This window comes from Nuphar pumila, chromosome 12 (genome assembly GCF_984573655.1).
Source record: "Nuphar pumila chromosome 12, dmNupPumi1.hap1.1, whole genome shotgun sequence".
Taxonomy (NCBI): Eukaryota; Viridiplantae; Streptophyta; class Magnoliopsida; order Nymphaeales; family Nymphaeaceae; genus Nuphar; species Nuphar pumila.
Genome location: NC_143260.1, coordinates 74,056,635 through 74,128,723, shown reverse-complemented (window position 1 = coordinate 74,128,723; position 72,089 = coordinate 74,056,635).

Genomic DNA, 72,089 nt, shown 5'->3' with positions numbered 1-72,089 from the left:
GTGGGACCCACTCGGAGTTCATACCAATTTGCAAAATTTTCTTTTTAAAATTCTTATTTATTTATTTATTTTTTTTTAGTGGGCCCACACACATGTGGCACCCTATTTGAAAATAAAAGATTTTACAAAACAAAATAAAGCTTTATTTTCAAAAGGATTTTAAAAGTGGATTGAAGTGGCATTTCCATAAAAGCCTCTCATTTATTTCCTTTTTATTTATTTATTTATTTTTTTTTGTTTTAATAAAAATTTTTTTAGAAAGTGGCAGCCTTAATGGCACAGCCGAATTTCCCTAAGGTAAAAAATTTTATTTTTACCTAAAACTTAGGGAAATAAAACCAAAATTTGAAAAAAATAAAAAGATGCGCCCTTTTGAAAACGGTAGCATTGAAGTCCAATTTGAAAAAAAATTCAAAAAATTGATAACGGACCCTCATGAATGAGGAGAGGGCTGCATTTTTTTTTTTTAGGGGCTGAAAGTTTTAAAGAGTAGCCATTAGCCGATGGAAGAGGGGGGGAAGCCTGGCCGATTAATGGTTTTTTTCTGTTTTGCAGGTGGGAATTCTCAGCGTGGAGCCACTTTCACCTCCAATAGCAGCTGAAGATCACCTTCTTCAGTCCAGCTACCACCCATTTGCCTTCAATCCATCAGCAGCAAAAAAAAAAAAATCCTGCTGCCCCCTTTTGCCTTCAGCTCAATAGCAGGAGGTCCAGCCAAGGTGTGGACCTCTGCTTCAGCCACCGCATAGCCCACGGTTGCTGCCCCTTTCCTTCAACCCACCAGCAAGCAAGAGACCCAGCCGGCGATTCCTGCATCCAGCGTGAACTCCATCAGTTGCTTTCCACTTTCATTCAGCCACAGCCCTAAGGTTGCTGCCCCTTTTGCCTTCAGCCCAGCCATCAGAAAACTCCAACCAGCAACAGGCTGCCGTCCCCTTCCATTCAGCCCATCCGCAGGAGAGCCCAGCCTACAGCACCATCCATCCCTTTGCCTTCAGCCAACCAGCAGGCTGGCCGTTTCATCCTTTTTCAATCCAGCTGCAGGAAATCCAGCGTATTCCCCTTTCATTCAGCCCCAGCAACGAAGGAGTTTCCACCTCTCACAGTTGCTGCCCATCCTCCACTTTGCCTTCAGCCCAGCCGCACCTCCACTTGCAGCAGGAAGCCCATTTGCAGTCCACAAGCAGCAGGAATATCATCATTTGATTGATGAAACTTTGCTTAGCTAGAGGGTAAAATTCTGGTTTTATGAAGTTATAGCTGGAACTTCATCATTTGATTTATGAAATGTTGCTTAGCTTGAGGGTAAATTTCTGTTTTTATGAAGTTATGGCTGGAACTTCATCATTTGATTTAGGAGCTTGATGTTCAAAATTTCTGTTTTTATGAAGTTATGGCTGGAACTTCATCATTTTGATTCATGAGATTGATGATAAATTTCTGTTTTATGAAGTTATGCTGAAACTTCATCATTTGATTTATGAAATTTTGTTGAGCTTGATGTTCAAATTCTTGTTTTATGAAGTTATGGCTGGAACTTCATCACTTGATGTTACAATTTCTGTTTTATGAAGCTATGGGCTGGAACATTATCATTTGATTTATGAGCTTCATGTTCAAAATTCTGTTTTATGAAGTTAGGGCTGAAACTTCATCATTTGATTTATGAAATTTTGTTGAGCTTGATGATAAAATTCTATTTTATGAAGTTAGGGCTGAAACTTCATCATTTGATTTATGAAATTTTGTTGAGCTTGATGATAAAATTCTGTTTTATGAAGTTATGGCTGGAACTTCATCATTTGATGCTATAATTTCTGTTTTATGAAGATGGGCTGGAACATCATCATTTGATTTATGAGCTTGATATGCAAATTCTTGTTTTTATGAAGTTATGGCTGGAACTTCATCACTTGATGTTACAATTTCTGTTGTATGAAGCTATGGGCTTGAACATCATTTGATTTATGAGCTTCATGTTCAAAAATTCTGTTTTATGAAGTTAGGGCTGAAACTTCATCATTTGATTTATGAAATTTTGTTGAGCTTGATAGTAAAATTCTCGTTTTATGAAGTTATGGCTGGAACTTCATCACTTGATGTTACAATTTCTGTTGTATGAAGCTATGGGCTGGAACATCATCATTTGATTTATGAGCTTGATGTTCAAATTTCTGTTTTATGAAGATATGTTGGAACTTCATCATTTGATTTATGAGCTTGATATGCAAATTCCTGTTTTTATGAAGTTATGTTGGAACACCATCATTCGATGTATGAGATTTTGTCTAGCTTGCTGTCAAAATCCCTGTTTTATGAAGCTATGGCTGGAACATCACCCTTGGTCTTATGAGATTTTGCTTAGCTTAATGCTAAATTCTTGTTTGCTATATTGTTATAGTATCATCCCATTTGCAGCACCAATTATACATATTGTTTCATTATTTTCCACGACATTTTCACCTTTTCACCAAGCTTTTCATATCCTCTTCATGATATTCTTGAAAACAGCTCATTGCTTCCACAACCCATTTCCTGCACATTCATTTTCTGCTGCAAGTGTGCAGTCTTGATATTTGGCCATATTCATGAACGGATATCTCTATATCCAATCGTGATCTCCCAACCAACTTTTGCACGCTTCTTTATTGATATATAGAGAAGCTCTATACCCATTTTTGTTGAAATATATCTTATAATTTAGGAAATACGGCTATGTAAAGTTACCTACAGAAACTGTGTATATCTATATTTTCTGATTTTACCCATTTTGTAGAATTTCCATTAGTGCATAGATTTTCTCATTTTATTTCTATATATATATGTATATCTAGGTATATCTACCTATATGTATAGGTATATATGTATATATATATGTATATATATATATACATAGATATATACTTATATATATATATATATATATATATATATATATATATATATATATATATATATATATATATATCCCTCCATGTGTCCTTATTTTCATATATGAGCATTCATGTATATATTTTCTCATATAGTTATACCTCCATCGTTACATGACATTTAGCACCTATTCTAGCATTTTGATATATATATATGTCTCTTCGTTGTATATATTATCTATATATGTCCATTTCCTTGTTTATTTTGTACTAACTCTTAGTTTGCAGGAAAATCTAGAAGATGCAGATTCCTTGGATCCATTTCAATTTTCTTTTACTTTATGTTATGCAATGTAACAATCCAATGTAAACCTTGGAATAAGATTTACTTTTACTGCTTAGATTAGGTCGCATCTCATATAGTTTGATTTCAGTAATATCCTGATTCTATGATGCATAAATCTCAAATTTTCAAAATTCACCGTGGATGAACACGAATGGCACGTGCACTAACTCTTAGAGAGTTGATGAACTCGGTGGAGTCCATATTTACGGCCCTAGTCGGAATATAGACAACCCAGATCCATCATCTTTCTACCAGTCACATTGAGCCTACACTCTTAGGCTATCTTGAAAATGCACCTCATATTTCCAATGTTTTCAAAATATTGTGAATTAACTCAAATAAGTTCTGAACATATTCATGGCCACAGTCAGAATATGTGAAGGATTTACTTTGGCTTAATCCACATTTTTCCAACAAAATTTTCAGAAAGTTTTTCAAAGTGCATTCATTCATTCAAATCATTTGCACCATCTGTTTTCTCATGATTTTCTCAAAAGATTTTCACTTCATGGAGTCGATTTTCTCAAGAAACTATGATGATATTCGGAGTTGGATTTCCCAAATCAAATGTTTTCCTGTGATTTTCCTTAAAAAGTTATTTCCTTAAGATTTTTTTCAAAAGGAATTTCTCATTTTCTCAAGAATCCAAGTTGATTTTCAGATATTTCAAAAAAACCAGATTCTCAGGATTTCAATTTCCTATGTTTTGAATTTCCTTCTCCAAAGAACTTTCCCATAAGTTTTCTATCATTTTCCTAAGAAAAGTCTCAAAGTCCGAGTTTTCCCAACAAGTGCTTTCCTTCTCAAATGTTCATCTTTTCTCAAGAATTCCTTCCATTTTCCCGAAATTATCATTTCTTCGTAGTTTTCCAAGTCTTTACAATTTTCTCAAACTTTTCCTGAGATTCTCATTTCTTCATGGTTTTCTAAGTTTTCCTAAGCTTTCTCAAGATTTTCTTGAGATTCTCATTTCTGCCTGATTTTCCAAATCTTTATAAAATTTCTCGAGATTTTTAAACCTTCTTCGTCTGAGTTTTCCTGAGAGATTGATTTCCATCTTTTTCCTGAGAAATACTTTTCAACTTCAAATATTTTCTAAGCGTACATCATATTTTCCAATTTACATTTTCCAAAATTCTCATAGCACATGCCTGAATTCTCTGTGCATTTAGGATAGAACACGATTTCGGTAATTTCATTAAGTCAAGCACAATTTTGGTCCTTGGTTCGATTACCCCTATTAAAGGAGGCAGGAACGGTCGAACCTCGTACCGACAGGTCGAGCCCCATCCCATGGATTTTCCCGCAATTTTCAAAACAGAGGCGAGTATTTCAAAACAATTTCCAAAATCCGGTCAAGTTTGAAGCGCGAAAGCATTTCCCTCTCTCTTCCGCAAGGAAGGAAAGACGGGGAAAAATTTTGCGACGATAACAGGTTTGGCGACCGTGATGGGACCTGTCCTTGTTTGATCCGAATTATGCTTGACTTAATTCAATTACTGAAATTATCTTCACAAAATGTCAGCTTTTACTTTCAATATCATGTGAGCTAAGGAGCCTAGATTCTGACATAGCTGACATTTACTGCATATGGCTTAGGCATGGTTTGGTAGGACTATATTGAGGAGATATTTTCATGCTCACATAGACTTAGGTCTAAATACAACTCTCCTCAATTTAGGATCTGAATGCAAACAATGTATGCTTCTTCAAAGATTTTCAAAAGTCTATCTCTCTAGGATTTAGAGCCATCTATTTCTTGCATGTGATCATTTTTAAAAATCTCCATTACCTATCATTACCCGGTCTTCACGTTGCTGGGCTCTCTTCCAGAACCCTAGTTCGGGACAGAGCCTCACAACTGGGCCAACTATTTGGGTTAACACCCCCCTACCACGTACCGCGGGCCACACTCCGAAGTATATCGGTAGGCGCTCAAGGATGTTGGAAAACCTTACCTTAGAACCGGAGTTGAAATTCTATGCCCTGTACCTCGGATTTCGATTCGGGTATATCGGCATAACTGGATTGGACAAAGATGATCTGAACCTAGAGTTAGGATTAGGGTCCTACAACTGTTTTCAAAATGATGCATCTAGAGTCAGCCTTTTAGGGAGTGCTGAATGTGCATGAATGTTTGTGCAGGATGTGATTGTTCGTATGTTACCTCTATTTTCTTACATTTTTCCAAAAATATTTTTCAAATTTCCATATTTCTCACCTTTTCCTTTATTTTCTCAAACCCTGGATGATTTTCCCAAATATCCAATTTCTTTCAAAACTCCAGGTGATTTTTCCATTCTCCCATTCTACTGGATCTCGAATTTCCAGCTGCATTTTCATCCTACCTGCAATTTTTCAAAATCATATGTTTTCTCTCATTGGATTTTCAATTCTTTTGCCTATTTGCAAAATTCTTCATCTTATTTTCCCCGTGCATACCTTGATTATTGCCTTCTCCTTATTCTAAATCCGTTTGCAGATTGTTTTTCCAAGAGATATCTCTTTCCTTCAAAAATGGTATTTTTCTCGTGGTTGACGACCTCGCCTAGGTAACAAGGCACATTTTCTGTTGTTATTTCTCTTACAAAGAATGACAACACAATTGTCGTGATTTCAGCGGCAACTCCATCCCCAGTAATGGGATATTCTTCCAATTGCCTACCACATCATCAATAATCATTTTTTCCCAATCCAAAATTTCTTCAGAGTCTAATCAAGACTTCATCCTGCAGAGAGCATCCACAACATTCAATGGTTCAAACAAGGTCAGGAAAAAGAACCACATCACCACAGTACTTCTCAGCCTCAGAAGAAGAGATGGGCTCCCCGCGATCCGAGAAGAGTCAAGAACAACAGCAAGGGGAGGATGGCATAGACCCACAGATGTATGCCATGTTCCAGAAAATGATGACCAAAATGATGAGTGAACAGGCTGGGACCAGTGTAGAGAAGAACCCATTCAGAGAGAAGTTCCATGGGCACAAGGATAAGAAGAACTCCAAGAAGCAAATTCAGCTAGAGGAAATTTTAGATGAATCAGAATCAGAGGCAGACACCGATGAAGAATATGAGGTGCCTCCGACATTTCAGAAACGGGGCCAAGAACAAAGGAAGAGTCGCAAATCAAAAGATCAAGTTGCAGAAGAGCTCTTGCAGACACAGTTCAAAGAAATGGCCAAAGTTGTTAAAGACCTGCAAGCTCGCGACAAGGGCAAGAAAGTCTTCACTAGCGAGGATTTTTATGATGGCTTAAAAGGAGACGAAGATCTGGAAAATCTGCCTCGTAAATTCATCAAGTTCGATGGTTCTGGCGACCCGAAAGCCCATCTCGCCATGTTCTTCGCCGAATGCTCCAAATTCAAGAGAGACAATAGGGCCCTATTTCTCTGTTTTCCTCGTAGCTTAGAAGGTACTGCTGCCAAGTGGTACTCCGAGCATATCAATCCAATCGAGCTGCGAGAATTCGATAAGGTGGTCAATCTATTCATTGAGCGATTTTTGTTCAATACTGAAGCGCTCCCAATATTGAGTCATCTCTGCAATCTAAGGCAGAATGAAAATGAAAATGCAAGGGACTTCATTCGCAGATGGAGAGAGACCTGCAACAAAATGAGGGATCCTATATCATAAAGGCATGCTTTATCCTTAATCCTCAACAATTTTTCGCAACCTCTGAGAGGATTAATCTCTACCTCACCCTCCAAGTCTTTCGTTGAACCCATTGAACGAGCTGAATGGCTCGAAATGGGAGTAGAGAATGGAGTCTATGAAGGCCTTACCATTGCAAGAAACAGTCAAGATGCCAAAAAGAAGGCTCACTTCACTTTTGCGGCCAAATCTTTCAATAATAGCAAAGGCAACAAGAATGATCATGGCAACAGTTTGGAGAGAATCAAAAGGCAAAAAGGGAAGGACATCAACAGTGATAAACCTCTCCAATCCAACCCTCAGCATCAAAAGAAAGATCAGGAAAAATCAAAGCGCAAGGACTGGAGAACTGATCGAGAATTCACCCCTCTGGATCAGACACTCGAGAGTATACTCGAGTATATGCTTGAGAAAGACCTTGTTTGGTTGCCTAAAGCTAGTGATCCTCCAGCAATTATGGGCAGATTCAAAGAACAGTTTTGCAAGTTTCATCGAGTAGTAGGACATGATAGAGAAAACTGCTTTGTCCTTAAGAACATTGTTCAAGACTGCATTGACAAGAAGCTCCTCGTTGAAGATGGAAAAGAGGACTAGTCATCCTGACTAAGCTATTTCCACAATCATTCCAGAAGATGACAATGCCAACAATTTCCCATTTTTTACCTTGCTTTTTCAAAAAGAATAATGTAATCCCATTCTCCTTCCTTGATTTTAAAGCATCAATAAAGTCATCGAATTTTTCAATAGCTTGGCGCCATCTTATTTGCTTCATCCTCCTTTTCAAAATGTCTCTCTTGTGAGGAATGATCTTGAGGACGTATATTAGTCAAGAAGCTTGTCAATTATCCTCTTTTTTTTTATTCAAAATTTTCCTCCCCAGTCACATTGGGGCATTTTTTTGAAAATTTATCTTTACCTCAAAACATCCTGTATGCAGGCAGGATAAACCAATCTCTCATTTTGCATATATATGCACTCATTTGCATTAATTCTGCATTCATTTGCATCAATTTGCATTTAATCATATTCATTTGCATTAAATTTACATCAACATTTCCCTTCAGGTTAAGGGATAAACCTGAATCATTTTCCATAATTCTTCAATTTCGACCTCCGGGTCATCCAATTTCCAATTTTCAAATTACCAAAATTCTCAATTTCGACTGCCAGGTCATCCAATTTCCATCCCCATTCAGGATAAGGGGATAATCCTGAAACCGTTCATAGAAGCAATCCAACTCTCTATATTGGTCCTCGTTCTTCATCGAACTGATAGTGTTCCAAGCGAACTGATAGTCGTTCTTAATCGAACTGATATTGTTCCCAGTGAACTGATAGTCGTTCTTCATCGAACTGATAGTGTTCCAAGCGAACTGATAGTCGTTCTTAATCGAACTGATATTGTTCCCAGTGAACTGATAGTCGTTCTTCATCGAACTGATAGTGTTCCCAAGTGAACTGATAGTCGTTCTTCATCGAACTGATAGTGTTCCCAGTGAACTGATAGTCGTTCTTCATCGAACTGATAGTGTTCCAAGTGAACTGATAGTCGTTCTTCATTGAACTGATAGTGTTCCAAGTGAACTGATAGTCGTTCTTCATCGAACTGATAGTGTTCCAAGTGAATTGATAGTCGTTCTTCATCGAACTGATAGTGTTCCAAGCGAACTGATAGTCGTTCTTCATTGAACTGATAGTGTTTCAAGCAAACTGATAGTCGTTCTTCATTGAACTGATAGTGTTCCAAGCGAACTGATAGTCGTTCTTCATTGAACTGATAGTGTTCTGAGTGAACTGATAGTCGTTCTTCATCGAACTGATAGTGTTCCAAGCGAACTGATAGTCGTTCTTCATCGAACTGATAGTGTTCCAAGCGAACTGATAGTCGTTCTTCATTGAACTGATAGTGTTCCAAGTGAACTGATAGTCGTTCTTCATTGAACTGATAGTGTTCCAAATAAACCGATGGTCGTTCTTCATTGAAATGATATTATTCCCAGTGATGGTTGTTCTTAATTGAACTGATATAGTTCCCAACGAACCGATGGTCGTTCTTAATTGAACTGATATTGTTCCCAGTGAACTGATAGTCACCTCCTTTGGGGAAAGGAGAGGGTAATTTTTGTCACGGATGCATTAAACCGGACTTCAAATGCTCTTTTTCACCTAGGATTTCAAGAAAACTTTGTCAATTTGTCAATCAAATTATTTGTTGATTTCAGAACTTTATTGCACAAATTTTTACCTCAGTTTATCTTCAGTATCACTTCCAAAAGGGTGAAGCTTTTGTGAAGAAGGATTCAAAATCCAAATTCTTTCTATTGGCCAACCAAAAGGATGAAGGATAAATCCTCGATATGGCTAGAAAAGAAGATTCAATGTTTTTGCAAAGCCATAGAGGATTGATATTGATCGCAGTCAATGGCACATTTTTATAGACCATTCTTGTGAAAATGAGGCAGTGGAAATATCCTGAGCGCTAGAAAAAGAGAGAATTCATCCAAGCCCTGTATCCTCAAAATCACCTAAGCTGCAATTAAATATCCGCAAAAGGGATCTCTCACTTGTCGTCAAGATGAAGGCGAATTAAGCGAGTAGACCCCCGAAGCCAAAGAAGATTTGAAACATCTCCAAGATGACAGAGTTTGCGACGGATTCTTCCAGGGAAAGTCCAAAGCACTATCGAGATGAAGGCAGATGCGATGAACCTCCTGACAATCCCTAAAAGATATTTAATTTCAGCTATCATCCAAAGATCTCTAAACCCAAGAGCCAATATCGTCAAAAAAAAAAAAGGATCGAAACATCTCCAAGTTGAAGGAGCTTGTGACGTACCCTCCCAAAAGAGAGCAAGAGAGAAAAAAAAGAAAGAGAGAAAAAGTCAGAACATCTCCAAAATGAAGGAGAATGTAGCAAAAACCCAAGAGAGCCAAAAGAGTGTAGAAAGACTATCATGAGAGAAGCTCCCAGGATATCAAACTGCCAAAATTTGCCAAGAATTTCTTTAAATTTGTGAAATTCTATTATCAATATCCTTTCATAGATTGCTTTCATGATATCAAATTCTCTTTCCTGTTCATATCAAGGAAATTGATAACTTCTTTGAAGAAGGTCAATTGCAAGCAATTTAGATTCCAAATCTTGATTCTATGAAGTCAATCCTGTTTGGAGGTAATACTTTAGGTAGAAAAGAAGGAATATTTTCACAATCATTTTCAATTACTTTGAATCAGCAAAATTTTTAACATTTTGACAATATTTTCTAGCTATCCTAACGTTAAGTGAGAGATTGATGTCCATATTGATGTATCTTGACCCCTTTGAGAGATTTTCCTTTATCACCTTTCACGTTGTTGAAAGATTAACCTTATCTCCGAAAGGATAGCCTTTGTCATCTTTCGCGTTGTCGAAAGAATCGCCTTGTTCCTTTGGATTACCTTTTGTCATCTTTCGCATTGTTGAAAGAATTGCCTTGTTCCGTTGGATTGCCTTTTGTCATCTTTCGCGGTGTCGAAAGAATCACCTTGTTCCTTTGGATCGCCTTATTATCTTTCGCGTTGTCGAAAGACTCGCCTTTTTCCTTCGGATTACCCTTTGTTATCTTTCGCGTTGTCAAAAGAATCGCCTTACTCCTTTGGATTGCCATATCCATCTTTCACATTGTCGAAAGAGTCGTCTTACTCCTTACCTTATTCATATTTCACAATGATGAAAAATTCATCGGATCGTCTTGATCGTTTTCCAAAATTGCCTCTTACAATTCTATTTCCATCACTTCGTTCATCTTCAAGAAAAGTTGTCTTATTCACCTTCCAATATTCTATTTTCCACCCGATCAGGATAAGGGCACAAACCTGAACCTCATTCAAAGAGGTATTCCATTTTCCACCCGATCAGGATAAGGGTATAAACCTGAGCCTCATTCAAAGAGGTATTCCATTTTCCACCCGATCAGGTTAAGGGTACAAACCTGAGTCTCATTTCGATGAGATATTCCATTCCCCAATCAGGTCAAGGGTTAAAACCTGAGCTTCGTTTCATACGAGGTATTTCTGTCCCATCCAGGTCAAGGGCATAAACCTGAATTTCACTCTCACAGAGTGAGTCTTTACTCTTCATTTATCCATTTCATATCTACCATCTTCCTCAGGCTAATTTCTTCATACCCAGTCAGATCCTTCTAACTGGGGCATTTTTAGATAGCCCAAATTTGGTGTGTTTTCTTTGCCACTAAGCTCAGCCATAAGCCGGCTTAGTAGCAAAGAGGGGCATCTATAAACACCCCAAATTTTCACTCACCTCCCTGACGTTGCCCTCAATCGGCACATTTCAGTTCTCCGGAAGCAATGAAGGGAAAAATGGTCATTTTCTGAGATTAAACCTAGCAGAAAGTCCAAAATTTCATTCTTGAGCCTCAAAATTTCCATATTTAGGTTCAGAGACATCTTCAAATTGCAAAATTTCAAAATCATCTTTCTGGACAAAAAGTTAGAATTTCCAAGTTCAAGCTCAGAGTGACATTTCATAGAACATGTTTGTGCATAGCATTGCATCATTTCACTGCATAGCATGTCAGTTTGAGATCCAGAACTCCTGATTTTCCAAATTGTCAATCCAGATTTTATTTTTAAACTTTTCAAAATTGATTTTTAAAACCCTGGGATTTTAAAATTGCCAATCTTTCCCATTTTACCCCCAGGACTTTGAATTACAAAAAATTTCTGCAAGAAAACAATCTGGATATTTGGATATTGATTTTAAAGATTTTATCTCAAAACTTTTTGCAAAAGATTTTAAATCTCCTTACAAAAATTTTATATTTACTTTATCCATATTTTGCTCTGAAAAACCAATTTTTCCAAATTCTTGAAAACAAATAATGTTTTATTTCGTATCTTCAAATAAATGGAGCGGGACCCACCTTTGAACTAGCACCATACTCAGATTCCTAGGTAAGTATCTTATTCTCAACTGGGACCCACTCGGAGGTCATACCAATTTGCCAATTTTTTTTTTTAAAATTCTTATTTATTTATTTTTTTTTTAGTGGGCCCACACACATGTGGCACCCTATTTGAAAATAAAAGATTTTACAAAACAAAATAAAGTTTTATTTTCAAAAGGATTTTAAAAGTGGATTGAAGTGGCATTTCCATAAAAGCCTCTCATTTATTTCCTTTTTATTTTTTTATTATTTTATTTTGTTTTAATAAAAAAAATTTTAGAAAGAGGCAGCCTTAATGGCACAGCCGAATTTCCCTAAGGTAAAAAATTTTATTTTTACCTAAAACTTAGGGAAATAAAACCAAAATTTGAAAAAAATCAAAAGATGCGCCCTTTTGAAAACGGTAGCATTGAAGTCCAATTTGAAAAAAAATTCAAAAAATTGATAACGGACCCTCATGAATGAGGAGAGGGCTGCGTTTTTTTTTTAGGGGCTGAAAGTTTTAAAGAGTAGCCATTAGCCGATGGAAGAGGGGGGGAAGCCTGGCCGATTAATGGTTTTTTTCTGTTTTGCAGGTGGGAATTCTCAGCGTGGAGCCACTTTCACCTCCAATAGCAGCTGAAGATCACCTTCTTCAGTCCAGCTACCTCCCATTTGCCTTCAATCTATCAGCAGCAAAAAAAAAAAATTCCTGCTGCCCCCTTTTGCCATAATGATGTTAATGTTATGGTAAGAACGGGTTCATCAAAATGAAATGGAATATTTTGGAGGAATGAATTCGATTGGAAAAAATAAATTTTCTATCATTATCCGGTGAGTTGCTTTTATTTTCTAAATACGAACGTGGGAATAATTGAAATAGCGTTGAAATAGCGGATCCAAAGGTTAAAGGTAATTAATTACAATAGCAGGAGGTCCAGCCAAGGTGTGGACCTCTGCTTCAGCCACCGCCCAGCCCACGGTTGCTGCCCCTTTCCTACAACCCACCAGCAAGCAAGAGACCCAGCCGGCGATTCCTGCATCCAGCGTGAAATCCATCAGTTGCTTTCCACTTTCATTCAGCCACAGCCCAAAGGTTGCTGCCCCTTTTGCCTTCAGCCCAGCCATCAGAAAACTCCAACCAGCAACAAGCTGCTGTCCCCTTCCATTCAGCCCATTCGCACGAGAGCCCAGCCTACAGCACCGTCCATCCCTTTGCCTTCAGCCAACCAGCAGGCTGGCCGTTTCATCCTTTTTCAATCCAGCTGCAGGAAATCCAGCGTATTCCCCTTTCATTCAGCCCCAACAACGAAGGAGTTTCCACCTCTCACAGCTGCTGCCCATCCTCCACTTTGCCTTCAGCCCAGCCGCACCTCCACTTGCAGCAGGAAGCCCATTTGCAGTCCACAAGCGGCAGGAATATCATCATTTGATTGATGAAACTTTGCTTAGCTTGAGGGTAAAATTCTGGTTTTATGAAGTTATAGCTGGAACTTCATCATTTGATTTATGAAATGTTGCTTAGCTTGAGGGTAAATTTCTGTTTTTATGAAGTTATGGCTGGAACTTCATCATTTGATTTAGGAGCTTGATGTTCAAAATTTCTGTTTTTATGAAGTTATGGCTGGAACTTCATCATTTTGATTCATGAGATTGATGATAAATTTCTGTTTTATGAAGTTATGCTGAAACTTCATCATTTGATTTATGAAATTTTGTTGAGCATGATGTTCAAATTCTGGTTTTATGAAGTTATGGCTGGAACTTCATCACTTGATGTTACAATTTCTGTTTTATGAAGCTATGGGCTGGAACATTATCATTTGATTTATGAGCTTCATGTTCAAAAATTTTGTTTTATGAAGTTAGGGTTGAAACTTCATCATTTGATTTATGAAATTTTGTTGAGCTTGATGGTAAAATTCTCGTTTTATGAAGTTATGGCTGGAACTTCATCATTTGATTTATGAAATTTTGTTGAGCTTGATGATAAAATTCTGTTTTATGAAGTTATGGCTGGAACTTCATCATTTGATGCTATAATTTCTGTTTTATGAAGATGGGCTGGAACATCATCATTTGATTTATGAGCTTGATATGCAAATTCTTGTTTTTATGAAGTTATGGCTGGAACTTCATCACTTGATGTTACAATTTCTGTTGTATGAAGCTATGGGCTGGAACATCATTTGATTTATGAGCTTCATGTTCAAAAATTCTGTTTTATGAAGTTAGGGCTGAAACTTCATCATTTGATTTATGAAATTTTGTTGAGCTTGATGGTAAAATTCTTGTTTTATGAAGTTATGGCTGGAACTTCATCACTTGATGTTACAATTTCTGTTGTATGAAGCTATGGGCTGGAACATCATCATTTGATTTATGAGCTTGATGTTCAAATTTCTGTTTTATGAAGATATGTTGGAACTTCATCATTTGATTTATGAGCTTGATATGCAAATTCCTATTTTTATGAAGTTATGTTGGAACACCATCATTCGATTTATGAGATTTTGTCTAGCTTGCTGTTAAAATCCCTGTTTTATGAAGCTATGGCTGGAACATCACCCTTGGTCTTATGAGATTTTGCTTAGCTTAATGCTAAATTCTTGTTTGCTATATTGTTATAGTATCATCCCATTTGCAGCACCAATTATACATATTGTTTTATCATTTTCCACGACATTTTCACATTTTCACCAAGCTTTTCATATCCTCTTCATGATATTCTTGAAAACAGCTCATTGCTTCCACAACCCATTTCCTGCACATTCATTTTCTGCTGCAAGTGTGCAGTCTTGATATTTGGCCATATTCATGAACGGATATCTCTATATCCAATCGTGATCTCCCAACCAACTTTTGCACGCTTCTTTATTGATATATAGAGAAGCTCTATACCCATTTTTGTTGAAATATATCTTATAATTTAGGAAATACGGCTTTATAAAGTTACCTACAGAAACTGTGTATATCCATATTTTCTGATTTTACCCATTTTGTAGAATTTCCATTAGTGCATATATTTTCTCATTTTATTTCTATATATATATATGTATATCTAGGTATATCTACCTATATGTATACGTATATATGTATATATATATATGTATATATATATATACATTGATATATACTTATATATATATATATATACATATATATATATATATATATATATATATATATATATATATCCCTCCATGTGTCCTTATTTCCATATATGAGCATTCATGTATATATTTTCTCATATAGTTATACCTCCATCGTTACATGACATTTAGCACCTATTCTAGCATTTTGATATATATATATGTCTCTTCGTTGTATATATTATATATATATGTCCATTTCCTTGTTTATTTTGTACTAACTCTCAGTTTGCAGGAAAATCTAGAAGATGCAGATTCCTTGGATCCATTTCAATTTTCTTTTACTTTATGTTATGCAATGTAACAATCCAATGTAAACCTTGGAATAAGATTTACTTTTACTGCTTAGATTAGGTCGCATCTCATATAGTTTCTTTTCAGTAATATCCTGATTCTATGATGCATAAATCTCAAATTTTCAAAATTCACCGTGGATGAACACGAATGGCACGTGCACCAACTCTTAGAGAGTTGATGAATTCGGTGGAGTCCATATTTACGGCCCTAGTCGGAATATGGACAACCCAGATCCATCATCTTTCTACCAGTCACACTGAGCCTACACTCTTAGGCTATCTTGAAAATGCACCTCATATTTCCAATGTTTTCAAAATATTGTGAATTAACTCAAATAAGTTCTGAACATATTCATGGCCACAGTCAGAATATGTGAAGGATTTACTTTGGCTTAATCCACATTTTTCCAACAAAATTTTCAGAAAGTTTTTCAAAGTGCATTCATTCATTCAAATCATTTGCACCATCTGTTTTCTCATGATTTTCTCAAAAGATTTTCACTTCATGGAGTCGATTTTCTCAAGAAACTATGATGATATTCGGAGTTGGATTTCCCAAATCAAATGTTTTCCTGTGATTTTCCTTAAAAAGTTATTTCCTTAAGATTTTTTTCAAAAGGAATTTCTCATTTTCTCAAGAATCCAAGTTGATTTTCAGATATTTCAAAAAAACCAGATTCTCAGGATTTCAATTTCCTATGTTTTGAATTTCCTTCTCCAAAGAACTTTCCCATAAGTTTTCTATCATTTTCCTAAGAAAAGTCTCAAAGTCCGAGTTTTCCCAACAAGTGCTTTCCTTCTCAAATGTTCATCTTTTCTCAAGAATTCCTTCCATTTTCCCGAAATTATCATTTCTTCGTAGTTTTCCAAGTCTTTATAATTTTCTCAATCTTTTCCTGAGATTCTCATTTCTTCATGGTTTTCTAAGTTTTCCTAAGCTTTCTCAAGATTTTCTTGAGATTCTCATTTCTGCCTGATTTTCCAAATCTTTATAAAATTTCCCGAGATTTTCAAACCTTCTTCGTCTGAGTTTTCCTGAGAGATTGATTTCCATCTTTTTCCTGAGAAATACTTTTCAACTTCAAATATTTTCTAAGCATACATCATATTTTCCAATTTACATTTTCCAAAATTCTCATAGCACATGCCTGAATTCTCTGTGCATTTAGGATAGAACACGATTTCGGTAATTTCATTAAGTCAAGCATAATTTTGGTCCTTGGTTCGATTACCCCTGTTAAAGGCGGCAGGAACGGTCGAACCTCGTACCGACAGGTCGAGCCCCATCCCATAGATTTTCCCGCAATTTTCAAAACGAGGCGAGTATTTCAAAACAATTTCCAAAATCCGGTCAAGTTTGAAGCTCGAAAGCATTTCCCTCTCTCTTCCGCAAGGAAGGGAAGATGGGGAAAAATTTTGCGACGATAACACAAACCATGCCTAGTTTACAAGTAGCCAATGTCAGCTAGGTTCCTAGGTTCGCATGATGTCAAAAGTAAAAGAGCTGACATTTTATGAATACAGTTTTGATAATTGAACTAAGTCAAGCAGAATTTTGACCAGACAAGGACAGGTCCCATCACGATCGCCAAACCTGTTATCGTCGCAAAATTTCTTCCTCTTCCCTTCCCTTGCGGGAGAGAGGGAAAAATGCTTTCGCGAGTCAAACTTGACCGGATTTTGGAAATTGTTTTGAAATACTCGCCTCCATTTTGAAAATAGCGGGAAAATCCATGGGATGGGGCTCGACCTGTCGGTACGAGGTTCGACCGTTCCTGCCGCCTTTAACAGGGGTAATCGAACCAAGGACCAAAATTGTACTTGACTTAGTTAAATCATCAAAATCGTGTTCTACCCTAAATGCACAGAGAATTTAGGCATGTGCTATGAAAATTTGTAAAAAAAATGCAAGTTGGAAAACATGATGTATGCTTTGAAAATGCTTTTGGAGTTGGAAAAATATTTCTCAGGAAAAAGGTGGAAATCAATTTCTCAAGAAATTCTGATGAAAAGGATTTGAAATCTCGAGAGAGTTTATGAAGATTTGGGAAAATCATGAATGGTTGAAAATCCTGGAAAAATAGAAGTGATTCTTGAGAAAAAGGTGAACACTAGAAGAGAAAATGCTGATCAGAAAGATTCTAGCTTTGAAAAGTTTCTCAAGAAAATGAGCAAAATTCACTGGAAAACTCTTTAGAGAAGGAAAATTGAAACTCGGGAAATTGAAATCCTGAGAATCTTAACCTTGAAACACTTGGAAATCGATTTTGATTTTTGAGAAAGACGAGAAATTCCCTTTGAAAAGAATCTTAAGAAAACAACATTTTCCAGAGAAAATCATGGGAAAACTTGACTTGGAAAATCCGATTTTGAAAATTTTAGGAGTTTCTTGAGAAACTGATTTCCATGGAATGAAATTTTCTTGAGAAAATCATGAGAAAAGCAGATGATATTATGATGCAGATGATTTGAATGAATGAATGCACTTTGAAAAGATTTTCTGAGGAATTTGTTGAAAAAATGTGTATTAAGTCAAAATAAATCCTTCACATATTCTGACTGTGTCCATGAATGTATTTAGAGTTTACTTGAGTTAATTCACAATATTTTGAAAAATTGGAAACACGATGTGCATTTTCAAGATAGCCCAAGAGTGTAGGCTCAATGTAACTGGTAGAGAGATGATGAATCTGGGTCTGGTCCATATTCCAACTAAAGCCATAAATATGGACTCCACCAAGTTCGTCAACTCTCTAAGAGTTGGTGCACGTGCCATTCGTGTACATCCATGGTGATTTTGCAAAATGAGATATATGAATCATAGAATCAGGATATCGCAGGAATCAAACTACATGAGATGCATCCCAATCTAAGCAGTAAAAGTAAATATCATTCTAAGTTTGATTATTACATCTCTGACATAAATTAAAATAAATGAAAAATACAAAACTTAAAAATAGTCAGCATCCTCCAAGTTTTGCCTGCAAAATGGATTAATGCCAGAAATATGGCATGTCAAGAGAGATTGAAAATCCTGCATTAAGACCAGTACATTGATAATTGTACCTCGGATCACAATAGAAATGTACATATGAAAATATAATATCAAAAGGAAATTTTGGTCTGGAGTAGATATGGAGACATCCGGAGGTCATGCCAAAACTAAAAGGAGGACTATGGACTTAAACACTTAAGTTCGCATTGAATGAAAGAAAGAAAAAAACATTTTATATTGGAATATACACGAAAATTATATCTACCTAAAAGCCTATGATGACATCCCTCTAAATACATATATGAAAGAAAGTGCACAGGAACACTTGGATATTCTCGTAATTGAGAATAGGCCTAATGAGCCGATTTACATATGTGAGGTATATATGCCTTGTATAACTATATGCTGGAATATGGATAACTAGGGTCATACAAATGGGCTGTAGAGGGTACCAACGTATAACCATGTTGGGTGGTTTTTAATGGAATGTTTAAGTGACAACAATATTACTCTACAGTAGCAAACGTAACCATTAGTACTTGATATGCAGGAAATATTTCAAAGTATGGGCAGAACATGTACAAGATATACATAAACATCTACAAAAGATACACTGGGCATAACTAATGAACCGCTTAAGATCAGAGATCAACTACAAGATGCACGTTGTACAACAAATATGAAGGTGAGAGACATCACGGGTGTTAGGATATGGTGTGCTCAATGCTAAGTACAGAACCCATGAAGAAACACCTGCTGTGTCAAAGGAAAACTTAAAGAAAAGACAGTCGCATATTACTGTCTGGGATAAGCAAACTGTCATCTTAATTGGATGACCGATCAACTCTCACCAATTAACCCTGTTCACAAGTTAAAAGCTCAAATCTGGACATTACAGCAAAGCAAAGTGGTGGTCATCTTCAAATGTAGCCGATCTATCATACAGCAGAGCCGCCTCAAAGGAATTAAAATCGGCTTGGATGCAACAGATGTAGCCGGCCATCAGTCATAAGACAGATACCCCAATTTTAATTTCTGAACTAGGTGACCAAAATATCATGCTTTGTAATGTATTTCAGGCCATGTAACAGATTTATTGGCCAGTTTCTCAAGACAGCTTGGCTCCTGCAAAAGGGGTATGCTTGCACCCGGACTTCACACAACATCTTCAGATACTTTTACAATAGGTTTGTGTGATCTTACAACGATTCCAAAACCTCTTGTTAACAAAGGACTGACACATGATGGGTTCCCAATGGGAAGCATCAGCAGCCAAGACGCTGGTAACATTTGGGGATCCAAATTTTGCTATAATGGAACTATTCCAAGGCAAAACGCAAACATCAACCATAGGCAAATGTAGGCAGCAACTATCGAAGTTAAAACTGTACTGCAATATATATATTGTTAAAAGTGAATAAAATGATAGCATGAAGTGAACGGAATACATAAAAAAAAGGAAAAGATAGGCAAATCATAGCAGGAATTGCAATACCCACGATCAAGGAATTAGAAAAAAAAAAGATAGAGAAGGCTGCAAAGAAGAACAGAAAGAAAAACAGGACAAAAAAATTTAGCGAAAGGATTCGACTGTAGTGCCTTGGTTAAGAGCACTTATCAATATACGATGTGTCCTCATGGACAATCGATTGAGGTAAGGGCATGCAATCACTTTTCTCAAAACTTTTTTTTTTATGCAGAAACTAGTGAAATACAGGAAGACTGAACAACCGTTACTTACTAAAAAAAAAAAAGTTTTGAGAAAAGTGATTGCCATTGAGAGGCATTATCAGTTCTTGACATATTGACTAAACCACCATGTAAATCACATCAGCCATTTGAGATGGATTTACCACACATACGGCCTGAAACAGATATCGGCTTCCTGTAGGTTCAGGATAAAGTGAAAAGAGAAGCCTTTACCTTGGCAAAGAGGAGGCTGTTGTAGGTGTTTTCTTCAGAGGTGAGTCAGGCTTCAAAAGGGGGAAGGAGGGCCGCACGCTGTTATCATCGCAAAATTTTACTTTTGCAAGTCAAACTGACCTTTGAAAAAGATTTTGAAAATAACTCGCCTCCGTTTTTAAAATGCGGGATAATTCCAAAGAATGGGACTCGCTTGTCGGTACGAGGTTCAACCGTTCCTGCCACCTTTAACAGGGGTAATTGAACCAAGGATCAATCTTATGCTCTACTCTATTCAACTTGTCTAAATCATATTCTAATTTCTAAATGCACATAGAATCAGGCATGTGCTATGAATTTTCAGAAAATGCACATTTTGAAAACATGATGTTTGCTTTGAATGATTGAAATATTTAGAATAGGTATCACATGGAAAATCGTGAATTGGGATTTGAAATATACTTCTGAGGGAAATAAAAATCGATTTTGAGGAATCCTTGACATTCAGTGAAAATCGACTCTGAGAGACTTGGTTTCTCTGAATTCAAACTTGGAAATTGAAATTCTAACTTAGAAAATTTGAATTTGGAACTTGGGAAATACTTGAAATATCCTTTGAAATTCAATGTCTTTGGGAAAATCGATTTTGCTATAAGACTTAAGAGATTTTGAGAAAACGAACTTCTTTGAATTGAAATTTGAATTGGAATTGGCAAATGCATGAAATGAATGAATATGATTTTGAGGAATTGAGAAATACTTTTTGTATTTTTTAGAAATGCAGTGCATTTTTGAAGTTAGCCTAAGAGTGTAGGCTGAATGTGGCTAATGTGAAGATCATAAATCTAAGTATCATTCGTATTCTGACTATGGCCATAAATACAAATTCCACCAAGTTTATAAACTTCATAGAAGCTAGTGCATGTGCCATTCGTGTAGACCATGGTGAATTTGTAAAAATATGCATGAATCATCATCCATCACACATTAACATTATAAAAAAAAATAAACTATATGCAATGCAACCTAAGCTAAGCAGGAAATGTAAATTCTTATTCCAAAGTTTAATTTAATTTACATCACTATTGAAATTTAAACACATGAAAAATAAAGCCTTCAATGTACCTGCAAAACTAGAAAACTTTGTTAATGAAAATATGTTGGCTTTTCTAGATTTATCCAACAATATCAGGAAATTATTGGATTTTGCTAGATATAAGCCTTTTTGCCATGATTCCCTTAAATAAAAATGATAAAATATGAAGAAATAATAAAGATAAAATATGAAATTTCGAAATTGGGGTCAAAATGACCAAAATACCCCTAATAACAAGACTATGGCCTTGAAATTAGGGTTTTTAGAAAGATATTTGGTAAAATGCAAGTTTTGAAATTTGAATGGAATAAACTCAAACCAAATATGCTATGACATAATTAAAAATATGAAATTAGGGTTAGGGATTTCGAAATTTAGGTCAAATGACCAAATTGCTCCCGATAGCAAGACTATGGCCTTGAAATCTGGGTTTTTAGAAATAGATTTTGGTAAAAACTTAGGTTTTATACACTAAATGAAATCAAATGAGCACAAAATTAAACCTAAAGCATCCTAATATGATTATGAACATGATTAAACCCTAAAAATATATGCTTATGCACGAAAATCCAATAATATCACAAAAACTGTGATTTTAGCAGTGTTTTTGGATCTTTCAGGAACCCGGTTTTGCAATTTGCTTAATTCAGCCATCAAATGGATTCCAAAATCCATAAAAATTGGTACCTGCACTTTTTATAACCCTACTGTCGAATTGGAATTATAAAAATAATTTTTGGACATTAAATTAATCCGAAAATTGCATTAAATCCTACAAATATGCTATTTTGACCTAATTCACCAACCAGTTTCAATCCAAGACCTGAACCATGGGTCAAATCTCCATGGAAATTTATGAAATTTTACAGAGACTAACTAATAAGAAAAACAGAGATTTCCCAATTTACAAATCGGAAAAATCGTCTCCGGTTAGGGAGAAACCCTTCCGGCAATCTGAGCTAAAATATATCACTTTTAACAGAGATTAAAACGGCTACTTCAGATTGAAAATACAGGAATAAATAGCAATCCTAAACAAAAATCTCTGAAATTTTAGTCGTGAACAGTAGACAGAAAAATAACAATACTCACTTTTTACAGATCTAGAATCGGATCTGTGGTTTGGGATTTATGACTAACACAAGTCTGATTAGGGTTTTGGTAAACCCTAACGAGTTTTAAATTTAAAAACAGATTCTCTGAAAGGGGAAAAATACTAAACAGTGATAAAAAAAATCCGAAAATTTCACAGCAGACATATCTACTCAATGTGAATCCATAGCACTTTACAGATCTAAAATCGGATATAAGATGAGAGAAATATCATCACAGCAAGTTACCTTCTTGATTTTAACCATGATTTTAAAGCTTTAAAAACCCGATTTGATGTCTGATTTTTTTTGACAAAGTTCCCGAGATCCAAAACCCCTGATTTTTCTACAGTAACTCAATAACTCATGCATGCATCACATATAAAAAAATCAGAAATAAACAATAAGAACTTCAATCCGAAATAACATTATCTTTACTGTTCTAAACCTAAAACACACAGAAATTTAAGAAACTTGAAAAACCATGCATTAACTAATGTAAATAAATAAAATAAACCATAAAACAGTAAATAAAACTTATTTCTATGCTATAGAAAGTAAAACAAACATGAATAAACCATGAAAATAAAATAAAAACAGGGAATCAATGACTGGAATTTGATATCACCTTTAAAACATAGATTTAACCCATTAAAAAGGGTAAATCATATATTTTATTGGTTAATAATGTAAAGAATCATATTAAAATCAATTCTAATGGATTAAAATCCCTATAAATCACCCAAAACAGGGTTAGATCACCTTCTTGGATTGTTCTTGCTGATTTTTGATGGTTCTTGAGGTGAAACCATGGTTGATCTTCCATAAGGAGGGGTATCCAAGCCTAGATCTAGGTTTAAAACATTAAAATCATTAAATAAAATATGAAAAAGGCAAAGGAATTCATACCTTGGAGTTGCAGAAATGGAGGAAGGGATGGAGAGGAGAGAGAAGCTCCAAGAATCCAAAGGAAAGCAAGTTGGAAAAATCGACCCCCCTATGGCTTTCTATTTATAAAAAAAATTTAGGTCAAAAATCAAATGTTTTAAAAAAATTGGACTCTTCTAAGGGGGGCGATTTTGGGGTGTAAAGACTATCCTACCCCTAGCCTAAATTATCCTATTTAATACCTAATTAGCCCCTAGCTAAACCTAGAAAATCCCCAAATGTGGTGCCACTTGGCATTTTCTCACATTGGGTTTTTATAACACCTTTAAAAACCTTTAAAAACACTAGTTTTAAAAACTAACTTTTAAAATGAGTTTTTCAAAATGGTTTTGACTCTTCTAAACCTCTAACACTAACCAAGACATCAACTAACCCTAGTCTAGCCCTGACTGACTCGAATATGGCGCCACCCCGAGTGGGCCCTACTTGAGTTTTTCAAAAAGAGATTTTAAAACTTGAAATTGAAGGAGTTTTCAAAAGGATTTTCAAAAGCAATTTTAAAATTAGAATTTTTGAAATGGCATAGGGTCCTAACTAGCTTAGAACTCCTCTGGATATGGTGCCAACTGAGTGGGCCCGCATCGAGTTTTGGAAATTTTGAAATAAACACTGAAAATGGCTTTGAAAAAGGGTTAAAATCGATATTTGAAATTCAAGATCTTTGAAAATAGGGTTTCAAGCGAACTGAAACTCCGGGTTAGAGTCCTGAACTCTTAGGACTCTGAGATTTTAGAATTTAAAAGCCAAATGAAAGAATTTTCAAAAGATTTTATCAAGAAATGATGAAATAAGTCAGAAAACACAGTCAGGGTTAGACTCCTAACTCAACCGAACTCTAAAATAGAATCCTGAACTAACTGGACTATGTAAAATGACCTAAATTTTGAAAATAATCGAAAAAGACTGAAAATGAAAGTAAAACAGACTTAAAAACCAGACTCCTGACCGGATTAGGACTCTGAGACAGAGTCCTGATCGGACTGAAACTTTTAAAGATTTGAGAAATTTGATGAATAGAGGAATTCAGAAGCGACACCACCTCAATGGGTCTCATCTGTGAATTGAAATCGATTAAAATTTGAATTTGAAATGAATCCAGATTGTTTTCTGAGAAAATATTTCGAAATATAAAGTCCTGGGGTTGGAAAATGACAGAGTGTTGAATAAAAACCCAGGTTTTGAAATTGATTTTGAAATAAAGCTTTAAAATTCAAATCTGGATTGAATGTTTTGAAATAGGAGTGCTGGATCTCGAAAATGAGATGCAATGACATGCAATGATATGCAGAATACATGCAATGATATGCAATGACACATGAAATGGACAAACACTGGATGAGGGTGAAAATTTGGGGTGTTTACAGATGCCCCTCTTTGCTGCTAAGCCGGTTAGAAGCCGAGCTTAGTGGCAAAGAAAACATACCAAATTTGAACCATAAAAAAAAATGCCCCAGTTAGATGAATCTGACTGGGTATGAAAGAATTAGTTCAAGTAATGATGGTAGATATGAAATGGAGAATAAGGAGAAAATTTTATTTCAAAAAGAAGTGAGATTCAGGTTTTGCCCTTAACCTGGATGGGACAGAAAATACCTCGTGTAGAAACGAAGCTCAGGTTTGACCCTTAACCTGACCGGGAAATGAAATACCTCATCAAAGTGAAGCTCAGGTTTAACCCTTAACCTGATCGGGCGGAAAATGAAATACCTCACCAAAGGAGGCCCAGGTTTGTACCCTTATCCTGATTGGGAAATGAAATACCTCATCAAAGGAGGCTCAGGTTGGTACCCTTATCTTGATTGGGTGGAAAATGGAATACCTCATCAAAGGAGACCCAGGTTTATACCCTTAACCTGATTGGGTGGAAAATGGAATACCTCATCAAAGGAGGCCCAGGTTTATACCCTTAACTTGATTGGGCAGAAAATGGAATACCTCATCAAAGGAGGCTCAGGTTTATACCCTTAACCTGATCGGGCAGAAAATAGAATACCTCATCAAAGGAGGCTCAGGTTTATACACTTAACCTGATTGGGCAGAAAATGGATGGAATCCTCGAAAGAAGAGACCGTGATGGAACCTTCGGATTTCCGCACAATGAATCCGATAAGGGTTTTGCAAAAGGAAGGAAATTGGGGTCCCTAAAGTTTGAAAAGGGATTGATTTTGGGCGCCTCATTGCTGAGACTAATTAACTTTTGAAATTGCCTTTTGCTGAAATTGGTGGCTTAACCTCAAGCCGAAATTGGACTGTCTATGGTGGGACAGTGGGGACACAGGGAAGTGTGCGAATCTGAGAGCCCGTGCGCTCAGATTATACCAAAGAAGGGAAGGAATCTTGAAAACTCCCGTTATCAAGTCCTAAAAGGGATAACAACTGATGTCAGGATGCACCAAAGATGAACCTCAAACTCTCGCTTCACGCCAGGATACTAGAAAATATTGTCAAAATGTTGAAAATTGTTGTTGATTCAAAATAATTGAAAATGATGCACTTTGTTTTGAAAGTATTCCCTCTTTTCTACCTGAAGTATTACCTCCGACTGGGTTTAACTCCGTAGAATCAAGATTTGAATTCAAATTGCTTGCGATTGGCTTTCTTTCAAGGAAGCTATCAATTTCCTTGATATGGACGGAAAAGAAAGTATTCTTGATATTGCGAGGGCTATTGGTGAAAGAATATTGATAAAAGAATTTCACAAAATTAAAGAAGATTCTTGATAGATTTGGCAGTCTGATATCCTGGGATTCTTTTCTCATGATGATCTTTCTGCACTCTCTTTTTAGCAATTTGGAGCTCTCTTGGATTTTTCGGGAATTGCATCATCCTTCATTTTGGAGATGTCCTGACTTTTCTCTCTTTTTTTCTTGGGAAGGGTACGTCACAAACTCCTTCATCTCAGAGATGTTCCGATCCTTCTTTTCTCTCAGGGATTATCTTGATAGTTATTGGCTCATTGGTTCGGAATCTCTTGATGATAGCTGGAATTAAATATCTTTTAGGGTTTGTCGGTAGGCTCATCACACTCGCCTTCATCTCGACGGTGATCTGAACTTTCCCTTGAAGGATCCGTCACAAACTTCGTCATCTTGGAGATGATCCAAATCTTCTTTGGCCCCGGGGGTCGACTCGCTTAATTCGCCTTCATCTTAACGACAATTGAGAGATCCCTTTTGCAGATATTTAATTGCAGCTTAGATGATTGAGGAGATATGGAGATTGAGTGGATTTTTTTTGCATCACCCAGGATATTTCAACTGCTTTATTTTTCAAGAATGGTCTTTAAAAATGTGCCATTGACTGCGATCAATATCAATCACTCATGGCTTTGCAACAACATTGAATTCTCTTTGCTGGCCATATCGCGGATTTATTCTTCATCCTTTTGGTTGGCCAATAGAAAGATTTTGAATTTTGAATCCTTTTTCGCGAAAGCTTTGTCCTTTCGGAAGTAATACTGGGGGTATTCTGAAGTAATAATTTTGTGTAATAAAGATTTTTGAAATCAACAAATATTTAATGACAAATTGGCAAAAATTTTCTTGAAATCCTTTGTGAAAGCGAGCATTCGAGGCACAACGCAACACATCCATGACAAAAATTCTCTTCTCCTTTCCCCAAAGGAGAAGATTCAGAAATTAGAATTGGGAATTACTCCTCTCTTCCCTGAAGAGGAGGTGTTTGCAAAACGAACTTTCGAAGAGAAATTCAGCTTTCGTCAAAACTTCCTAACATTAGGCTTCTCTTATGGAAAGGGGGCCGGAATTGGTGAGGTTGGTAAATTGTTCATGAAGGAACGAGTTCATCACACTCTCCCTGAAAAGAGGGTCCTTCATGATGAAATGGCCTAGTCTGAAATTATGGGGCCACAAGGAAAGCAAGTCTCCGTCGAGTCTTTCCCTATAAAAAGGGTTCCTTGTGTGAAATTTGGAATTTTGTTTTGCAAACGGTTCACAAAGACACAAGTCCCTTCAAACTCTCCCTGAAAAGGGGCTAAGTGAACGAATTGGATAGCATGCGAAAAGAGCGAGCTCACTCAAACTCTCCCTATAAAAAGGGTCTCTCGCAAGAGAAAATAATTGAAATTGGGTATTGGGTGACTCAAAAGGGTCAAATTTTGGAAATTAGAATTTTGAAATTTGATATTTGAAATTGGAAATTGGAAATTGGAAATTGGAAATTGGAAATTGGAAATTGATAATTGGAAATTGGAAATTTGGAAATTGATAATTGAAAATTGGAAATTGATTGACCCGAAGGTCGAAATTGTGAATTGGTTTACTGAGAATGACATGGGTTCTATAGGGATTCGACCTACGAACTATCTATTCCATAGGAATTCAACCTAAGGATCATAGCCCAAGAAGGAATGATTCCAACTTGTGAGCTTTTGAATGGACCAGGTGCTAAACTGGGTTTTTGAGGGAAGATTCGAATCGGAATTCAACTCTTCAAGGAAAACTAGATGAATTGGATTTTGAAAGAAAATTTAAGTCGGAACTTGGATTTTCTAGACCAACTCTGAAGGAAAAGAAAACTCGAGTCGGAACCCGAATCTTCGAAGGAAAACCAGGTCCATTATGGAAGAAAAAGAAATCCGAGTCGGAACTCGAATCCTGAAGGAAAGGTAAATCAATTTGGAAGGAGAAGAAATTCGAGTCGGAACCCGAATCCTGAAGGAAACTAGATTAACTAGAAGGAAAGAAGATTCGAGTCGGACCTCGGATCCTGAAGGAAAACTAGACCGGTTGGAAGGAAAAGAAATTCGAGTCAGAACTCGAATCCTGAAGAAAAACTAGATCAACTAGAAGGAAAGAAGATTCGAGTCGGAACTCGAATCCCAAAGGAAAACTAAACCGGTCAGAAGGAAAAGAAATTCGAGTCGGAACTCGAATTCCTGAAGGAAAACTAGATCAATTAGAAGGAAAGGAAATTCGAGTCGGAACTCGAATCCCAAAGGAAAAATAAACCGGTTAAAAGGAAAAGAAATTCGAGTCGGAACTCGAATTCCTGAAGGAAAACTAGATCAATTAGAAGGAAAGGAAATTCGAGTCGGAACTCGAATCCCAAAGGAAAAATAAACCGGTTAGAAGGAAAAGAAATTCGAGTCGGAACTCGAATCCTGAAGGAAAACTAGATCAGCTAGAAGGAAAGAAGATTCGAGTCGGAACTCGAATCCCAAAGGAAAACTAAACCGGTTAGAAGGAAAAGAAATTCGAGTCGGAACTCGAATTTCTGAAGGAAAACTAGATCAATTAGAAGGAAAGAAAATTCGAGTCGGAACTCGAATCCCAAAGGAAAAATAAACCGGTTAGAAGGAAAAGAAATTCGAGTCGGAACTCGAATTCCTGAAGGAAAACTAGATCAATTAGATAGAAAGGAAATTCGAGTCGGAACTCGAATCCCAAAGGAAAAATAAACCGGTTAGAATGGAAAAGAAATTCGAGTCGGAACTCGAATTCCTGACAGAAAACTAGATCAATTATAAGGAAAGGAAATTCGAGTTGGAACTCGAATCCCAAAGGAAAACTAAATTAGTGGACACTGAATTTTAAAGTGTACCAGTGCAAACATCGGATTTTGAAAATGTGCCAATACAAGCATTATGTTTTGAAAAATTACCAGTACGAATACCGGGTTTTGGAAGATTACCAGTACGAGCGCTGGATTTTGGAAGATTACCAGTGCGAGCACTGGATTTTAAAAGGTTACCAGTACGAGCGTTGGATTTTAAATGGTTACCAGTACAAGCACTGGGTTTTGGAAATTTACCAGCACAAACACTGGATTTTTGAAAAATTACCAGCACAACACTGGATTCTGAAGAATTACTAATTCATTTTGATGGAAAATTTTTAGTCTTCACCCTCACGACGACTTGGACAACTGTCGGGGTCTCAGGATTTATCCCTTATCCTGAATGGGTAATCGATGCAAATGCAAATTGATGCAGATGAATGCGAATGAATGCATGCAAATGCAAATGAATGTAAATGGGTGCACATGCGTGCAAAATGAGAGATTTGTTTGATCCTGCCTGCATACAGAAAGTTTTGAAGATAAAATGAAAATTTAAAAATGCCCCAGTGTAACTGGGAAAGAAGAATTTGAACAAAAGGATAAATGATTGATGTTCGAAGAGCGCTCTCCGAAGGTGACACGGCAACTGGCTTTTAATTGATTCAGAAGAGACTCGGAAGAGGTTATTCCTGATAAAAGAACATTTTGCAGAGGAGAATAAAAAAATGGCACCGAGCTTGCGAGAAAAATTAACAACTTTATTGATGTATTGAAGGAAAGGTAACAAATAAGAGAAAGACAGACGGGATTACATCATCCCTTTGAAATAATAAAAGCAAGATGAGAAATTGGGAAAGCGCTAGTGTTATCAAATTTTTTTTTTTTGAATGATTGGGGAGAAACATGATCAAGATGAATGGTCCTCCTTTTTATCTTCAGCGAGGAGATCCTTGTCAATGTTGTCTTGGACAATATTCTTAAGGACAAAACAATGCTCGGTATCGTGACTCATTGCGCGATGAAATTTGCAGAACTGATCTTTAAACCTTCCCATGGTCACAGGAGGATTTGCTATCTTGGGGAGTCTAACCTTCCCTTTGGTTATCATGCGACCCAAAACTTGCTCCAGTGGATTTTAATTCGAATTGGACACTTGAGGAAGACTTGTCATCTCGCTTGTCCATTTTATCCTTCCGACTTGCGAGGTCATTTATCTCTGGGTTTGGATTTCCTGAGCCTCCAGTATGATTTTTCCTACCTCCTCTTTTGTTTTGTCCATTGCCATTCCTGGTGGAGTTGGTAGAAAGCATGGAGTGAGCCTTCAGAGACCCGACTGTATCTTTTGTGTGCATGTATTCAAAGAAACTCCCGAGTATTTGATCTAACGGGGCCATCTTGTGGTCCTGGTTTGGATCATCACGCTGCATCTCTTGTCGAGTACTTGATTTTTGCTGAGACTTGGATATGATAGTTGACCAGTACTCTTTCTCATTTTCAATGAAGAGATTCTTGTCGATATGATCTTGGACAATGTTTTTGAAGATGAAACAGTGGTCGGTGTCATGCCCTACTGCGCGATGGAATTTGCAGAACTGGTCTGTGAATCTTCCCATGACTATGGGAGTATTTGAGACTCTTGGAAGCTTTACCAATTCCTTAGCCAACATATATTCAAGGATTTCATCGAGAGACTGCTCGAGAGGAGTAAACTGGCGATCGCAATCCCAGCCGTCCCGCTTTATCTTTTCTTTCTGCTGACTCAATTTTCCACTCCGCTTTAAAGATTTCTCTTTCTGACTTGTGTGATTGCCTTTGTTATCCTTGCACCCCTCGCGGTAGGCCTTGACAGAATTTGTCTTTTTTGAATCTTGATTATTCCTGACGGGAGTGATGCTCTTGTAGAAATCTTTGCCCGTGAAGACCTTCTTGCCCTTGTCGCGGGCTTCCAAATCTTTAATCTTCTTTGCAATTTCCTTCAGTTGTATTTGGATTGGATCATTCATTGCTTGATTTTTCAATTTATAGGCTGTCCCTTGTCTATGAGGGGATCTTTGAAATGCTTGTTGAACTTCATACTCTTCATCGGTGTTACCTACCGATCCTGATTCATCCGATGTATCTTCCTGTGGGATATGTTTCTTGAATAGCTTCAGAACTTTCTTGACTGCCTGGTCTTTTGCCTTCTGCTTAACCCGAGTCTCTTCTATACTAGTTTCAGTTTGTTCTGCCAGCATCTTGGTCATCATTTCTTTGAACATAACATACATTCGGGGATCGATGCCATCATCCGCTTGTTGACTCTGACTTCTGACTGATCGGAGTGAGTCCATTTCTTCTTCTGAAGCGATCTAGTATGCCACACCTTCTACTGATGCAGTTTTCTTTCCAGACCTTGTCTGAACCACTAAGTATCATGAATGCTCTTTTGAATGTTATTAATGCTCTCTCTGCAAGGCAGAACTGATGGTTAGGCTTCTGAAGAAAATTTGGTTGGAGGAAAATATTTGTTGAGAATTTTGGTAGACAATTGAAAGAGTATCCCATTACTAGGGATTGAGTCGTCGCTGGAATTACGACAATTGCGCTGCTATTCTTTGCAAAATAAACAACTGGAAATATGCCTTGTTACCTAGGCGAGGTCGTCAAACCAAGATGAGATGTAAAATAAAGGAATTTTGTTGAGGGAAAAAACATGATTTTATCAATAATACTCTTGACAGAGGGGAGGGGGACAAACAATTTTCCACCATTCTGGATAATCAGAGGACACTCGAGGACCAGGAAAAATAGTAAGATTGACAAAGGAATCCCAGCCATGTCTGGCAGAATGGTATGCTCCGGACCACTGATCTGATGCGAGGTTGAATTCTGGCAGAATGGTATGCTCCAGACCACTGATCTGATGCGAGGTTGAATTCTGGCAGAACCCCTGATAATGGATGAATTTCTACGCGCTTCTGTCTCTGAGAGAACTGCCTGACACATCCCTCCGGATGGTAGTAGGCGCAGAAGAAAAGGCCAAGTAGCCTGAATCGCTTGCCATAAGAGTAAGTGTATCTGGGAGGTGATTCCTGACGATCAAAGTAGTCCCACACAACCTCTTCCTCCTGAAGGTTGTCGATCAAGAATCAGTATCGAGCAACTGGAAGAAGCTTTTCACCATTATATCTGAATGAACTGACTCGAGCTGGCACATGATGGAGGAACCAAGATTGTAATGCATAGGTGCACCCTTCAACTAGAATGGATTCTCCGAGTGTGAAACGGGTCAACCCTCGGTATAGGAAAGCGAGTGCGGCCATGGCTATCGAGAGGCGGTTGGTCTGTCGACTTCCCCATCTCCTTAGAAGCTGGACTATTCTGATATCCATGTAATTCCGTCCATCTGGAAAGAAAGCTAATCCTACCGGGCACAGAACCATCGCATGCTGAATTCTCTCTCGAGCTGTCCTGGACAACGAGCTGACTTCCACAAATATCCCATACTGTCTGTAGATTTCGAGCAGGTCCACATATTCATTTCCATCTTCTTCAATCAGAGGCCAAGACTTGCGTCCCGTCATGCGAGCTAAGGCATCTTTTGGGTCCAGACCCTTAACATTAATCAGAAATTGTTTCTCCAATGGATCTCCAGGCTGACCGGCTGGCTCGAGCAATCCCATAATCTCTGAAAATGCATCCATCAGTATTGTCATCTCGCCCCACGGAAACCAGAAGGTAGAAGTGCTCGGATTCCACCGCTCTGCTAGTGCAGGGATCAAGTTGCCGTTGACTGTCTGCTTTCCCACTGCGGACGCCAGTTCCAATCCACACTCGTCCAAGTGGTCCGGAAACATACGAGAGAAATTCTTGAACCATAAATAGTACCACCGGGGAAAGAAGGATCCGGTGCTGAGGACTCGATGTTCAGGAAGACTTTGTCGCACCTTGTAGGAGATGTGACCCTCAGGGAAAACTGAATCAAGCTGACTGGATGCCATCAGACTGGAAGACATAGAAAATTGGAATAAGACTTGGGAAAATATAAGAATTTTAAAAGAGAATTGCAGGCAGGATAAAATGAAGCAGAAAATTCGAGATCCAGAAGAAAGGAAAGATGGGAAATCACCTGGAGTTTTGAAGAAAATAGAGGAATTTCATGAAAATCGTCCAGGGTTTTAATATTTCATAAAATGGAGTATTTGAAAATCGTCCAGGATTTAAAACATGGACAATACATGGACATGGATTGGGGAATTTTGAAAATCGTCCAGTAATTTAGAAAATATGGAAAATAAAAAGGAAATAACATATTCAATCAAATTCTGCATAAACAAGTATGCACATACAACATTCCCTAAAAGCTGACTCTAGATGCACAAATTTTGAAATGGCTGTAGGACCTTAATCCTAACTCTAAGGTTCAGATCAACTGTATCCAATCCAGTTATGCCTATATACTCAAGCCAAGGCTCAATGTACGTGGCTTAAAATCAATTTCTCCGGTTCTAGGTTCAAGTTTTCAACATCCTTGAGCACCTGCCGATATACGTTGGACTATGGCCCTTGGTACGTGGCAGGGGGGTTTTCACCCAAATAGGTGGCCCAGTTGTGAAGCTCTGTCCCGAACTATGGTTCTGGAAGAGAGCCCAGCAACGTGAAGACCGGGACAATATAGGTAGGGTGATTTTTGAAATATGAGCATATGCAAGAAAACATAAGGCTCTAAGTCCTAAAGAGATAGAATTTTGAAATATTTGAAGAAGCAAACATTGTTTTCATACAATTCCTAAATTGAGGAGTGTTGTATTAGACCTAAGTCTATGTGAGCAAGAATAATTCTCCTCAATATGGTCCTACCAAAACATACCTAGTCTATATGCATTCCATGTCAGCTGGGTTCAAGTCTAGGCTCCTAGGTTCACATGATATCATAAAGCAAAGCTGACATTCCATGGAAATCGATTTTGACAATTTGAACTAAGTAGAGCATTAGATTGATCAGGCGAAGACAGGTCCCATCACGATCGCCAAACCTGTTATCATCGCAAAATTTTACTTTTGCAAGTCAAACTGACCTTTGAAAAAGATTTTGAAAATAACTCGCCTCCGTTTTTAAAATGCGGGATAATTCCAAAGAATGGGACTCGCCTGTCGGTACGAGGTTCAACCGTTCCTGCCACCTTTAACAGAGGTAATTGAACCAAGGATCAATCTTATGCTCTACTCTATTCAACTTGTCTAAATCATATTCTAATTTCTAAATGCACATAGAATCAGGCATGTGCTATGAATTTTCAGAAAATGCACATTTTGAAAACATGATGTTTGCTTTGAATGATTGAAATATTTAGAATAGGTATCACATGGAAAATCGTGAATTGGGATTTGAAATATACTTCTGAGGGAAATAAAAATCGATTTTGAGGAATCCTTGACATTCAGTGAAAATAGACTCTAAGAGACTTGGTTTCTCTGAATTCAAACTTGGAAACTGAAATTCTAACTTAGAAAATTTGAATTTGGAACTTGGGAAATACTTGAAATATCCTTTGAAATTCAATGTCTTTGGAAAAATCGATTTTGCTATAAGACTTAAGAGATTTTGAGAAAACGAACTTCTTTGAATTGAAATTTGAATTGGAATTGGCAAATGCATGAAATGAATGAATATGATTTTGAGGAATTGAGAAATACTTTTTGTATTTTTGAGAAATGCAGTGCATTTTTGAAGTTAGCCTAAGAGTGTAGGTTGAATGTGGCTAATGTGAAGATCATAAATCTAAGTATCATTTGTATTCTGACTATGGCCATAAATACAAATTCCACCAAGTTTATAAACTTCATAGAAGCTAGTGCATGTGCCATTCGTGTAGACCATGGTGAATTTGTAAAAATATGCATGAATCATCATCCATCACACATTAACATTATAAAAAAAAATAAACTATATGCAATGCAACCTAAGCTAAGCAGGAAATGTAAATTCTTATTCCAAAGTTTAATTTAATTTACATCACTATTGAAATTTAAACACATAAAAAATAAAGCCTTCAATGTACCTGCAAAACTAGAAAACTTTGTTAATGAAAATATGTTGGCTTTTCTAGATTTATCCAACAATATCAGGAAATTATTGGATTTTGCTAGATATAAGCCTTTTTGCCATGATTCCCTTAAATAAAAATGATAAAATATGAAGAAATAATAAAGATAAAATATGAAATTTCAAAATTGGGGTCAAAATGACCAAAATACCTCTAATAACAAGACTATGGCCTTGAAATTAGGGTTTTTAGAAAGATATTTGGTAAAATGCAAGTTTTGAAATTTGAATGGAATAAACTCAAACCAAATATGCTATGACATAATTAAAAATATGAAATTAGGGTTAGGGATTTCGAAATTTAGGTCAAATGACCAAATTGCCCCCGATAGCAAGACTATGGCCTTGAAATCAGGGTTTTTAGAAATAGATTTTGGTAAAAACTTAGGTTTTATGCACTAAATGAAATCAAATGAGCACAAAATTAAACCTAAAGCATCCTAATATGATTATGAACATGATTAAACCCTAAAAATATATGCTTATGCACGAAAATCCAATAATATCACAAAAACTGTGATTTTAGCAGTGTTTTTGGATCTTTCAGGAACCCGGTTTTGCAATTTGCTTAATTCAGCCATCAAATGGATTCCAAAATCCATAAAAATTGGTACCTGCACTTTTTATAACCCTACTGTCGAATTGGAATTATAAAAATAATTTTTTGACATTAAATTAATCCGAAAATTGCATTAAACCCTACAAATATGCTATTTTTGACCTAATTCACCAACCAGTTTCAATCCAAGACCTGAACCATGGGTCAAATCTCCATGGAAATTTATGAAATTTTACAGAGACTAACTAATAAGAAAAACAGAGATTTTCCAATTTACAGATCGGAAAAATCATCTCCGGTTAGGGAGAAACCCTTCCGGCAATCTGAGCTAAAATATATCACTTTTAACAGGGATTAAAACGGCTACTTCAGATTGAAAATACAGGAATAAATAGCAATCCTAAACAAAAATCTCTGAAATTTTAGTCGTGAACAGTAGACAGAAAAATAACAATACTCACTTTTTACAGATCTAGAATCGGATCTGTGGTTTGGGATTTATGACTAACACAAGTCTGATTAGGGTTTTGGTAAACCCTAACGAGTTTTAAATTTAAAAACAGATTCTCTGAAAGGGGAAAAATACTAAACAGTGATAAAAAAAATCCGAAAATTTTACAGCAGACAGATCTACTCAATGTGAATCCATAGCACTTTACAGATCTAAAATCGGATATAAGATGAGAGAAATATCATCACAGCAAGTTACCTTCTTGATTTTAACCATGATTTTAAAGCTTTAAAAATCCGATTTGATGTCTGATTTTTTTTGACAGAGTTCCCGAAATCCAAAGCCACTGATTTTTCTACAGTAACTCAATAACTCATGCATGCATCACATATAAAAAAATCAGAAATAAACAATAAGAACTTAAATCCGAAATAACATTATCTTTACTGTTCTAAACCTAAAACACACAGAAATTTAAGAAACTTGAAAAACCATGCATTAACTAATGTAAATAAATAAAATAAACCATAAAACAGTAAATAAAACTTATTTCTATGCTATAAAACGTAAAACAAACATGAATAAACCATGAAAATAAAATAAAAACAGCGAATCAATGACTGGAATTTGATATCACCTTTAAAACATAGATTTAACCCATTAAAAAGGGTAAATCATATATTTTATTGGTTAATAATGTAAAGAATCATATTAAAATCAATTCTAATGGATTAAAATCCCTGTAAATCACCCAAAACAGGGTTAGATCACCTTCTTGGATTGTTCTTGCTGATTCTTGATGGTTCTTGAGATGAAACCATGGTTGATCTTCCATAAGGAGGGGTATCCAAGCCTAGATCTAGGTTTAAAACATTAAAATCATTAAATAAAATATGAAAAAGGCAAAGGAATTCATACCTTGGAGTTGCAGCAATGGAGGAAGGGCTGAAGAGGAGAGAGAAGCTCCAAGAATCCAAAGGAAAGCAAGTTGGAAAAATCGACCCCCCTATGGCTTTCTATTTATAAAAAAAATTTAGGTCAAAAATCAAATGTTTTAAAAAAATTGGACTCTTCTAAGGGGGGCGATTTTGGGGTGTAAAGACTATCCTACCCCTAGCCTAAATTATCCTATTTAATACCTAATTAGCCCCTAGCTAAACCTAGAAAATCCCCAAATGTGGTGCCACTTGGCATTTTCTCACATTGGGTTTTTAAAACACCTTTAAAAACCTTTAAAAACACTAGTTTTAAAAACTAACTTTTAAAATGAGTTTTTCAAAATGGTTTTGACTCTTCTAAACCTCTAACACTAACCAAGACATCAACTATCCCTAGTCTAGCCCTGACTGACTCGAATATGGCGCCACCCCGAGTGGGCCCTACTTGAGTTTTTCAAAAAGCGATTTTAAAACTTGAAATTGAAGGAGTTTTCAAAAGGATTTTCAAAAGCAATTTTAAAATTAGAATTTTTGAAATGGCATAGGGTCCTAACTAGCTTAGAACTCATCTGGATATGGTGCCAACTGAGTGGGCCCGCATCGAGTTTTGGAAATTTTGAAATAAACACTGAAAATGGCTTTGAAAAAGGGTTAAAATCGATATTTGAAATTCAAGATCTTTGAAAATAGGGTCTCAAGCGTACTGGAACTCCGGGTTAGAGTCCTGAACTCTTAGGACTCTGAGATTTTAGATTTTAAAAGCCAAATGAAAGAATTTTCAAAAGATTTTATCAAGAAATGATGAAATAAGTCAGAAAACACAGTCAGGGTTAGACTCCTAACTCAACCGAACTCTAAAATAGAATCCTGAACTAACTGGACTATGTAAAATGACCTAAATTTTGAAAATAATCGAAAAAGACTGAAAATGAAAGTAAAACAGACTTAAAAACCAGACTCCTGACCGAATTAGGACTCTGAGACAGAGTCCTGATCGGACTGAAACTTTCAAAGATTTGAGAAATTTGATGAATAGAGGAATTCAGAAGCAACACCACCTCAATGGGTCTCATCTGTGAATTGAAATCGATTAAAATTTGAATTTGAAATGAATCCAGATTGTTTTCTGAGAAAATATTTCGAAATATAAAGTCCTGGGGTTGGAAAATGACAGAGTGTTGAATAAAAACCCAGGTTTTGAAATTGATTTTGAAATAAAGCTTTAAAATTCAAATCTGGATTGAATGTTTTAAAATAGGAGTGCTGGATCTCGAAAATGAGATGCGATGGCATGCAATGCTATGCAATGATATGCAGAATACATGCAATGATATGCAATGACACATGAAATGGACAAACACTGGATGAGGGTGAAAATTTGGGGTGTTTACACACGCTCTTCGATTACCCCGTTGAGCCTTTCTTTTGCTAACTGATAGAAGGAGCCAACTATCCCCAACGTCGGAAAATAAAGGGCTCTTTTAACCCTTGCTAAAAAAAAGATAGTGAAAAGGGGAAGATGCAGAAGGGTTCAGAGAGGCTTGCTGGAAAAAAAAGAAATCGGCATTCCAAGCTCTCCTCCGTTTTTTGGTGATCGAAGGCCTCTTTTTAAAGATCCGAAAGGCTTTCATCCAAAAAAATCGGCAATTTCGAATCTTTTCACCTAAGCTTTTGAAAAACGTTTGAAAATTTTTAAACAGAATTTTGAAAGCTTTTGAAACTCGTCAATCCTTGGAGAAAAGAAGGGGAACGGCTGGATCCTTTTGAGGAAATCTCCTGTGTCTACTTTACCTAAAACTTAGGTAAAGTGAAAGGCTGGGGTAGGGTTTTTACGATGGCTTCTTTTGGGGGGTTGAAAAGCAATAAAAAAATGATTTAAAAAAAACGGATTTTGTTTTTCCCTTTTTCACTTTTTTTTTAAGGTGGTGCCACCTCAGTGGATTTGAAAACTTTTTGGAGTATATAAAAAAAAATTTCTTTTCTTGGCAAGGGGTCTTAGTGGGGCGCCACCTACATGGGCCCACTAATTATTTTATTAGAATTGAGTTAAATAAATAAATAAAAAAATTATAAATTGGTGCCACTTCCGAATGGGCACTGTTTTGAAAATAAGAGAAAATTTTGAGAATTTGAGTGTGACACCACCTCAGGGTGGGTCCCACGTCACTTATTTGAAATAAAAAGCCAAGTAAAATTTTTGGAATTTTCATAATAGTAGGCTAGCTTTGGAAAACACGAAGCAAAATTTGGCTTGATTTCAAAACTTAGAAGAAACTGGTCCTTCAGGGCAAAATTTTGAAAGATGTAGGGAAATTCGAAGCCTTTTTGTAAAAGTTTGAAATAAGGTCTCATGAATTTTGAAATTGTGTCCCCCTCTTTTCAACTGACGAAATCTTGAAAATCAATGTCCAAAACTATCCAGATCGTTTTCTTGAGAAAAACTTTTGTAATTCGGAGCCCTGGGGGTAAAATGGGAAGAATTTGGCAATTTTAAAAACCCAGGGGTTTGAAATCAATTTTGAAATTTTTAAAACTCGAATCTGGATTGACATTTTTGAAAATCAGGAGTTCTGGATCTCAAAATGACATGTTGTGTAGTGAAATGATATGAAATGCTCATGCGATGTTATGCAAAGACATGTCCTACAAAATTGCCACTCTGAATTTGAATTTGAAAATTCTGACTTCTGGTTAAGCATGAGATTTTGAAAATTTGCAGTTTGAAGATGTCTCTGAGTTTAAATAGAGAAGTTTTGAGACTCGAGAATGGAATTTTGGACTTTCCGCAAGGTCCAATCTAAAAAAAATGACCATTTTGCCCTTCATTGATTCTGGAGAGCTGAAATGTGCTGATTGATGGAGATATCAGGAAGGTGAGTGAAAATTTGGGATGTTTACAGGTTTGAAATTGATTTTTGAAGACTTTAAAACTTAAATCTGGATTGAAATTTTCGAAACTGGAGTTCTGAATCTCGAAAATGAAATAAAATATGATGAAATGACATGAAATGCTATGCGAAATGCAAACCCTGAACAAAGAATTTTGGATATTAGACCTTGATTGACAGTTGTACTAGTTCAAAAAGTGATAATTTTGACAGAAATGGGCAAAATGGTTCAAGAAATGATTTTTGTCTCTGCCAAGCCAGAGTGACACTGAAAATTAGAGTGTGAGCTGAATTGAACTGAAATAAACTGGATTGAGCTGGGTTTTAGGGTTTCAAAATTCAAATGGACTGACAAGATACTGACTCAATTGAATTCTCAGACTGTATTGTGAAGAAATATTGTCATTTTTAGAGAAATGGTGAGAAATGGTCATTGGAGTGAAATGGTGTAAACACCCCAAATTTTCACTCACCTTCTTGACATCGCCCTCAATCGGCATATTTCAGTTCTCCGGAAGCAATAAAGGGCAAAATGGTCATTTTCTGAGATTGAACCTTGCAGAAAGTCCAAAATTTCATTCTTGAGCCTCAAAATTTCTATATTTAGGTTCAGAGACATCTTCAAGCTGCAAATTTTCAAATCCTATCCCTGACAAGAAATTAGAATTTCCAATTCTAGATTCAGAATGACATTTCTTGAAACGTGTCTTTGCATAGCATTGCATGAACACTTTGCATCATTTCACTGCACAACATGTCATTTTGAGATCCAAAACTCCTGACTTTTAAAATTGTCAATCCAGATTTGATTTTTAAACTTTTCAAAATTGATTTTTAAAACCTGGGCTTTCAAAATTACCAAATTTTCCCATTTTACCCCCAGGACTTTGAATTACAAAAATTTTCTCAAGAAAAACAATCTGGATATTTGGATATTGATTTTAAAGATTTTATCTCAAAACTTTTTGCAAAAGATTTTAAATCTCTTTACAAAATTTTTTACATTTATCCATATTTTTGCCCTGAAAAACCAATTTTTCCAAATTCTTGAAAACAAATAATGTTTTATCTCGTATTTTCAAATAAATGGAGCGAGACCCGCCTTTGAACTAGCATCATACTCAGACTCTCAGGTAAGTTGTTTATTCTCAAGCGGGACCCACCCGAAGTTCATACCAATTTGCAAATTTTTCTTAATTTCTCAATATTTATTTATTTATTTTTAGTTAGCGGGCCCACACACATGTGGCACCCCAATTGAAAATAAAAGACTTGCAAAAATAAAACAAAAACTTTATTTTCAAAAGGATTTTAAAAGTGGATTGAGGCGGCATTTCCATAAAAGCCTCTCATTTATTTCATTATTCATTTTTTTATTTCTTTTAATTCTTTTATTAATTTGCTTACTTAAAATTGTAAAAGGAAACGGCCCAAACGGCGCCACAACCATATTTTCAAAAAAAAATTCATCTTACCTAAAACTTTGGTAAATGAAACACATTTTTTTGAAAAAATACAGGAGGCGCCCTTTTGAAAACGGCTACCTTTAATGCTATGGTTTTAAAAATTTTCAAGAGGAGTATAACGGATTTTCAAAAAGGAAAGGAAGCTGCGATCTTTTGAAAAAGAAGGAAAATCTTTAAAAAGGGAGCCTGGGCCGATTGAAGAAAGGAGGGAAAATTGTGATTTTCTGGTTTTTGTTGGGTTTTTGCAGGGGCCTTCTTCCCAGTAGCAGAAGACGCAGGGGATCCAACAGCCTCTACATCTTCTTCAACCCATCATCTTCAGCCTACCTTCCTTCAGCCCAGCCACAGGGCATTTCAATGACTCTGCATCACCTTCCAGTCCAGCCACACAAGAAGCTGATTGCTGCCATCCTTCCTCAACCATCTAGTGTGTCCATACCCACTTCAGCTTCAGCCCAACTCACGTTTTCCTCCTCTTCCACCTTCAGCCAACTGCATCCTTCACCCTGCTTTCAGCTCAATAGCAGAAGAAATCCAGCAGGCCGCCCACCTTTCATTCAGCCCACCTGCAAAAGGAAACGCCCAACCAGCATTTCCCCATTTTTCTGCAATCCAGCAGCAGAAGAAATCCAGCAGGCTTGTTCCCTAATATCCTTCAGCCCAGCACCAGAGAAAATCGACCCTTATCCGCTGCCTACAGATCACTTGGTGCAAAGGATCTACAAGGTAACGTGTGGATATGTTTTCATCATCCCTTCATTTAGTTTTGTCAAATAAAACCTTGTTGCAGGCTGTTAGTTGGGATTAATATCAACTGAAGAGCCATTTAAGATCTCATTTTCATTATAATAGAATGATTTAAATGGAATAGTTGGAAAAATTTTCATATTCAGGCTGAAGAGATGAGTCGGTTCATCCTGTTCATGGATAAAACCCTCACCTCAGTAGCCTATAAACGTGCATGCCATAGCCATTAGTCTTATTATTTTCTGTTGTGCGTCATACCTACAACCTATCTACTGTTACATTATATTCTTCCTTATCATTCCATTTTTTTTTTGTTTTGGCATCTTTTGTTATCTTTGACATTTCACATTTTATGCATCCTATACATTTCACGTTTTCTGCATCTTAAGTCAGCTTTGACATTACATGTTTTCTGCATCTTTTGTTAGTTTTGACATTTCACATTTTTTTTTATGTTTTTGGTGATACCTTGCATACCATTTTCTGCAATTTTTTTATAAGAATCAAGCCCATTTTGTAATAGTTAATGTACAGAGTTCATGTATTTCTAGTTAAAAGGATACAAAATCCAGTCTCTCTGGGTCGTTCCCATCATTCGTTTGGTCCATTCAAGCCCTTCCCCTCCAGCACATGTTCATTTTGAATCTTGGTCTTTACATGCTAAAGTATGTGAAGTGATGAAGCTTCATACTTCATAGATGCTTTGTGTTGCAGTCAAATAATTATGAGAAAATATTCTCATATGAAGCCTAATTCTTGGGCTTTCACATGGTTACCTACTTGGATATTTACAGTCTCTGGGATCGGATTTCCCAAAGAACATTAATGTGGTCGTTGCATGACCAAAAGGGATGAAACCTTCTTTGAGGAGGCTATATGTTCAGGGAAAGGATATGAATGGTGCTGGAATCAAATCCAGTTTTGCAGGATGCTGACAGAAGAGCAACAGGTGTTGCATTAGGATGGTCACTAACGCTTGGATCATCATTTACTTTTGCCATTACTTTGGAGCAAGAATAAAAAAAAATGACATTTTGGGGAGCGATGAATCTTGGAATAGTTCAGGGTAATTTTGAGTTATTGTTTAGAAGATATGTTGAGAATAGAATGGATGAAGAGCTGGCTTACAAGAACACAGTTAAGGGCATCATCGCAAACCATCTCATCTCGAGTTCAGTTTTTACTTACAGAAACTGCCGGGTGCATCTCAACCACGAATTTGATTTGGGGCTTCCAATTCATTATAACAGCCACACAGCATACCACAGTTTCCTGTGCCTTAGTCTCTGCTGAAAAAGCCTGTAATGGGAATCTCCAAAAAGTCCAGTTTATTTTCTTAAAAGTTTCTCTTATGCTGTTTGTGCTTTAGCATTGAATTTCTCTATACTTTAGGTAATTGGAAAAGTTTGAGTTGCCGCCATTCATCCATTGCTTCATCCACTGCAGCATATTTCATGCACATATCCATTTTCTGCTGTAGGTGTGCAGTCTTGATAATCGGCTAGGTTCATGAATGGATATATCCATATCCGTTCATGATATCTATACCATCATTGGCATGCTTTGTTATGGATATATAGGGAAGCTCCATACCCATTTTTATTGAAAATTATATTGTAATTTGGGAAACACAGCTATGTAAAATCCCCTACAGAAACTGTATATACCTGTATTTTCTGATTTTATCCATTATATGGAATTCCCATTAATATGTATATATTTCTCATTATATGTATATATATATCTATATATATGTATATCTATTGTATATCTACCTATATGTATACATATATATGTATATATATATATATGTTATGTACATATATATATATATACATATATATATATATACTTGTATATATATATATCCCTTCATGTGCACTTATTTTCATATATGAGCATCCATGTATTTATTTTTCTCATATAAATACACTTCCATTATTACATGTCATTTAGCACCAATTTTAGCATTTTGATAGATATATATATCTCTTCGTTGTATATTATATATATATATACCCATTTCCTTGGTTTCCTTGTATTAATTCTCATTTTGCAGGAAAAGCTGGAGGATGCTGATTCTTTCTACACTATGTCTTTCATTTATTTTGATTTATGTCAGAGATGTAATAATCAAACTTGGAATAATATTTACTTTTACTGCTTAGATTAGGATGCATCTCATGTAGTTTGATTCCTGCAATATCCTGATTCTATGATTCATATATCTCAATTTTCAAAATTCACTGTGGATGAACACAAATGGCACGTGCACCAACTCTTAGAGAGTTGATGAACTCGATGGAGTCCATATTTACGGCCCTAGTCGGAATATGGACGAGACCCAGATCCATCATCTTTCTACCAGCCACATTGGGCCTACACTCTTAGGCTATTTTAAAAATGCACATCATATTTCCAATTTTTCAAAATGTTGTGAATTAACTCAAGTAAACCCTGAACATATTCATGGCCACAGTCAGAATATGTGAAGGATTTACTTTGGCTTAATCCACATTTTTCCAACAATTTTTTTCGAAATCTTTTCAAAGTGCATTCATTCATTCAAATCATCTGCATCATCTGTTTTTCTCATGATTTTCTCAAGAAATTTTTCACTTCATGGGAATCGATTCCTCAAGAAACTATGATGATATTCGGAGTTGGATTTTCCAAATCAAAGTTTTCCTGTGATTTCCCTTGAAAATATTATTTTCTTAAGATGCTTTTAAAAGGAATTTCTCATCTTTCTCAAGAATCAAAAATCGATTTTCAGATATTTCAAGGACAATATTTTCAGGATTTCAATTTCCTAAGTTCTGAATTTCCTTCTCCAATGAGTTTTCCTATAGATTTTCCCTCATTTTCCTAAGAAAATTCTCAAAGTCCGAGTTTTCCTGACAAGTGTTTTCCTTTTCAAATATTCATCTTTTCTCAAGAATTCCTTCCATGTTCCCGAGATTCTTATCTCTTCATGGTTTTCCAAGTCTTTATAAACTTTCTCAAAATTTTCCTGAGATTCTCATTTCTTCATGGTTTTCCAAGTCTTTATAAACTTTCTCAAAATTTTCCTAAGATTCTCATTTCTTCATGGTTTCCCAAGTCTTTATAAACTTTCTCAAGATTTTCTCAAGATTTTCACTTCTTCAAGATTTTCCAAATCTTATAAACTTTCCCGAGATTTCAAATCTTCTTCATCTGAGTTTTCTGAGTGATTGATTTCCATCTTTTTCCTTAGAAATACTTTTCAACTTCAAATATTTTCTAAGCATACATCATATTTTCCAACTTGCATTTTACAAAACCTCATAGCACATGCCTGAATTCTGGTCCTTGGTTCGATTACCCCTGTTAAAGGCGGCAGGAATGGTCGAACCTCGTACCGACAGGTCGAGCCCCATCCCATGGATTTTCCCGCAATTTTCAAAAACGGAGGCGAGTATTTCAAAAACAATTTCCAAAATCCGGTCAAGTTTGAATCGCGAAAGCATTTCCCTCTTTCTTTCGCAAGGAAGGGAAGACGAAAAAAATTTTGCGACGATAACAGGTTTGGCGACCGAGATGGGACCTGTCCTTGTCTGACCCAAAAAGTGCTTGACTTAGTTCAATTATCGAAATTATGTTCAAAAAATGTTAGCTCTTTTACTTTCAATAGCATGTGAACCTAGGAGCCTAGATTCTGACCTAGCTGACATTGACTGCATATAGCCTAGGCATGGTTTGGTAGGACCAGATTGAGGAGAAATTTTCATGCACACATAGACTTAGGTCTAAATACAACTCTCCTCAATTTAGGATCTGAATGCAAATAATGTATGCTTCTTCAAAGTTTTCAAAATCTACCTCTCTAGGATTTAGAGCCCTCTATTTCTTACATGTGATCATTTTTCAAAATCTCCATTACCTATCATTACCCGGTCTTCACGTTGCTGGGCTCTTTTCCAGAACCATAGTTCGGGACAGAGCCTCACAACTGGGCCAACTATTTGGGTTAACACCCCCCTACCACATACCGCGGGCCACAGTCCGAAGTATATCGGTAGGCGCTCAAGGATGTTGGAAAACCTTACCTTAGAACCGGAGTTGAAATTCTATGCCACGTACCTCGGGTTTCGATTTGGGTATATCGGCATAACCGGATTGAACAAAGATGATCTGAACCTAGAGTTAGGATTAGGGTCCTACAGCTATTTTCAAATTGATGCATTTAGAGTCAGCCTTTTAGGGAGTGCTGAATGTGCATAAATGTCTGTGCAGGATGTAATTGTATGTGTGTTATTTCCTCAATTCTTTATATTTCTCAATGTTTTCCAATTTATTAGGCCTTTTTCAAAATATTCTTATTTTCCACGAGATATCTTTCTCAAACCCTGGATGATTTTCAAAACATCCTATTTCTTTCAAAACTCTAGGTGGTTTTTCCATTCTACCTTTCTACTGGATCTCAAATTTTCAGCTAAATTTTATATCCTGCCTGCAAAAATTTTCAAAATTTCCCACATTTTCCTAAGTCTTATTCTGAGTCTTTCTCTATTTTCAGTTCGATGGCATCCAGTCAAGTCGATCCTATCTTTCCTGAAGGTTACATCTCCTACGAGGTGCGACAAGGTCGTCCTGAACACCGAGCCCTTAGCACCGGAACTTCTATTCCTCGGTGGTACTATTCTTGGCTAAAAAGCTTTTCCCAAATGTTCTCGGACCATTTGAGCGAGTGCGGATTAGAACTGGCGTCAGTAGTCGGAAAGCAGACCATCAACGACAACCTGATTCACGCAATGGCGGAGCGATGGAATCCACGGACGTGCACCTTCTGGTTCCCATGGGGAGAAATGACCGTTCTAATGGATGAATTTTCAGAAATCATGGGGTTACCAGAACCAGCCGGTCAACCAGGCGATCCATTAGAACATCAATTCCTTATCAATATCAAGGGTTTGGACCCCCGAGATTCATTAGCTCGTATGACAGGCCGCGTCGATCTTGGCCCCTGATCCAGTTGGAGGGAAATGAATATGTTGACCTGCTCGAGTTGTACCGCTAGTACGGGACCTTCGTTGAAGTCAGTTCGCTATCCAGGACAGCTAAAGAAAGGATTCAAAATGCAATGGTTCTGTGCACTGTAGGATTATCCCTCTTTCCAGATGGACAAAACTACATGGACATCAAAATAATCCAGCTTATGAGAAGATGGGGAAGTCGGCAGACCAATCGCCTCTCCATAGCCATGGCAACGCTCGCCTTCCTATATCGTGGTCTGACTCGATTCTCACTTGGAGAATCCATCTTAGTTGAAGGATGCATTTACGCGCTTCAGTCCTGGTTCTTCCAGCATGTTCCAGCCCGAGCAAGCTCTTTCAGATACAATGGTCAAGAACTTCTCCCAGTGTCGCAGTACCGGTCTATAATCAACAACATTCAAGAAGATGACGTAGTCTGGGACTATTTTGATCGGCAACTATCTCCTCCCAGATACACATATGCTTATGGCAAGAGGTTCAAGTTGTTGGGGCCTTTCTTCTGCACTTACTACCAACCAGAGAGATGTGTTCGGCAGTTCTCCCAGAGACAACAGTACATCGAAGCTCGACTGTTATCAGGAGCTATGGCAGAATTCGATCTCACTTCCGCACAATGGTCCGGGGCATATCATTCTGCCCGCTACGGCTGGGATTTCTTTGTCTCTCTTAAAATCTTTCCTGGTCCTAGAGTGTCTGCTGATTATCGTGAATGGTGGCAAATTGTTTGTCCTCCACCTCTTTGTCAAGATCAATAAAATCATACTTCCTCATTTCAATAAAATTCTCTCTCTTTCTATTGTGGTTTGACGACCTCGCCTAGGTAACAAGGCACATTTTTGTTGTTTATTTCTCTTTCTAAGAATGACAACACAATTTTCGTGATTCCTACGATGACTCAGTCCCTAGTAAGAGGATAATATTTTTTCAAATTGTTTACCATATTTCCAGTAAATATTTCTTCCAAAAGCCAATTCCTCCAGAATCTAATCAGGTCTTTGCCCTACAAGAGAGCATCCGCAACATTTGATGGTTCGAACAAGGTCAGGAAGAAGAACCACATCACCACAGCACTCCTCAGCCTCAGAAGGAGAAATGGATCATCCCGTGAATCAAGATCAACAACAAGAGGATGATGGCATAGACCCACAAATGTATGCCATGTTCCGAAAAATGATGAATAAAATGATGAGTGAGCAAGCTGAGACCAGTGCAAAAAATAATCCATTCAGAGAAAAATTCCACGGTCACAAGAATAAGAAGACTTCCAAGAAGCAAGTTCAGCTAGAAGAAATTTCAGATGAATCAGAATCAACGGAAGACACTGAAGAAGAATATGAGGTGCCTCTGGCATTTCAGAAACGTGGCCGAGAACAAAGGAAGAGCCCCAAATCAAAGAATCAGGTCACAGAAGAACCCCTGCAGTCACAATTCAAGGAAATGGCCAGAGTGGTTAAAGATCACTAAGCCCGCGACAAGGGCAAGAAAGTCTTCACCAGTGAGGACTTCTATGACGGCCTCGAAGGGGATGACGATCTCGAAAACCTTCCCCAAAAATTCATCAAGTTTGATGGTTCTGTCGACCCGAAAGCCCATCTCGCCACTTTTTTCGCAGAGTGCCCAAGATTCAAAAGAGAGAACAGAGCACTATTCCTATGTTTCCCTCGCAGCTTGGAAGGAGTTGCAGCTAAATGGTATGCTGAGTATATCAATCTCATCGAGCTCAAGGAGTTCGATAAAGTGGTGAAGTTATTTATTGAATGCTTCTTGTTCAACACAGAAGCGCTCCCGACATTAAGTCATCTCTACAGTCTGAGGCAGAATGAGAATGGAAAAGCACGGGACTTCATTCACAAATGGAGGTCAGCCTGTAATAAAATGAGAGATCCCATTTCAGAAAGGCACGCCCTGTCCCTAATTCTCAACAACTTTTCTCAACCATTAAGAGGATTAATCTCTACTGCACCGTCTAGGACCTCCATTGAATTAACTAAGCGAGCAGAATGGCTCGAACTGAGCGTAGAGAATGGAGTCTATGAAGGCTTCACTTTTTCCAAGTGTAACCCTCAAGGTGAGCAGAAGAAGAAAGCTCACTTCACCTTCTCTACCAACAACAACAACAACAACAGCCGAAATCAGTATAAAGGGCAGAAGAAAGATTACTGCTACGGCGCAGACAATTCCAACAATAAAGGAGATCAGAAAATGAAGCCTGCTCCTCAATACAGCAAGCCCTCTCACCAAGACCAAGGGCCAAAACAGCGTGAAAAAGTTAAACATGAAGGATGGAGCTATGACCGAAAATTCACTCCTCTCGACCAATCACTCGAAGATGTGCTTGAGTATATGTTGTCAAAAGAGATGGTCAAGTTGCCTAGACTGGCTGATCCCCCTGTGCCTATGGGGAAATGGAAAGATCAATTCTGCAAGTTCCATAGAACAGTGGGACACAGCACTGAGAACTGTTTCGTTATCAAGAACATTGTGCATGATCTTATTGACAAGAATTTATTGGTAGAAGGAGAAGAAGAAGAGAAAATGGATATTTTAAAGCAGCCTTTTCCTTCACACACTACAGCAGTAGTGTCTGCACAACCATTCCTGCCTCACGAACACATCAAGTTGTGTTCCACACAAGATCTACAAGTTCAACATCAGGTGTCAGTACTTCGACAAGCAGCTCCAGCTTCTAAGAAGATAGACCTAATCTCAGCATTCATCAAGATGAAAGTTTCTGAAGCACCTGCAAATTCATCCCCCAAGCCAAATGGAATTCCTGATTTTCTCAATCAAATCATCAAGCCCAGGCCAGAAAATTCAAGTCAGAAGCCTCTGACCGCTCTATCCAATGTTTCCATTCTTGACTTGGCCAAGAATTCCCGCAAGCACCAACAAGTACTGGATGATCTGCTCAGAAAGATCAAAGTTAAGTCCAGTATTACTTATGAAGACATGGCACAAATAGTGAATTCGGCCATGACCAATGCACTGATCACCTTCTCGGATGAGGACCTTCCAAAGCCTCATTCCTTTCATAATAACGCCTTATACATTGTCGTTCGGGTAAGGGGAATGACAGTACCCCATGTGCTAGTTGATGGAGGCAGCAACCTCAATATATGCCCTGAAATGACCGCAAAGGCGCTAGGCGTTAAGGAAGAAGAATACATTCCAGATCCTATTACCATCTACGGGTTTGACAATCATGGACAAACAGCTAAAGGCAAGATATTCCTGGAAGTGTTCATCAATTATTCGGTACATTCGGTGCTTTTTCATGTGGTCAATGTGCCACCTACCTATAATCTGTTGCTCGGAAGAACGTGGATTCATAATGCTAATGCAGTGCCTTCCACCCTGCATCAATGCGTAAAATGGTCAAAAGGTGGAATGATTACAACAGTGCTCGGAGAGGACCCAGAAGAAAGGCTCCCACAGTCTATGATCCCTCGACCATCATTTACTGCGGATATTCCTAGCATCAGAGAGAATGAAGAAATCAGTCTTAGAGAAAGTCGGGAAATACTCCAGGCAACATCAGAATTATCCCTGCACACTGTAGCCATGACCCGATAGAGAGGTCCCAAGTTCTTCAAGATTGGAGGTCGTGTCAGCTACGACACTGTAAAAAATCATCCATTGTTCCCACAATTCATGAAGGCAAAAAAGGGATTTGATTTGCTCCTAAAACATGGTTATCAACCCTTCAAAGGACTCGGCAAAAATGAAGATGGCCGCATCGAGCCAATGGTTCAGAAGCATCGTCCCCACAAGGCAGGATTAGGGTTTTCCGGAGGGAGCTCACCAAAGAAGGCTGTTTTTGTTAAAGGGGCATATTGAGAATCAGTTGTTGCTTTTCCTTTCTATTCCTTTCAGAATAAATGTCTCAATGTCTTTTATCAATTCAAATCAATAAAATGTCAAGTTTCTTTGTCTATCTGGATGTCATCTGTCTCCTTTATCTCTATATCCTCATTTTATAACTCAATGTCATTTTATGCATAATTCTTTTTAAATGATTGTTTGTCGTAATATGGACGATTTTCCTAAATCCAATTTCTTATCCAAAATTATAGAAATGTCTTCCCGAGCAATCGAGAAACTCGTTATCAATCCAAAGGCTTTCCAGAAATCGACAGCAATTCATCGAGTCAAAGCGAGCACAGAAGATAGCCAGGTTGCAAAGCAGTCAGATGATTATGCAGAATTTGATTAGTCTCTTCAGGAATTACCAGAATTCACCTCAGTTCAGAAACAGGATGAACCATCCGCTCTAGTACAAGACCCAACTGAAGATGTCAATATCGGTTCAGAGGACAATCCCAAGGTTCTCAAGATCGGTACCAGTCTAAGTCCGGAAGAGAAAGAAAGGCTCACCAATTTTCTCAAACAACATAAAGAAGTGTTCACATGGACATATGAAGATATGCCGGGTTTAGACCCAAAATTGGTCGAACATCGCCTCGTTTTGAAGCCAGATGTTAAACCAGTTAAGCAAAAGCTGAGAAAAATGGACCCCAGAATAGAACAACAAGTCAAAGAAGGACTTGAAGATCTGCTCAAAGCAGGAATTATCCGACCTATTGACTATCCAGATTGGTTAGCCAATATCGTCGTTGTCCCAAAGAAAAGTGGCAAAGTCAGGATCTGCATAGACTTCAGAGACCTCAACAAGGCAACTCCGAAAGATGATTATCCACTTCCAAGCATTGATCTTCTAATTGACAGCATGGCAGAACATGCCATGTTCTCTTTCATGGATGGATATTCCGGCTACAATCAGATTAAGTTAGTCACTCGCGACCAATCAAAAACTTCCTTCACTACGCCTTGGGGCACTTTCTGCTATACAGTGATGCCTTTTGGGCTCAAGAATGCTGGAGCAACATATCAACGGGCAATGGCCGTTATCTTTCACGATCAGATGCGCAAAATCATGGATGCGTATGTTGATGATATCCTCGTGAAATCTAAAGAGGAAGAAGATCACCTCGAAGCTCTTGACCAAGTTTTTAAGCGACTCATTCTTTACAAGTTAAGGCTTAACCCGCAAAAATGTGTTTTTGGAGTCGAATCGGGCAAATTGTTGGGTTTTCTGGTCAGCAAAAAGGGAATTGAAGTTGACCCAGCCAAAGCAAAGGCTATCATTGATATGCCACATGTTATCGTCGCAAAATTTTCCCGTCTTCACTTCCTTGCGAAAGAGAGAGGGAAATGCTTTCGCGATTCAAACTTGACCGAATTTTGGAAATTGTTTTGAAATACTCGCCTCCATTTTGAAAATTGTGGGAAAATCCACGGGATGGGGCTCGACCTGTCGATACGAGGTTAGACCGTTCCTGCCGCCTTTAACAGGGGTAATCGAACCAAAGACCAAAATTGTGCTTGACTTAGTGAAATTATCGAAATCGTATTCTATCCTAAATGCACAGAGAATTCAGGCATGTGTTATGAGATTTGGTAAAAATGTAAATTGGAAAATATGATGTATGCTTAGGAAACATTTGGAATTGAAAAGCATTTCTCAAGAAAAGATGGAAATCAATCTCTCAGGAAAACTCAGACGAAGAAGGTTTGAAATCTCGAGAAAGTTTATAAAGAGTTGGAAAATCTTGAAGAGATGAGAATCTCAAGAAAATCTTGAGAAAGTTTAGATGAGAATCTCGGGAAAATCTTGAGAAAGTTTATAAAGACTTAGAAAACCATGAAGAAATGAGAATCTCAGGAAAATTTTAAGAAAGCTTAGAAAGACTTGGAAAACCATGAGGAAATAAGAATCTCAGAAAAATTTTAAGAAAGTTTAGAAAGACTTGGAAAACCATGAAGAAATGAGAATCTCAGGAAAACTGAAGGAATTCTTGAGAAAAGATGAACATTTGAAAAGGAAAGCACTTGTTGGGAAAACTCAGACTTTGAGAATTTTCTTAAGAAAAGGATAGAAAATTTATAGGAAAAATTCATTGGAGAAGGAAATTTAGAACTTAGGAAATTGAAATCCTGAGAATCTTGTCTTTGAAATGTCTGAAAATCAACTTTGATTCTTGAGAAAGATGAGAAATTCCTTTTGAAAATAATCTTAAGAAAATAACATTTTCAAGGAAAATCACAGGAAAACTTTGATTTGGAAAATCCAACTCCGAATATCATCATAGTTTCTTGAGAAATCGATTCCATGAAGTGAAAATCTCTTGAGAAAATCATGAGAAAAACAGATGATGCAGATGATTTGAATGAATGAATGCACTTTGAAAAGATTTTTGAAAAATTGGTTGGAAAAATGTGGATTAAGTCAAAGTAAATCCTTCACATATTTTGACTGTGGCCATGAATATATTCAGGGTTTATTTGAGTTAATTCACAATATTTTGAAAACATTGGAAATATGAGGTGCATTTTCAAGATAGCCTAAGAGTGTAGGCTCAATGTGACTGGTAGAAAGATGATGGATCTGGGCCTCTTCCATATTCCGACTAGGGCCGTAAATATGGACTCCACCGAGTTCATCAACTCTCTAAGAGTTGGTGCACGTGCCATTCGTGTTCATCCACGATGAATTTGGAAAATTGAAATATATGCATCATAGAATCAGGATATTACTGAAATCAAACTATATGAGATGCGGCCTAATCTAAGCAGTAAAAGTAAATCTTATTCCAAGGTTTACATTGGATTGTTACATTGCTAACATAAAGTAAAAAAAAAATGAAATGGAGCCAAGGAATCAGCATCTTCTATATTTTCCTGCAAAATGAGAGTTAGTACCAGATAACCAAGGAAATGGGTATATATACTATATACAACAAAGATATACAGGTAAATATAGAAATACTTGAATTTATGATAAATGATATATGATAATGAAGATGCATTTACAAAAAGAAAAAGAAAAAAAAAATATGTGATAACAAATGCACATGAAGGGATATATATACATATATATAAGTATATATATATGTATATATATATATATACATATATATACATATATATACATATATATACATATATATACATATATATACATATATACTTATACATATAGGTAGATATACAATAGATATACATATACATAGATATATATATAATGAGAAAATATACATATTTAATGGAAATTCCATATAATGGGTAAAATCAGAAAATACAGGTATATACAGTTTCTGTAGGGGATTTTGCACAGCTGTATTTCTCAAATTACAAGATAATTTTCAATAAAAATGGGTATGGAGCTTCCCTATATATCAATAACGAAGCCTGTAAAAGATGGCATACAGATCATGAACGGATATGGATATATCCGTTCATGAACATAGCCGATTATCAAGACTGCACACCTACAGCAGAAAATGGATATGTGCATGAAATATGCTGCAGTGGATGAAGCAACAGGTGAATGGCAATAGTTCTTGCAATCAGAAAACTGAACACAGAAATCAATGTCATTCTTGTTGTACATCCGCAGTTCTCAACAAGAAATCAGATCAACTTCGAGGCATGAATGATTGGTTTGGAGGACAGCTTTCCAAAAGATCTTCGAACTCATCAACATCATCAATGGCACCACAATACTAGCTACCATCATCAAAAGCTTGATCACTGCTCTCTGTTGGTAACATATCAAAATCCAAAACCCTTAGCAAAAGAGTTGTTCAGCAAGAAAGATTAGACTAGCTGACCAAAAATAAGTCTAAAAAAAAAACAATATCACATCCAAACCATGGCAGATTGGCAGCAGCAGAAAATATTTTCTTTCAAGCTACAAAACCCAAACCTTCCCACATAGAAAAAGGAGAAGTTTCTCGGACCACATTTGCAGAAATCATATAAATGTTGGTGATATTATCTTAAATTTCCACCACCACCAAGTTTATAGATGTATATTGAGCCAAGACTTGACGATACAAACATTCTTGTAGATCCCCTACACCAAGTGATCTGTAGGCAGCGGATAAGGATCGATTTTCTGCTGTTGGGTTGAAAAGAGTTGGAAAGGAGGCCTTGCTGGATGTTCTGTTGGTGGGCTGAAAGAAAAGGGCGACGGCTGGGCTGAAGAGGAGTTCCACACGCTGGCTGGATCCTCTGCTATTGAGTTGAAGATAAGTGGTCTGAAGGAAAGTGGATTGAAGAAGGATGGGCTTCACGCTGGGCTATGGCTGGGCTGAAGTGGAGATGGATGATGGATGATGGGCTGCGGCTGGGCTGAAGGAGAGTGCTGGTGCAATATAGCCGGAGGTCATTGATGTTCTCTTGGCACTACAGCCATATTGTACAAAATTGAATTCACCTGCATTTTGTTTTTCCTAACCTCACTTTCTAACTATTTACCTGGGTTTGGTGGGGATGCAGGAACCGTTGAAATGCCTGGTGGTTGATCCTGCGGCTGGGCTGAAGTGGGAATGCAGGTGTAAAAACCAGTTAAAAAAAAAAAAATTTAAAAAAAGATCGGACCCGGGACGGGTCCAGACCCGACCCGGATCCAACCTGTGCCAGCCCCTCGAAAATCATTTTCAGAGGGGCTGGCAGCCCGCAGAGGGAGGGGAACCTCCGGCGACACAGGGGGCGGGCCCTGTGTGCGCCCCCTCCCTATTAAAAGGCGAGAGGAGAGAGGGGAAGGCTTACGAGCCTCCCCTGACCCCCCTGACTCTCTCTCTCATCTCTCGTCTCTCTCCCCTCTGCTCTCTCTTACCCCGACTCTATCTCTCTCTCTCTCTCTTTGCCGACGCCGGCCAACCCCCTTCACGGCGCCACCCTCTCCGACGAACCCCCCCTTCACGGCAGCCCAGGTAGCCCCCTCTTTTCCCCCCTCCTTTTCCCCCTTTTTCCTCCCCCTGATTCGCCAGAAGGGCGGCAGGTGGCCGGCGGCCCCTGCCGAGCCTTCCTCCTCCTTTTCTCGACAGGCAAGGGGCTCTGCCCCCTTGCCTTCCTCTTTTTCGACAAGCAAGGGGGCTCCGCCCCCCCTTACTTTCCTCTTCTTAGCAGGCAGGGGGCGGAGCCCCCTGCCCTTTTTATTTTCTGGCAGGGGCCATGGCCTCTGCCCTTCCCTTTCCACGTAGGGGCCAATGGCCCCTACCCTTTCTCCTTAAGAGAGGAGGCAGGAGCTAAAGGCTCCTGCCCCACCCCTCGGAAACCAAGCAGGGGCCATTTGGCCCCTGCCCCGCTTTTAACCGACAGGGGCCAGAGGCCCTTGTCTCTTTTTCTGGCGAGCAAGGGCTCGGCAGGGGCCTTTGGCCCTTGCACTCTCCCCCTATGCATTCCCTTGGCAGGGGCCTTCGGCCCCTGCCCCTTTCTTTTAAGAAGGCTGGCAGGAGCCGAAGGCTCCTGCCCCTCCTTTTAAAAACCCAGCAAGGGCCTCGAAGGCCCTTGCTCCTCCTTTTGAAGAGCCCCTGCCCTCCTTTAGATATCCGGCAGGGGCCGATGGCCCCTGCACCCATTTCCTTTAAATGGCATGGGTCATTGGACCCTACCCCGTTCTCTTTCGTAACGGTAGGGGCCGATGACCCCTGCATTGAGTTGCGGAGAAACCGAGCTTTCTCCCTACCTATATTCATTTTATACATGCTAAACTACGTACTTTTGCAGTGTTACGCAACGGAGCCCGTTCGCGCCCCGCGAACTAAACCGACGATCACTTACGTTCGTAGAGGGCTTCATTCTCGCAATACTCCAAGGTAGGAGAAGTTGCACAAGGACTTAAATAATTAAATCAAGCTTAAATAATTGATGATCGAAAGGACTTAATGATATATTTATATACTTATATGTATATAAGTACACTTTTAAATCAGGAACGCGGTTTCGCGATCCTTGTCCTTTGCTTTCGCATTTCAGTTTGCTGTCGCGCTTTGCGCCCAGGCTTTTACTTTCGTATTTACTGCTTATTGTCTTTTAATTCAAGGATGCGGTTTCGCGGTCCTTGTCCTTTGCTTACGCACTTTCTGTTTCTGTTGCCGTAGCGCTTTGCGCCCAGGCTTTTGCTTTCATAGTTACTACTTACTGTCTTTTAATTCAAGGACGCGGTTTCGCGATCATTGTCCCTTGCTTTCGCAGTTCCTGTTTGCCGTCGCGCTTCGTGCCCAGGCACTTCTTTTTTCACATTATTGTCTTTTGTTTTTGCCTTGTGATCATGCATATAATTCAGCGTTTATTAATATTAAAATATGCATGATTTTATAAAAGAATGTTTCAAAAACCCAATTTTATGATAGTTTTCGAGTAAATGTGCTAAAATGATTTAAAAATAGAAAATGCATGAAAAATAGGTTTATTTTACATTTTTATGCATATTTTAGTTTTTGTTTTAGTTTTAGTTTTCAATTAAAATAATAAAAATAAAAATAAAAATTAAATAAAAATTAGAGTTAAAAATAGAGTTAGATATATTTTGAAATAAGGTTAGTGTAAATAAATTTTTAGAGTAGTTAGTTAGTTTGAGGTTTTTAGTAAATAGTTTGTTTTTTTTAAATACTCTTTTAAATAGTTTGTTTTTTTTAGATTTTTTTTAAAAAGAAAAAAAATAATAAACCAAACCGGTTTAAACCGGTTTGTATTTGGTTTTTAAACTGAAAAAAAATATATAATAATCACAAACCGGTTTAACCGGTTTGCATTTCAAAATAAAGAAAACAATCCGGTGGAACCGGTTTGGATTTTGTTAAAACAAACAGCAAACCGGTTCAAAACCCGTTTGCTTGTTTTTAAAAACCCCAAAACAGAGAAAGAGAGGGCGCCTCCCCCATACGGCTGAAGCCCTCTTGTTTTCCCCTCTTTCCCTCTCTTTCCCTCTGTTCTCACCCTCCTCCACCAACACCGGCCACTTCTTTTCCTACCTTCCCCTTCTCCCTCTTTCTCTGTCTACATTCCAGCCGGCAACAGTGGTGGAGCTTCAGTCCGGTGACAGCGGTGGTGGAGGAGGCCGCCACCTCTTCCTCGATTTCTTCCATTTCACGGTAAGCTCTGAATCTCTTCTTCTTCTTCCTATTTCGATTTCTTCTACAGCTTCTTCTTCTACTTCTTCTTATTCTTCTTCCTATTCCAATTCTTCCAATCCTTCTTCTTCTGCTGCTTTGTCTGATTTTTCTTCTTTTTCTGATTTTTCTGCCGATCTGTACCTTCTTCAGCTAATCCTTCTTCTTCTTCTATTAATTTTGTCTTCTTCTTCTTCAAATCATCTTCTGGTTATTGCTATATCTGTAAAACAGAAATAAAAAGAAAAAAAAAACTGAAAAAGAAAGAAAAAAAAAAAACAAAAAGGAAAAAAAATACATTTACGAGTATGTTCTTTTGTTCATCGGCCGATCATTTTTAGTTTACAGTTTTTTTTAGATTTTGTTAATTACTTCAGTAGTTGTATTCATTCAGTAGTAATTTCTGTTTGTTAATTGATTCAGTAGTTGTTTTCAGTAGATTTTGTTAATTGATTTAGTTTTTGTTAATTGATTTAGTAGTAATTTCTGTTTGTTAATTGATTCAGTAGTTGTTTTCAGTAGATTTTGTTAATTGATTTAGTAGTTGTTAATTGATTCAGTAGTTAGATGATGTATTTTGATATAGCATAGTTATTATTACCATTTCTTCATAGTTGTTTTCTGTTGCTATTCGGTTGTAGTAGAAATCTTTTGTTGTGACTGTTTTCTTTCCGATCTTATGTGTTTCATTCTAGTTTTTCAGTTTGTCATAGTTAGTGATTCAAAGTTTTTAATTCATGATATTTCTTATTTTTAATTGATTGCATTCCTTGTTTTGTTTTAGTAATTAGTTTACCTTCTTGTTAGCCATCAGTTTATTGAATTAGTTGTTAGTTAAGCAAGATAATTAGCGATTATACTTAGTTTGTATTCTTTTGTCATTTAGATTTCTTGCATAAGTTGATTCACAATTTTTAGCATTTATCTAGTTTAGTATAGTCTATTTCTATTTCTGGTACTGCTCGTGTTCATTTGAATTGTGCAGGATAGCACAGGAGTGGAGCGGAAGCGATTACGTGACACGAAGTGCAAGAATAGAAGAATTTTTACTTTTTAGTTTAGAATTAGGCATTTAATTGGGTTTGTAAATATTGCACTTTACGCCCTCTGCGAAGGGTATTCATTTGTTGTAATAGCTAGTTGTTTTTAATTTTCTGAACATTTTACATTTCAATAATTCGGCAATAAAGATTAGTTTAGACTTGTGCGTTTGAATACAACATATTCCCGTTCCCTGAGTTCGACCCGGTCTCATCCACTAGTGAGAACCAGTTTTTATTATTTGATGTCTGGTTTTCACATGTTTTTCATATTAAAATCTTTTCAAAAATTACAATGATTTAAAAGAAGACATCAAATTTTTGGCGCCGTTGCCGGGGAACGGCGTAATATTAGTATTCACTTTATTGCCTAGTGTTTGTGTTGCATTTAGGTTTAGAACCACGTATGTGCATATAATAGAGACGAGCTTACTTTTCTGCACAGCCCACCTATTAGGATTCCCTTAGAGGTGACTGTGTACGATTGGTACCGTACACATAGATTTTATATTTCTCATGCATAATCTCTGTTATGTGTAACTGCGTGGTGTTTGTTTAGTTTTTGTTGTTTTTAGTTTACTCGCTTTGTGGTTTGCGTGGTTTGGCCGCTTAGTGTGTTAGTTAGGTAGAAAACCCAAAGTTAGGACGTGTGGTACACCGGTCTACTCTAAGGTGTACGCAATGGCTGAGGATCATCATTTGATCTGTCCTTTGAGGGAGTACTTCATGCCAAATACGTATACTCCCGCCTCCTGCATCACGAGACCTGATGTAGGAGCGAGCCATTTTGAGATTAAGGCCAGTGTGATTCAAATGTTACCATCGTTTTATGGCCTTAGCAATGAAGACCCATATCGTCATCTCGACGAATTCCTTGAGATTTGCTCGACTGTGCGAATCAATAATTTTGGAGACGACGCTATGAGGTTAACTTTGTTTTCGTTCTCTCTCAAAGATAAAGCCAAGCACTGGTTAAAATCTCTTGAGACGGTTCATATTACTACTTGAGAAGGAATGCAAAAAGAATTTTTAAAAAAATATTTCCTAATTAGTAAAACGAATCAGTTTCGTAAAGCTATAACTAGTTTTTTTCAAATTGAGGGAGAACAATTTCACGAGTCTTGGGAGAGATTGAAAGATCTTCTCCGCAAGTGTCCCCATCACCAGGTGCCTCGTTGGCAGTTGGTGCAGTAGTTTTATGACGGGCTTACTGAAAAGCATCGTCAAATGGTTGATTCATCTTGTGGGGGCACTTTTATGCTCAAGAGTGAAGATGAGGCGTGGTCTCTATTTGAGACCTTGAGTGAAAACACGATGCATCATAATTTGTCTTCACGGTTCGATAGGACTACATCTCTGCCTAGTGGTCCTAGGAAAGTTGGGATTTCTGAAGTTGGGTCCGAGTTAGAATTGCGTACCAAGGTTGACCAATTGACTAGGAAGTTAGATCAATTCCTAGCCAATTCTTCAAGAAATCCAATAGAAAGAGTGTGCGAGATATGTGCTAGCCCTGCACATTGTGTTGCGGATTGTCCGGCAGCGCCATTATATCCTGAATTCGTTCAGAAACAGGTGAATGTTGCCCAAGGTTTAGCTAAACCCATGCCCGATTCGTTTACATCATCATATAACCCAGGTTGGCGAAACCAGTCTATTTCTCCATCCCATCAGCCCTCCCAGACACAGTATAGACCCAGTAACCCTTCACAAGGTTACTCGCATCCTATATTTCCACAGGTTCATTCCCAGTATTGTCTACTTTCACCTCAGGAGCCCATTCCAAGTTCATCATTTCAAGAAAAGATGTTAGAAGCCTTTTCTGATATCAAGGCCACTCTTTGTTCCCATACGCAGTCAATAGCCAAGCTAGAGACTCAAATGGGACAATTAGCTCAGACATTGAGTAGACAAAGTCAGGGGAACCTTCATAGTCAATCTGTTGTCCCTAAGGGAGAGGATTCCATGTCATTTGACTTACAACCCACTGATTCACATCATGAACAAGTCAAATCTATTACATCCCTTCAGTATGGGAAGGCGTGTCACTCCACTCAGGAATCGACTCATGAGCCCCATATCACTTCTACTGACGAGTCGATTTTCATATTACCTCAGCAGAAGGGGCAAGGCCCTCAGTTGTTACAGTCTTCATATAAAGCCCCATTTTCTCAGCCTTTAGGATCACAAATTTTGAGTAAGCAAGAGGTACAGATGCAGAAGGTGCTTGACCAAGTCAAGCCTGATCATATTCACCACTTGTCTGAAGTTGCATTAATTGATACTCGGTCGGTCCTAGACTCTCGATTCTTGACCAGTCTCTCAGATGAGACTAATCTCTGTTCTTCATGTCGAGAGAGTTATGATCCTACATTTGGAGGTAGAAGGGATGGAAACACAGTGCGTAGTGTCACAGATGACACTCTTTTCTTCATAGAGCCCGGTTGAGTCTGACTTCATGTCCATTGATCTTATGGACGATGAAGGATTTTTTTTCAGAGATCCGTCTGGCTGGGGATGTGAAACTTAGCGCTTTATGGGAGGCAACCCATATCTTGTAGATTTGTTTAGAAATTATAGATTTTATTTTATTTTTACTTCTTCATGAGTTTTTCATGTTGTTTTTGTTTCATTCATGAGTTTTATGTTTTGTCATGTATACATTGCATTCATTACATTCATAGAACATGTATTTTTAATTCATGTCATGTCATTCTACTCTTTTCCCTCAATTATTTTCTCTCATGTGCATTCACTTAGTTTCATATAAGCATGGGGGAGTGCCACTGGGACAGTGTCATTCAAGCATGGGGGAGGGTGTAGAATGCACACCTTGATATTTCTGTTTACGTTCTTGCACATGTTTACATATCTCTCATGAAAAGTAGATTTTCAAAGAAAGAGTTTGAACTTATATGAATGTTATTTCAAATCTGATGATTTTTAGAGGATTTTTTAAGCCCCACGAAATTTTTTTTCTGACATAGATCTAAAAATTATGGTTGTTTATGCGGATTTCGAAGAAATGATGATAGATACATGTTAGAATTTATTTTGAATCATAAATATGAATATGCACAGTTCTATTTTTGAAAAACTAAGCAAATGAACAAAAGTGTAAAAATGAGCTCAAAAGAAAAAATTATAGCATGTGTTAGGTTGTTTGGATAATTCCACAATTCTTAGTAGATGGAACTTAGATGTAAGTTGAAACTTTTAAGTCCATTTTCATAAAAGAGAGTGGAAAACTTCGTGATCCTAAGTAACTGAGATCAGATACAAGTTGAAATATTTGACTCTCATGTTATAAAGGTGAATGAAGGAAGTCACTTTTATGTCTTAGTTGATATCTTTTGATATGTATTGAAAAAGTATAGAAGATATTGACATTGCACAAGGCATAAAAGCAGACCACACGCAAGCTATATGAGAAAAATAAGTGCGCAAAAAGAAAAAGTGTGAAAAGAGAAAAAAAAAAAAAGAACAAGAAGAGAGAAAAGAGCTTAAAAAGAAAGAAAAGTTCAATGCTTGGAAGTATGATTGAGAAAATCTGTGCAGAAAACATATGAGTGAGGATAAGTAAATAATAATATGTTTTTATTGGATTTTCTAAGAATAAAACATAAATAACTGTGATATTTAGAAAAGTGAAAGAAATTCTTTTCTGTGGTGGTGCATAAAAGACTCTAATTATATTTCGATTTTGAAATAATAGGAAATATTTGTGAAAATAAAGTCTTTGATTACCTACTGATTGTGAGGATGTGTAATATTATGCATACATGACAGAGATGTTTGTGGGTAGCATCACTGCAAACCCTCACAAGACCTTACTCGTCCACTGGGGTAACCCAGGGGGTGAAAGGGCTTGTTGCATGAGCTAAATGCAACCGTGATTCCTACGAAAGTGAGTTAGTTGATAGTTTGATTTCGTGCATTTGTCTAGTTTGCTCGAGGACTAGCAAAACATAAGCATGGGGGTATTTGATCATGCATATAATTCAGGGTTTATTAATATTAAAATATGCATGATTTTATAAAAGAATGTTTCAAAAACCCAATTTTATGATAGTTTTCGAGTAAATGTGCTAAAATGATTTAAAAATAGAAAATGCATGAAAAATAGTTTTATTTTACATTTTTATGCATATTTTAGTTTTTGTTTTAGTTTTAGTTTTCAATTAAAATAATAAAAATAAAAATAAAAATTAAATAAAAATTAGAGTAAAAAATAGAGTTAGATATATTTTGAAATAAGGTTAGTGTAAATAAATTTTTAGAGTAGTTAGTTAGTTTGAGATTTTTAGTAAATAGTTTGTTTTTTTTAAATACTCTTTTAAATAGTTTGTTTTTTTTAGATTTTTTTTAAAAAGAAAAAAAATAATAAACCAAACCGGTTCAAACCGGTTTGTATTTGGTTTTTAAACTGAAAAAAAATATATAATAATCACAAACCAGTTTAACCGGTTTGCATTTCAAAATAAAGAAAACAATCCGGTGGAACCGGTTTGGATTTTGTTAAAACAAACAGCAAACCGGTTCAAAACCGGTTTGCTTGTTTTTAAAAACCCCAAAACAGAGAAAGAGAGGGCGCCTCCCCCATACGGCTGAAGCCCTCTTGTTTTCCCCTCTTTCCCTCTCTTTCCCTCTGTTCTCACCCTCCTCCACCAACACCGGCCACTTCTTTTCCTACCTTCCCCTTCTCCCTCTTTCTCTGTCTACATTCTAGCTGGCAGCAGTGGTGGAGCTTCAGTCCGGTGACAGCGGTGGTGGAGGAGGCCGCCACCTCTTCCTCGATTTCTTCCATTTCACGGTAAGCTCCGAATCTCTTCTTCTTCTTCCTATTTCGATTTCTTCTGCAGCTTCTTCTTCTACTTCTTCTTATTCTTCTTCCTATTCCAATTCTTCCAATCCTTCTTCTTCTGCTGCTTTGTCTGATTTTTCTTCTTTTTCTGATTTTTCTGCCGATCTGTTCCTTCTTCAGCTAATCCTTCTTCTTCTTCTATTAATTCTGTCTTCTTCTTCTTCTTCTTCTTCAAATCATCTTCTGGTTATTGCTATATCTGTAAAACAGAAATAAAAAGAAAAAAAAAACTGAAAAAGAAAGAAAAAAAAAAAACAAAAAGGAAAAAAAAATACATTTACGAGTATGTTCTTTTGTTCATCGGCCGATCATTTTTAGTTTACAGTTTTTTTTAGATTTTGTTAATTACTTCAGTAGTTGTATTCATTCAGTAGTAATTTCTGTTTGTTAATTGATTCAGTAGTTGTTTTCAGTAGATTTTGTTAATTGATTTAGTTTTTGTTAATTGATTTAGTAGTAATTTCTGTTTGTTAATTGATTCAGTAGTTGTTTTCAGTAGATTTTGTTAATTGATTTAGTAGTTGTTAATTGATTCAGTAGTTAGATGATGTATTTTGATATAGCATAGTTATTATTACCATTTCTTCATAGTTGTTTTCTGTTGCTATTCGGTTGTAGTAGAAATCTTTTGTTGTGACTGTTTTCTTTCCGATCTTATGTGTTTCATTCTAGTTTTTCAGTTTGTCATAGTTAGTGATTCAAAGTTTTTAATTCAAGATATTTCTTGTTTTTAATTGATTGCATTCCTTGTTTTGTTTTAGTAATTAGTTTACCTTCTTGTTAGCCATCAGTTTATTGAATTAGTTGTTAGTTAAGCAAGATAATTAGCGATTATACTTAGTTTGTATTCTTTTGTCATTTAGATTTCTTGCATAAGTTGATTCACAATTTTTAGCATTTATCTAGTTTAGTATAGTCTATTTCTATTTCTGGTACTGCTCGTGTTCATTTGAATTGTGCAGGATAGCACAGGAGTGGAGCGGAAGCGATTACGTGACACGAAGTGCAAGAATAGAAGAATTTTTACTTTTTAGTTTAGAATTAGGCATTTAATTGGGTATGTAAATATTGCACTTTACGCCCTCTGCGAAGGGTATTCATTTGTTGTAATAGCTAGTTGTTTTTAATTTTCTGAACATTTTACATTTCAATAATTCGGCAATAAAGATTAGTTTAGACTTGTGTGTTTGAATACAACATATTCCCGTTCCCTGAGTTCGACCCGGTCTCATCCACTAGTGAGAACCGGTTTTTATTATTTGATGTCAGGTTTTCACATGTTTTTCATATAAAAATCTTTTCAAAAATTACAATGATTTAAAAGAAGACATCAAATTTTTGGCGCCGTTGCCGGGGAACGGCGTAATATTAGTATTCACTTTATTGCCTAGTGTTTGTGTTGCATTTAGGTTTAGAACCACGTATGTGCATATAATAGAGACGAGCTTACTTTTCTGCACAGCCCACCTATTAGGATTCCCTTAGAGGTGACTGTGTACGATTGGTACCGTACACATAGATTTTATATTTCTCATGCATAATCTCTGTTATGTGTATCTGCGTGGTGTTTGTTTAGTTTTTGTTGTTTTTAGTTTACTCGCTTTGTGGTTTGCGTGGTTTGGCCGCTTAGTGTGTTAGTTAGGTAGAAAACCCAAAGTTAGGACGTGTGCTACACCGGTCTACTCTAAGGTGTACGCAATGGCTGACGATCATCATTTGATCCGTCCTTTGAGGGAGTACTTCATGCCAAATACGTATACTCCCGCCTCCTGCATCACGAGACCTGATGTAGGAGCGAGCCATTTTGAGATTAAGGCCAGTGTGATTCAAATGTTACCATCGTTTTATGGCCTTAGCAATGAAGACCCATATCGTCATCTCGACGAATTCCTTGAGATTTGCTCGACTGTGCGAATCAATAATTTTGGAGACGACGCTATGAGGTTAACTTTGTTTCCGTTCTCTCTCAAAGATAAAGCCAAGCACTGGTTAAAATCTCTTGAGACGGTTCGTATTACTACTTGAGAAGGAATGCAAAAAGAATTTTTAAAAAAATATTTCCTAATTAGTAAAACGAATCAGTTTCGTAAAGCTATAACTAGTTTTTCTCAAATTGAGGGAGAACAATTTCACGAGTCTTGGGAGAGATTGAAAGATCTTCTCCGCAAGTGTCCCCATCACCAGGTGCCTCGTTGGCAGTTGGTGCAGTATTTTTATGACAGGCTTACTGAAAAGCATCGTCAAATGGTTGATTCGTCTTGTGGGGGCACTTTTATGCTCAAGAGTGAAGATGAGGCGTGGTCTCTATTTGAGACCTTGAGTGAAAACACGATGCATCATAATTTGTCTTCACGGTTCGATAGGACTACATCTCTGCCTAGTGGTCCTAGGAAAGTTGGGATTTCTGAAGTTGGGTCCGAGTTAGAATTGCGTACCAAGGTTGACCAATTGACTAGGAAGTTAGATCAATTCCTAGCCAATTCTTCAAGAAATCCAATAGAAAGAGTGTGCGAGATATGTGCTAGCCCTGCACATTGTGTTGCGGATTGTCCGGCAGCGCCATTATATCCTGAATTCGTTCAGAAACAGGTGAATGTTGCCCAAGGTTTAGCTAAACCCATGCCCGATTCGTTTACATCATCATATAACCCAGGTTGGCGAAACCAGTCTATTTCTCCATCCCATCAGCCCTCCCAGACACAGTATAGACCCAGTAACCCTTCACAAGGTTACTCGCATCCTATATTTCCACAAGTTCATTCCCAGTATTGTCTACTTTCACCTCAGGAGCCCATTCCAAGTTCATCATTTCAAGAAAAGATGTTAGAAGCCTTTTCTGATATCAAGGCCACTCTTTGTTCCCATACGCAGTCAATAGCCAAGCTAGAGACTCAAATGGGACAATTAGCTCAGACATTGAGTAGACAAAGTCAGGGGAACCTTCATAGTCAATCTGTTGTCCCTAAGGGAGAGGATTCCATGTCATTTGACTTACAACCACTGATTCACATCATGAACAAGTCAAATCTATTACATCCCTTCAGTATGGGAAGGCGTGTCACTCCACTCAGGAATCGACTCATGAGCCCCATATCACTTCTACTGACGAGTCGATTTCCATATTACCTCAGCAGAAGGGGCAAGGCCCTCAGTTGTTACAGTCTTCATATAAAGCCCCATTTTCTCAGCCTTTAGGATCACCAATTTTTAGAAAGCAAGAGGTACAGATGCAGAAGGTGCTTGACCAAGTCAAGCCTGATCATATTCACCACTTGTCTGAAGTTGCATTAATTGATACTCGGTCGGTCCTAGACTCTCGATTCTTGACCAGTCTCTCAGATGAGACTAATCTCTGTTTTTCATGTCGAGAGAGTTATGATCCTACATTTGGAGGTAGAAGGGATAGAAACACAGTGCGTAGTGTCACAGATGACATTCTTTTCTTCATAGAGCCCGGTTGAGTCTGACTTCATGTCCATTGATCTCATGGACGATGAAGGATTTTTTTTCAGAGATCCGTCTGGCTGGGGACGTGAAACTTAGCGCTTTATGGGAGGCAACCCATATCTTGTAGATTTGTTTAGAAATTATAGATTTTATTTTATTTTTACTTCTTCATGAGTTTTTCATGTTGTTTTTGTTTCATTCATGAGTTTTATGTTTTGTCATGTATACATTGCATTCATTACATTCATAGAACATGTATTTTTAATTCATGTCATGTCATTCTACTCTTTTCCCTCAATTATTTTCTCTCATGTGCATTCACTTAGTTTCATATAAGCATGGGGGAGTGCCACTGGGACAGTGTCATTCAAGCATGGGGGAGGGTGTAGAATGCACACCTTGATATTTCTGTTTACGTTCTTGCACATGTTTACATATCTCTCATGAAAAGTAGATTTTTAAAGAAAGAGTTTGAACTTATATGAATGTTATTTCAAATCTGATGATTTTTAGAGGATTTTTTAAGCCCCACGAAATTTTTTTTCTGACATAGATCTAAAAATTATGGTTGTTTATGCGGATTTCGAAGAAATGATGATAGATACATGTTAGAATTTATTTTGAATCATAAATATGAATATGCACAGTTCTATTTTTGAAAAACTAAGCAAATGAACAAAAGTGTAAAAATGAGCTCAAAAGAAAAAATTATAGCATGTGTTAGGTTGTTTGGATAATTCCACAATTCTTAGTAGATGGAACTTAGATGTAAGTTGAAACTTTTAAGTCCATTTTCATAAAAGAGAGTGGAAAACTTCGTGATCCTAAGTAACTGAGATCAGATACAAGTTGAAATATTTGACTCTCATGTTATAAAGGTGAATGAAGGAAGTCACTTTTATGTCTTAGTTGATATCTTTTGATATGTATTGAAAAAGTATAGAAGATATTGACATTGCACAAGGCATAAAAGCAGACCACACGCAAGCTATATGAGAAAAATAAGTGCGCAAAAAGAAAAAGTGTGAAAAGAGAAAAAAAAAAAAAGAAAAAGAAGAGAGAAAAGAGCTTAAAAAGAAAGAAAAGTTCAATGCTTGGAAGTATGATTGAGAAAATTTGTGCAGAAAACATATGAGTGAGGATAAGTAAATAATAATATGTTTTTATTGGATTTTCTAAGAATAAAACATAAATAACTGTGATATTTAGAAAAGTGAAAGAAATTCTTTTCTGTGGTGGTGCATAAAAGACTCTAATTATATTTCGATTTTGAAATAATAGGAAATATTTGTGAAAATAAAGTCTTTGATTACCTACTGATTGTGAGGATGTGTAATATTATGCATACATGACAGAGATGTTTGTGGGTAGCATCACTGCAAACCCTCACGAGACCTTACTCGTCCACTGGGGTAACCCAGGGGGTGAAAGGGCTTGTTGCATGAGCTAAATGCAACCGTGATTCCTACGAAAGTGAGTTAGTTGATAGTTTGATTTCGTGCATTTGTCTAGTTTGCTCGAGGACTAGCAAAACATAAGCATGGGGGTATTTGATCATGCATATAATTCAGGGTTTATTAATATTAAAATATGCATGATTTTATAAAAGAATGTTTCAAAAACCCAATTTTATGATAGTTTTCGAGTAAATGTGCTAAAATGATTTAAAAATAGAAAATGCATGAAAAATAGTTTTATTTTACATTTTTATGCATATTTTAGTTTTTGTTTTAGTTTTAGTTTTCAATTAAAATAATAAAAATAAAAATAAAAATTAAATAAAAATTAGAGTTAAAAATAGAGTTAGATATATTTTGAAATAAGGTTAGTGTAAATAAATTTTTAGAGTAGTTAGTTAGTTTGAGGTTTTTAGTAAATAGTTTGTTTTTTTTAAATACTCTTTTAAATAGTTTGTTTTTTTTAGATTTTTTTTAAAAAGAAAAAAAATAATAAACCAAACCGGTTCAAACCGGTTTGTATTTGGTTTTTAAACTGAAAAAAAATATATAATAATCACAAACCAGTTTAACCGGTTTGCATTTCAAAATAAAGAAAACAATCCGGTGGAACCGGTTTGGATTTTGTTAAAACAAACAGCAAACCGGTTCAAAACCGGTTTGCTTGTTTTTAAAAACCCCAAAACAGAGAAAGAGAGGGCGCCTCCCCCATACGGCTGAAGCCCTCTTGTTTTCCCCTCTTTCCCTCTCTTTCCCTCTGTTCTCACCCTCCTCCACCAACACCGGCCACTTCTTTTCCTACCTTCCCCTTCTCCCTCTTTCTCTGTCTACATTCTAGCTGGCAGCAGTGGTGGAGCTTCAGTCCGGTGACAGCGGTGGTGGAGGAGGCCGCCACCTCTTCCTCGATTTCTTCCATTTCACGGTAAGCTCCGAATCTCTTCTTCTTCTTCCTATTTCGATTTCTTCTGCAGCTTCTTCTTCTTCTTCTTCTTATTCTTCTTCCTATTCCAATTCTTCCAATCCTTCTTCTTCTGCTGCTTTGTCTGATTTTTCTTCTTTTCTGATTTTTCTGCCGATCTGTTCCTTCTTCAGCTAATCCTTCTTCTTCTTCTATTAATTCTGTCTTCTTCTTCTTCTTCTTCTTCAAATCATCTTCTGGTTATTGCTATATCTGTAAAACAGAAATAAAAAGAAAAAAAAAACTGAAAAAGAAAGAAAAAAAACAAAAAGGAAAAAAAAATACATTTACGAGTATGTTCTTTTGTTCATCGGCCGATCATTTTTAGTTTACAGCTTTTTTTAGATTTTGTTAATTGCTTCAGTAGTTGTATTCATTCAGTAGTAATTTTTGTTTGTTAATTGATTCAGTAGTTGTTTTCAGTAGATTTTGTTAATTGATTTAGTTTTTGTTAATTGATTTAGTAGTAATTTCTGTTTGTTAATTGATTCAGTAGTTGTTTTCAGTAGATTTTGTTAATTGATTTAGTAGTTGTTAATTGATTCAGTAGTTAGATGATGTATTTTGATATAGCATAGTTATTATTACCATTTCTTCATAGTTGTTTTCTGTTGCTATTCGGTTGTAGTAGAAATCTTTTGTTGTGACTGTTTTCTTTCCGATCTTATGTGTTTCATTCTAGTTTTTCAGTTTGTCATAGTTAGTGATTCAAAGTTTTTAATTCATGATATTTCTTGTTTTTAATTGATTGCATTCCTTGTTTTGTTTTAGTAATTAGTTTACCTTCTTGTTAGCCATCAGTTTATTGAATTAGTTGTTAGTTAAGCAAGATAATTAGCGATTATACTTAGTTTGTATTCTTTTGTCATTTAGATTTCTTGCATAAGTTGATTCACAATTTTTAGCATTTATCTAGTTTAGTATAGTCTATTTCTATTTCTGGTACTGCTCGTGTTCATTTGAATTGTGCAGGATAGCACAGGAGTGGAGCGGAAGCGATTACGTGACACGAAGTGCAAGAATAGAAGAATTTTTACTTTTTAGTTTAGAATTAGGCATTTAATTGGGTTTGTAAATATTGCACTTTACGCCCTCTGCGAAGGGTATTCATTTGTTGTAATAGCTAGTTGTTTTTAATTTTCTGAACATTTTACATTTCAATAATTCGGCAATAAAGATTAGTTTAGACTTGTGCGTTTGAATACAACATATTCCCGTTCCCTGAGTTCGACCCGGTCTCATCCACTAGTGAGAACCAGTTTTTATTATTTGATGTCTGGTTTTCACATGTTTTTCATATTAAAATCTTTTCAAAAATTACAATGATTTAAAAGAAGACATCAAATTTTTGGCGCCGTTGCCGGGGAACGGCGTAATATTAGTATTCACTTTATTGCCTAGTGTTTGTGTTGCATTTAGGTTTAGAACCACGTATGTGCATATAATAGAGACGAGCTTACTTTTCTGCACAGCCCACCTATTAGGATTCCCTTAGAGGTGACTGTGTACGATTGGTACCGTACACATAGATTTTATATTTCTCATGCATAATCTCTGTTATGTGTAACTGCGTGGTGTTTGTTTAGTTTTTGTTGTTTTTAGTTTACTCGCTTTGTGGTTTGCGTGGTTTGGCCGCTTAGTGTGTTAGTTAGGTAGAAAACCCAAAGTTAGGACGTGTGGTACACCGGTCTACTCTAAGGTGTACGCAATGGCTGAGGATCATCATTTGATCCGTCCTTTGAGGGAGTACTTCATGCCAAATACGTATACTCCCGCCTCCTGCATCACGAGACCTGATGTAGGAGCGAGCCATTTTGAGATTAAGGCCAGTGTGATTCAAATGTTACCATCGTTTTATGGCCTTAGCAATGAAGACCCATATCGTCATCTCGACGAATTCCTTGAGATTTGCTCGACTGTGCGAATCAATAATTTTGGAGACGACGCTATGAGGTTAACTTTGTTTCCGTTCTCTCTCAAAGATAAAGCCAAGCACTGGTTAAAATCTCTTGAGACGGTTCGTATTACTACTTGAGAAGGAATGCAAAAAGAATTTTTAAAAAAATATTTCCTAATTAGTAAAACGAATCAGTTTCGTAAAGCTATAACTAGTTTTTCTCAAATTGAGGGAGAACAATTTCACGAGTCTTGGGAGAGATTGAAAGATCTTCTCCGCAAGTGTCCCCATCACCAGGTGCCTCGTTGGCAGTTGGTGTAGTATTTTTATGACGGGCTTACTGAAAAGCATCGTCAAATGGTTGATTCGTCTTGTGGGGGCACTTTTATGCTCAAGAGTGAAGATGAGGCGTGGTCTCTATTTGAGACCTTGAGTGAAAACACGATGCATCATAATTTGTCTTCACGGTTCGATAGGACTACATCTCTGCCTAGTGGTCCTAGGAAAGTTGGGATTTCTGAAGTTGGG